The sequence below is a fragment of the Lissotriton vulgaris genome, chromosome 6 (assembly GCF_964263255.1).
Source record: "Lissotriton vulgaris chromosome 6, aLisVul1.2, whole genome shotgun sequence".
In the NCBI taxonomy this organism is placed as follows: Eukaryota; Metazoa; Chordata; class Amphibia; order Caudata; family Salamandridae; genus Lissotriton; species Lissotriton vulgaris.
This window is the reverse complement of record NC_141694.1, coordinates 748,391,247-748,463,335: the sequence shown is the minus strand read 5'-3', so window position 1 is coordinate 748,463,335 and position 72,089 is coordinate 748,391,247.

Sequence of the window (72,089 nt, the reverse complement as noted above, 5' to 3'; positions counted from 1 at the left end):
TAGAAATTAGCATTTTAAAAAACCTTTGAAATTCATTGAAAAAACCAAAGGTTTCAGGTACGATATAGTTAGTAATTAGCATGAAAAAAACCTTAGAAAGCCCCAAAAAAAAACATAGGTTTCAGAGACAATATAGTTAGAAATTAGCATTTTAAAATACTTAAAATTCATTGAAAATAACATAGGTTTCAGGGACGTTATAATTAGAAATTAGTATTTAAAAACCTTTGATATTGGTCTTTATCAGTCTGTCAGTTGGTGTCTAAGTGGTTGCATGGGTTGGTGTGTAGCTACATTAGTGTCTATATGGGTTCATGATTAGTTGTCTGAGGACCTGTATGGGTGCCTGAGTGTCTATGTTGATGGGGGGTGTGACTCCCTGCATGGATGTGTGAGTGAGTGAATAACTGGGTGTATGGGCTCATAAGTGCTTAAGCGAGGGGCTACATGAATGGATGAGTGTGCATATGGCTGTGTTGGTGAGTGAGTGCATGTCGCAGTGATATATATGTGAGTAACTACATATTTAAAAGGCAGTATATGTGAGTGTTGGAGTATATCAGTGACTATATGTGAGAGTGAGTGATTGTGAGAGTGGCTGTATGCATGAGTGTGTGCTTGTGTCAGTAATTGTATAAGAGAGTAAGAATGTGGTAGTAGCTGTATGAAAAGGTGAGGTGGTGTGCCTATACTGTATAGGTGAGTAAATGGCAGTGTTATTGAGTCTTAGGGTGACTGACTGGGTGTGTGAGAAATTCCATGGGTGAGTGGTGTTGTGTGAGTGTCTGTATGGGTGAATGAGTGCATATATCAGAGGCTGTATTCATGAGTGACTCCGTGTATGAGTGACTGTATTGGTGAGTGAGTAGATGTGTGTATAGACCTATGAATCAGTGAGTGGGTATGTACTAACTGGTATTGGTGTGTCTATGGTTTTGAGAATGGTAGTCTGTATTTTAGAGTGGGTGTATGAAAGGTTATATTAGGGTACAAGGAGGTGCATCAGTTATTAAGTGGATGATGTCCTCAGTGATGTCATCAGTAATGTCATTTGAGATGCCACCAGTGATGTCATCAGTGATGCCACTGACCATGTCATGAGTGATGTAATATGTGACTTTATCAGCAGTGCATTGCAGGGGCACGAGGTATAGTTAGCTTAACTAACTATAAAGGCTAAATTTCTCTGGTTTTGTATGAGTGAAATGTCCAACTAACTTTAACGTTCCTGAAACGTGTGGTTTTATCAGTGAATATCATAGGTTTTTTAAATGCTAGTTTCAAGCTATAAAGTCCCTGAACCCTGTGTTTTTTTCAGTGAATATATATATATATTTTTTTTCCACACAATATATATACGTATATATGCATATCTATAGAGCTTTATATTCCTCCTTGTCTGCTTTTCTTTGGTGATTATTGGCTGAAAAATGTGGTCAAGAAATGTAAGCAAGTAAATACACTCTTAATAAGGACTGACTTTTAAGGATTGACTATTAAGAGACAACTACTGTGCTTCCATCACAAGAGCATCATATATGTACAATACCAGTTCCACCATTACTTATTGGCAGTCGCCAGTAGGTAGTTATAGTTACAACCTAGTTTTCATAGGATTTTTTTTGATTTGCTAATAACTTTGGCATCGTTTGACGAATCCTCATGAAATTCTCCACCAAAAAGTCTATCCAGGTCAGGTGCTATCCTGAAAGCTTGGGGGTGATTCGTGAAGTGGGGGCTGAGAAAAAAGGGGGGCCCCAAAACGCTTTTTCCCTATGTTAATTTCCATATGAAATTTTGCGACGAGCTACTGCCCGAGCTGCCGAATGGAATTCCCCCAAATTTAGCAGAAAAGTAGAGCTTTGTTCAGAAAGCGACCTTTTTTTTATATGATGTCAATCCGTTCAGTCGTTTTTTGAGAAATTAAAAAAATAAGAGTAAAAAAATCAATTTCTTATTGGAAACTTTGTGCAAGGCTTTAGCCGAAACTACTGAACGGAATGACCACAAATTTGGCAAAAAGATTGTGCTTGTATAAGAATGTGACCTTTTTTTCAATGGTGTAAATCTATTCAGTAGTTGCAGAGAAATTAGAAAAATAAAAGTTTCGATATCTGAGCAGAGCCTAAGTCCCAAGCAGGAGCTTCACTGTGATTGGCTGCCAACACTCCAAACCAGGAAGTGTTGACTCAGTAGAAGCGAGTCACCAGAAAACAGAGAAACAAAGGTATAAAACAAGAGAAGGGGGTAAGGTAGAAATACCCTGACCCCCTAGGCATGCTTAGTGGGTCTGGGACCCCCAGGGCTAAAGAAAACATTTTTATAAAAAAAAATGTGGCCCAATTCACGCTGGGGTTGTGGGTTACCATGTTTTATATTTAATGAGACCCCGGGGTGGGCTAGGTCCCGGGGGCATTTCTTAAAAAACATTGCGAGGGCTCGCTGGGGCTGCGGGGGCCCGCTGGGGTCCCCGCAGTACCAGTGCTTCACTCATGTTGGGAGGGGGTTGCGTGGCCCCCTCCTGGAGCACTCCATGTGCTTATAACTTTAGTGTCGTTTGATGAATCTTTACTAAATTTTCCAAAAAGTTTCTCTTTTTTGATCAGCTCCTGTCTTGAAAGTTTAGAGGTGATTGGTCAAGGGGAAGCTGATAAAAAAGGGGGTTTGAAAACGTGTTTTCTCAATGCATTCTCCATAGGAAACTTTAGAAAAGGCTACAGGTCAAACTGCTGAACGGAATTAGGCCAAAGAAAGGGAAAAAGATCTTGGTCCAGAAAGAGCGCTTGTGTTGAAATGGTGTAAATCCGTTCGGTAGTTTTTGAGATATTAAAGGAAAGATATATATATATATCTGGACGGTGCCTAAGTCCCGAGCACAAGTTTGCGTCTGATTGGGGGTTAACACTTCTTACCAGGAAGTGTCATCTGATTGGCTCCTAACACTTCAAACTAGGAAGTATTAGCAGCCATCTTGTGCCTCACATCGAATAAAAATATAAAGAAAGGTTTGGGGCCATATAATATACTGGAGCTCTGTCTGTGCGAGATAACCCTTTCACACTCCCTCTGCCTAATATCACCACTTTGCAGATATGCCTTTAGAAGTCAGTCCGTCGGCTCGCAGCTCTCTACCTTTGCGAGCTACTACGCTGCTATTTCTTTGGGAGCGGATGTCCGGTAGTTCTCCCTCTGTGAGTCGAGTCTGCGAGCCTGGGTGCGAACTGTTCGTAATTCACACTATATGAGCATTGAAAAGCCATTTTGTGATGCAGTCCGTCAGCTGGCATATGTCCGAGGCATCTCTGAAAACATACTGGAGCGCTGTCAGTGCGAGATGCTCCTTTCACGCTGCGTCTCCCCACATCAGCAGGTAATGCACCCTCTTCCCACATCCCCAGCATACCCCAACAACCTTCTTGGGCCCACAAGTCTCCCTCTGTGAACCACTTGTCGTCTCACAGCTCTTCGGGTGCAAGTTCTCGGACCCGCAGTTGTATCTGTGAAGCCAAGACTGGAAATATACCACAGGTCTCTCTCTGCGAGATACCCTTTCCCCACATCACTGTTATGCAGCTATCCCTTTGGAAGCCGATGGCCCACACCTTTCCCTATACCATTTGGCCCACAGGTGTTCATCTGCGACCTGGCCTGCAGCTCTCCCTCTGCGAACTGACGGGCTGCGGTCCTCTCTCTATGAGCCAGCTAGTCTGCTCGCAGCTCTTCACCTGCGAGCCAGCCCGCCGGCTCGTAAGTCTCTGATAACAGATGCAATTGAGGCAACAATCATGCAGGTCGGATACCTAACACTGCTCCGACATCCCCCAGAAGGAGCTACTTTTCTGCCACCCCCCCTCACCCCTTTCCCCCACAAACAAAAGTGACAGTCACGTTAGGGAATCTGGAACATTAAAAATTGGGTACTGTTGTCCAATTATTAATAAGAAGATCCTTGTGAGGTTGTACAAATAAGAATCTTAGTTATGTATGGCTTTACATATAAAACATTTTACTAAAACAAAACAACAAATAAAATGAGGTACAGCTGTGGCATGTCATCGCTGGGCCATTTGTGAAGCACAGCCTGCAAGACAAAAAGAAAGATAAGATGGTGCGTCATGCGTCCAGCAAAGGAGAAAAAGAAAGAGAGAAAGAGTGATAGAGAGGAAAAGAGTGAGAGAGAGAGAAAGACAGAGTGAGAGAGAGAAGGAGTGAGATACAAGGAAGAGGGAAAGAGAGAAACAGTGTGAGAGAGGAAGAGAGAAAGAGTGAGAGTGAGAGAGAAAAGAAAGAGTGAGAGAGAGGAAGACAGAGAAAGAGTGAGAAAGAAGACAGAGAAAGAGAGAAAGAGAGAGAGAGAGAAAGACAGAAAGAGTAAGATACAAGGAAAAGAGAAAGAGAGAACGTGTGAGAGCGAGGAAGAGAGAGAGAGAAAGAGTGTGAGAGAAGACGATAGGGAGAGAAAGAGTGAGAGAGAAGAAGAGAGAGAGAGAAAGAGTGAGAGAGCGGAAGAGAGAGAAAGATTGAGAGAGAGAGGAAGAGACAGAGAAAGAGAGAAAGTGTGAGAGAGAGAGAAAGGAAGAGATGGAGAAGGAGTTTTGACATTGGAGAAAATCTTCGGAGTTCACCTTTGTACCACCAGTGTGTCTCCAACCACGTGCCGGGACATAGTGCACCCTCAAGTTTAGTGATCTGAAAGATAGTATAGAATTAGTAATTGCAGAGCACATACAACTGCACATGCATAATTCTCTGTTTCACCAATGCGCACTAAGGGTCATGCAACCCATCCACTTCCACTGCTCGGAGGTGTGTGTGCACTCTTGTGCGCCCAGGGTGTGGCACACTATCCACTCCCACTGCCCAGAGGTGACTGCCCGCTGTTGCGGAAAGAAGTCTCTCTGCTCACCTTCCACCACCGGCGTGTGTGTAAGAGGGTTGGAGAACCGCAGCCTTTAGGCCCGGTAGCGCAGGGTATGCCTGAAATCCCCGGGATTCACCTGCCTTGTCAGAAACAGAGACACGGACTATTTGTCTGGCGTAGAAGATGGTATTTATTAGCTGCAGCTAGTACAGTGGTCTTAGAAGTCGTTGGTATAACGAGGTTCAAAAGAGACTGCCACTTAACTCCGTGGTGCACAGGTTTATATACGATACAATACAATGCAAAATGCAATCACACAAGAGCATGAGCTATAGGCAAACGTTATAAACAATGTTTTAAGTCCAAAGCAACTCAAGTTCCCGGTTATGTTTGTCACTCGACCCCTTAAGCAAATTACAAATGAATCCACACAATTCAATTTACGAGTAGAGAAAACAAAGGTGCATGTTTTAGAAGGACAGTCGTGAAAGAGGAGAATGCATGAGACATGTAGCGAAGGACAGCAGATAAGACAACTTAGAGGAAAGAGTGGTGTGAACCAACAAATAGTCCGGACGGGGATTAATCAGCTCAGACAGGAACACTCTATAGTAAACATAGACAAAGAAGCCACCTGAGACGTAAATGCAGAAACCTCAAAAACATTGCGTTCGCCGCGCTGCCTGAGTGAGGGCAACATAAAATGGTGGGGACTACAAAATGGAGGCTGAGCACGAACAAATTCGTAATTTACAGAACCTCAGGCCCTCCTTTTGCCATTACTCAGGCAAAAACAAACCAACTCATGCTAATCTGAGTCGGAATCAGCATCGATGTTCATAAAATCCTCAAGCTGTTGCTGCACCATCATCCTACTATTCTCTGTCCTCTGAGTTGCAGGTTGCGGAACACATAAAGTAGCCAGTAGGCCACAAACTGCAGGACCACATTGAACACACAGACAACAAGAGAATATGATGGCCAAAATTGCTCCAAGGAACGTTAAGATTTTCCATCCCCAAGTTGACAATATTCCCCGAAACCATCCCATAAAAGACCAATCCCCTTCGTCCTGATGAATCGACTCGGAGATGGTATGCAATTTGGAAATGGCTTGGTATACTGCCAGAGCATCATCTGGAATATAAATGCAGCAGCTAGATCCGATCAATCCTCCTCGGTCTGCTAAGATCACATCTAGCGCAATCCGATTTTGCAACGTCATAAGACGGTCAGCCTGAAGCTCTGCTGTAATGTTACCTATCGCACCTGCTGTAACATTAATAGTGGTCTCAACCACACGAACCAATTGCCTGATGTTTCTGCTGTTGACCATCGGGCCCCAAAAGGGAAGGAATCCTTTAAGGAAGTCTCCTCCCTCTTGTTCTACCGTGTCCTTGGTATCGAATGCACCTCAGCTATATCTAACTCTGTGATGGTCCGACGGAGCCGTATATGTAGGGGGGGGAAGAAAAGCTATATAACAGGTTCCAGAAAAGTTGGAAGGGAGCCATGTATAAGCTTGGTCGTTACACACAAAATGTGTTCCTTGAGACGGAACTAACGGAGGAAAATCAGGGGACGAGAAAATGTAGGTGTACAAACAACTCTGCTTGATGTCAGCTTTCTTACTGTTGACTTGGAGACAAAAATTACCTTGATGGGTTACAGTCCATACTGGAAAAGACTCACCCTTTCTAGTTTTGTCACCAAGGCTAGAAACATTGTGGGTAACATTCCATCCTTCATAAGCTCTTTTCTCGTCTAACAGAATCTTGTTCTTCTCTACAATCTTAGCCATTACCACTATACTTTTAATCAAGGAGCTGTGGCTGAAATCCAATCTATTCGCAGAAGTCTTTACAGGGCTTCTAAGTCTGTTGTGGTATGCAGCCGAAAACAGAGTCAAATAGGCCCAGGCTGAACCTTCATATGAGAAAGGAAGAACCAAATATGGCATTCCCTTTTGTGTATTGTGTGGCATAAGTCCGCACACCCAACAGTCAGTCATATTAATAGCCAATTGATGTTGGTGTAACAACTGAATAAACGTATTATTCATATATTCGGCTCTCCTTATCTGTTCATGAGGAGGTAGAGCATGCATTTTATGTGAAAAGACAGAAAGACGAGAAGTCAAAGAAGTTGTAGAATTAACAACATTTCTCTGTTGCAGAACATGTACGATCCAACCTGTGCAGGCTAATAAAATACACAAAAACATAAAAACACACAAAGTTACGCCAAATCGTCTACGCAATATTTTGCAATACTTCGATCTCATTTCCTGCTTCCTATTTTCCCACCCATGGAAGTTGTACCATCCATCTTTATCTAAAAAAAATGTCGCTCACGGCAATCTTCCTCAATCACTCAGCTACTTACTTCTGTATATCCTGAGGCACTAGCCACTTACTAAAAGAACAAAAACCAGGTTATAGTCTGAGTCTCCTACCGTGACCCTGCGACGGAGACAGATGGCACATCTAATACTAAATATCACACAAAAAAAACTAAAAGGCAAAAAGACCCAAAAACAAAAAATTCTTTGAGCAATAAGGAAAAAGGTGTTCAAAGTGTTTAGTTCCTTCGGTCAGCTCTCGGCCTCAGGTTGTAACGTGTTTTGCTCAGCACGGTCTGGTCCTTAAATAAAGTTTCTGGATTGGTAGTGTCTATTCGAAGATGCGCAGGCACAGCAGCTTGAAGAATGTCGTCATCCACTTTCTCAGACTGAGTTCCATAAATTTGAGCATCACTGAAAGGCACAAAACAAGGAATCACTGTAGAATCAGATTTCCGTACGCCACTGCGGATCCACTGGTCAAAAGGTAATGGCAATGGCACCTTTTTACAGTGCATGCCATGCACCCAGTTCCGCTTCCCGACCACTTTCACAGCTGTGCAGGTGACGAGCAAAACATGCCTAGGCGCAGACCAACGAGGCTCCAAGTTCTTAGTCCGTTGAAAATTTTTGATGCAGACCCAGTCACCGGGCAAAATGGTGTGACCTGGGTCTGTGGAGGCCTCCGGCAAAGCACTTTGTACCTATTGACGAATAATACTCAATTTAGTAGTCAAATCATGCAAGTAGTTAGTTAGCAGAGGATATGGTATGTCTGAGTATTTCTTGGAACGAGGGACACCCCAAACGTTTGCTGGGCGTCCGAATACCACTTCATATGGGCTAAGTCCCATACGAGAGTGCACAGTAGTTCTGGTTGACAAAAGAGCTGGGGGCAAGGCATCAGGCCAAGCAAGGCCCATACTGGCTTGAATCTTGGCTAGTTTAAGCTTGAGTGTACCATTGTAACACTCAACCAAACCCGCTGACTGTGGATGGTTTGCCGCATTGAACTTCTGCCTAATACCAAGACCAGAACACACTTTCTGCATAATTTGACCCACAAATTCACTTCCATTGTCACGCCAGACAATTTGCGGCAGACCAAACCTGGGGAAGAACTCTTTAAGCAACACTTTAGCAGTTGACAGAGCAGTGTTATCTTTCAAGGGGTAGGCTCTATCCAGCGGGAAAAGGCACATACCACCACCAGAACATACTTAAGGTTGTTGCATCGATCCATATGAATGTAATCGATCTGCAACACTTCAAAAGGATATGAAGGGGGAGCAAAATTACCTGCCGGAGTTGGGATACCCTTTCCTGGGTTATGCATTAAACAAACAATACAATGGTTAACCACATTCTCTGCACATTTCGGGATTCCTTCATTCTGCCACACAGGAGCCAAGAGCTTACATAGGCCTTTCACACTAATGTGGGCTGGACCATGAGCCATAGTTACACCCGGCAACACATAAGCGTCCGGTAATAACCCTCGCTGATGTTCCGACAACTCCATCCAACAACCCATCGAGTCTAACATTCCCGTACTTTCTTTCCATGTACTCAATTCCTTCTCAGTAGCCTCTCCCTGAATCGTCTTCACACATTCCAATTTCCCTAACCCAGTTTGCAGGACCTGCCACATACATTCGGCTAGCAGTGTCTCTCGCTGTAGTTTTTGCTACCTCGTCTGCAAACGCATTTCCACGACCCACATCATCTGTGACTTTCCTATGTGCGCTGCACTTTATGATCGCTATCTGTGCAGGTAAGGTAAGTGACTCAAGAAGATCAGTCACTAACTAACCATGCTGGATCTTTGTCCCGTGAGAGGTAAAGAATCCTCTCTCCCTCCATAATTTACCAAAGCTATGCGCAACACGAAAAGCATACTGACTATCTGTGTACACATTCACTCTCTTTCCCTTTGACAACACACACGCTCTAGTCAAAGCTATCAATTCAGCTGCTTGGGCTGAATTATGTCCGATACATGCCGTCTCAGCAATTGTGCATAAGGTGGTGACAGCATAGGCAGAAGTAGTCTCCCCATTTGGAAGCTTGAAACAAGAACCGTCCACCAATAGGATCCCATCCGGGTCCTTGAGCGGAGTGTCCTTTAAATCAATCCTACCTTTCGTTTCGTTCTTCCGTTCGAAGAAAACAATCATGTTTTTCCTGAGCGTCTTTCTCATCTGGGAGTGGCAACGGTGTAGCTGGATTTAACGTGTTACATCTTTTGATATGTACATGACTCGCTAAAAGCGTCAGCTCGTATCCAGACAAACGAGCACTCGTAAGATGCTGTGTTCTTGTTCTATTTAACAAGGTATCCACTGCATGTAGAACCATAACAATGAGTGTGTTATCCAACACTAATTCGGCAGACTGTCTAATAGAAATTGCAGCAGCTGCCATAGCTCTGAGACAACTGGGAAAAGCTTTAGCTACTGGGTCTAGTGTAGCGGAGAAATAGGCACATGGCCTCTGCTTATCTCCAAATTGCTGTGTCAAAACTGACAATGCGCAGCCCTCTCTCTCGTGAACGTACAGTGTAAAGGACTTGCTATAATCCGGGGTACCCAACACTGGAGCAGAACACAGAGCAGTACGTAGGTCAACAAAGCTTTTCTGACATTCATCCGTCCAAGGGAGCGGATGGGGCGTATCTTTCAACGTTAGTGCCAACAATGGTTTAGCCAAAAGTGAAAAATTGGGAATCCATTGTCTACAGTAGGAAGCGATACCCAAAAAGGCATGCACTTCTCTCTGTGTGGTAGGTACAGACATCTGTGAAATAGCGTGAATACATTCTGAGGTCAATCGCCTTCCCTCCTTTGACAAGAGATGACCTAAATAGGTAACCTCTTGGAGGGCATATTGCAGCTTAGAGGGTGACACCTTATGATGTAGAGCAGAAAAATGATGCAACAACGCAACATTCACACTCTTACACACATCTTCCGTATCAGCAGCCACCAGCAAATCGTCCACATACTGAATAAGCGTAGCACCTGGAGGCAAAGAGAAAGCATGAAGTTGTGACTTAAGAGCCTTGCTATAGATGGAGGGACTTTCACAATAACCTTGAGGTGCTCTTTAAAAATCGAAAACTTCGGCCACCTAGAGAGAATCCAAATATATCCCTACTTTCATCAGCAATAAGAATACTAAAGAAAGCGTTCTTGAGATCTATGAATAAAAACTAAGCTGCCGAAGCGGGAATCATCGTCAACAAAGCTGTAATGTCCGGAACAACAGGAAACTGTGGCACAACAATTTTATTGACTACTCTAAGGTCAATAACCAATCGATAAACAGGAGGCTGTGAAGGATCAGTTCTCTTAGGAATCGGAAGAACAGGACTGTTACAAACATTGCCTCTCGTTTCTTCAACCACACCCTTCTAAATAAAATCATCAACAATAGCCAAAAGTGCTCTCTCTCCATCACTAGAGATACGATATTGGGGAATGCGTGGCATTCTAACGCTCTCTTTAACTGTGACAACATACGGTGGGATTGCGAGATGACCCAAGTCATTTGGGCCTGTAGCCCAAAGACTTTCAGGAAGAGAAAGCAACTCAGGTGGAAACTGGTCTCTGGACAAATATATGGAAGAGGTCAATTTCTTCCCCAACGTAAGATGCACGCCAGAAGGGGAACAATACAATGTTGCATGTAGTCTTTTCAACAAATCCAGACCCAGCAGGTTCTCGTCACAACCAGTTGCCAAAATAGGTGAAGCGTCCAAATCATAAGGACCAATCGAAACGGGCAAGGGACAAGAAACCGGATTACGGACTGGGGCGCCAGAAAATCCTACAGAAGTATTCATTAAGCCAGACAAAGGTGCCCCAGGGAGTTTAGAATGAATGATAGAACTACTCATCGCACCAGTATCCAAAAGAAACGGTTCTGAAACACCCATAATATTGACAGTGACATACGGCCCATTTTGATCTACTGGAATCGACACAACTCCCTTACTTCGTCCATGGCTGTCCTATTCGATATGAAAATTTTCAGCCCTATCTTCAACACAATAATCATCATTATAATACTGCGCAGACTGAACTCTCTGCTGATCAAAGTAATTCGTAGTAGATGGAGGAAAAGAACGCTGCTCCTGAGAGGACACACCTCGTCCTCTACCTCTAGATCCTGTCTGGAAATAACCACGACGTCATGGAGCAGACATCCCATTATTACGCTGTAATAAAACCGGACAACTATTCTTGAAATGTCCCTCTTCCCTACAATATGCACATTGATTAGGACCTAACATAGGTCGTGGTACAAAAACCTCAGGCTTCTGGAACACTTTCTGAAACTGTGGGGGTTGAGAAAACTGAGGCTGTGCAGAACGCGGAGGATAAGCCTGCTGTAAAAGAACCTTCGTTTTCAAATCTTTATTTTTCTTCTCTTGTTTCTCCTTCTCCTCCTTATCTCTATTCTCATAATACTGTGCAGTAGCCAATATTTTAGCAGGGGAAGAGACAGCCCATGCACTTTCAGAACTCTTTAATTTATTTGACAATTCGGGAAGCAAGTTATATACAAACGTATCCACAAACAACCGCTGGCCACCCTCTACACTCAAATCCTGACCACTATGATCAATAAACGTCTCTTCAAAACGAGTGAAGAAATCCGAGACGCTTTCATCTTTCTTTTGCTTGCATGCAGCCAGCTTATCCCAATTTACTCGCACCGCAGGCATCATTGTCTTCATCAATTCAATTATTCTGCCTGGTAGGGCCGTAATCAGATCTTCGGGTTTCGCACCACCCACTTGATTTGCATCGGCAGCCCTAATGGCAGCCCAATCACCACCTAATTCACCAACATGATTTCCCCTACAAATCCGTGCCCATAATGCTTGCGGAACAACATTTCCAAATAACATATCAATATCTTCCAAATTCATAATGCAGGCTTCAACTGTTTGAGACAATTCCTTGTAATATCCAGCAGGATTTTTACGGGGGTCCGGAAGAGTTTGTTTAAGCGCCAATACTTCAGACCTTTTCCAGGGTTCGTGGACCCATATACGCTGGAAATGAGCAGGGACAGGAGGTGGACCATTCACCGCTTCTCTCCATACGGGAGGAACTTTACTCATCGGATAATTCTTAATGCCTTGTTTATTAGCAGGATTAGCCTCAGAAAAAGACAGGGACAAAAACATGGCTCGAAAGACAATGAGTCTATTCACCGCTTCTTCAACTCGTGGTCCTACAATAAAACCTTTATCAAAATCAGCTTGTAACTTCAGTAGCTCCAAAGGGACTGTATCTAACTCCATATCTTTAATAAGAGTTTGACACATGACATTAAAAACATATCTCTGTGTGGGCTCTACCCATTGATGGAAGGAACTCATAATGTCTTCTGTACTATATTCTAGTCCATTCTCAATCCATTTATGAGCGAGGGAACCCAAAACTACTTTCTCGTCCGTAAGAGGAAGTTGACAACAAGATTGTTGTCTAGAGAAAGCTGGAGACAGATTCAAAGACCCAAGAAGAGGAGAAAAGAAATTTGAAAAGGCATCTGCAATTCTGCTAGGTGAGGTAGGAGAATCCCTTATGAGAATAGGAGGCATTACAGATGTAGAAGGCAACGGAGACTGAAACGTAGCCGACTGAGGAACAAGAGCGGGGGATTGTAGAGGAGGTGGGGGCTGAATTACAGGATGTAAAGACGGAGGTGAGGTAGGCAAAGGAGCATTAGTAGGCTGAGCCGGTTGCTGAACAATTAGCAATTGCGCAACCACTGGTTGAGCAATAGGAGGGGGTAATGGAGGTGCATTAGAATTTTGGGCATAGGGCGGAGGTGAATTTAATAAACAAGACATTAGGGAATCTTCTTCCAATTCCTTACTTTTTTCTGGAGAGGAAGTAGGCAGCATCGGATAGCATCTATCTATCGCCATGCAATGTTGTCTCTTCAGTATCTCAATCGCACCGTCTACTTCGTTATTTTTTAACTGCTGAGCCGCCTGTATAATTGACATGTTTTGTGATTTCTTATCCTATTTTGCTTGTTTAATTTCTTTCTGTATGGCTTCCTTACGCCAAAGGCGAAAAGAGTCAAACATTGCTGGCCGGGCTTTTCTTCTAAACAGAATCGTTTCCAAATTATCTAGTATGGCGGGGTCAAAACTACCATTCTGGGGCCATCTCAAAACTCCACTATTCTTCGTGTATCGGACCCATATCTCGTTAAAGGTAATGGGACCAATACCATGTTTTGAATAGAGCTCATAAGTGGAAGTTCCAACTGGAGGGATCAGACATGATTCCTCCAACTGGGAATCCTTCGTACAACCTAAGCAACAAATTATTTTGAACTTACTCAGTCCAGGCATCGTTACTTCTCTAGACTGCTCACAAACAACAAGGGGTGTAAATCAATGAAACAGTACAAACATACTTACCCCTTGGCTTCGGCTATTGGAATACCCGAATAAAAACCCAAAAACAAAACAAAACAAAGTTTTGTGGGAGCGAGCCACCAAATACTTAACTAAGGATCGTCCTACACCAGCGAAGGTCCGTCTATCAAGGCAGGGCGACAGTCAGGGCAGCAGCCGTCAGAGAGGAGTAGCCCCGCTCTAAAAAACCTTCGGTCCACTTCCGACATACAGGGGTCGATCCTCCGGAATTTTCTTGCGGGGCTCCTCACGACCCTTGGGCTCAACCGCTACCGCTGAAGTCGCCCCAGGTTGGGCACCAGTTGGAGAACCGCAGCCTTAAGGCCCGGCGGCGCAGGGTATGCCTGAAATCCCCGGGATTCACCTGCCTTGTCAGAAACAGAGACAGGGACTCTTCGTCTGGCGTAGAAGATAGCTGCAGCTAATACAGTGGTCTTAGAAGTCATTGGTATAACGAGGTTCAAAAGAGACTGCCTCTTAACTCCGTGGCACACAGGTTTATATACGATACAGTACAATGCAAAATGCAATCACAAAAGAGCATGAGCTATAGGCAAACGTTATAAACAATGTTTTAAGTCCAAAGCAACTCAAGTTCCCGGTTATGTTTGTCACTCGACCCCTTAAGCAAATTACAAATGAATCCACACAATTTGATTTACGAGTAGAGAAAACACAGCTGCATGTTTTAGAAGGACAGTTGTGAAACAGGAGAATGCATGAGACATGTAGCGAAGGACAGCAGATAAGATAACTTAGAGGAAAGAATGGTGTGAACCAAAAAATAGTCCGGACGGGGATTAATCAGCTCAGACAGGAATTAGTGTACTCGGTCAGACCATGACACTCGTTAGTAAACATAGGCAAAGAAGCCACCTGACACATAAATGCAGAAATGACAAAAACATTGCGTTTGCCGCGCTGCCTGAGTGAGGGCAACATAAAATGGCGGGGACTACAAAATGGAAGCTGAACACGAACAAATTTGTAATTTACAGAACCTCAGGGTACACCACATGCCAAAGCAACTTTCTCAGGCGTTGTCAGGATGGCCACGCATCATCGCAGGTTCTACACGTGTTCAGCTCTGGTGGTGTTGGAGAGAGTGGGGGGGACATTGATTCTTGAATCACAGCCTGTTAGATAGAAAGCAAGATAAGATTGTGCATCATGCTTTCATCAAAGAATAGAAGAAGAGAGAGAGATAGAAAGAGTGCGAGGAAGACAGAGAGCAAGAGAGAAACAGTGAGAGTGAGAGGAAGAGAGAGAGAGAGAGAGAGAGAATAAGAAAGAAAGAGTGAGAGGAAGATAGAGAAAGAGAGAAAGAGTGAGAGAAACAAAGAGAGAGAAACAGTGAGAGAGAGGAAGCGAGAGAAAGAGCGACCCTTGACCCTACCAGGTAGGTCGCTTCCCCTCTGCACAGCACCACCTGTGTCTCCCCGCCCCAGCTGCCACCGCCGCTGCTGAGGACGTTCGAGGCCCTCCACCACCCACAGGCTACCACCTGCGCCTCATCCCTGGTGGCCAGTGGTAGGCTTGTTCATCCCCCGCTTTATTGTATTGCCTGTATTTTCATTGTTGTATCTGTGACTGATGTTGTCTGTCTTCCCCCGCTGCCTGTACGTGTCCGTGCCCCTTTTTCTTCCCTTAGTTCCCCTCACGGCCCTGTGCTCTCTCTGCCCGGTTTTCCTTCTGTTCCCCTCGCTGCCCCAGTGCCTCTCTGCCCGTTCTGCCTTCTATTCTCAGCTGCCCCTGTATTTCTGTATTCTGTATTTTGCCTCTGTGCCACTCGTTTTTCCGGTATTTCTGTGCCCTTTTTGCCTTATGTGCCACTCGTTTTCCCTTGTTTTTGTGCCCCTTTTACCTTCTGTTATACTCATTTTTTGTGCCCGTCGGCCTTCTGTGTCACTCGTTTTCCCTTGTTTTGTGCCTCTTTTGCCTTCTGTTCCACTCGATTTTTGTACCCTTCTGCCCTCTGTGCCACTCGTTTTTCCCTCGTTTTTTTGTGCCCTTCTGCCTTCTGTTCCACTTGTTTTTGTGCCCTTCCGCCCTCTGTACCACTTATTTTGTTGTGCCCTTCTGCCCTCTGTGCCACTCATTTTTCCCTAATTTCTGTGCCCCTTTTTCATTCTGTTACATTTGTGGTCCCTCATTGCCCTTGCCTCTGCATCCCTTGTGGCCCGCCCCCTGACGGCCCACTGCCCATTCGCTGCCCCCGCCTCCCACCTCCCAGCTGCTCCTCCCTTCCACCTTCCCATATATGTCGGCCGCTGCACGGCCACGCAGCAGGCACGCCGCTGGTGTGCCGAAGGCGCGCCTAAGGCAAGCCCGTCTGTGCCCATCTGTGCCTGGACCGTGCCCAGCACCAGAACCCCTGGCCCCCGCACCCGCCACGACGACTGCCACCACTACGACGCCAGCACTCTGTACGCTCTGAACTCCGGACGGAGCCACACCTGCTTCAAGGCCACCCAGAAATGCACACACAGCCCATTCACCTGCCGGAACTGCAGATTGACCAGCCTTCAGACCCGACCCCAACCACCTCCGATGCACAGTACTAAACACCCGCAAGCATGCCATCGAGCTCTGGGACCTGCTCGACATAACATCCCCGGACATCCCCTTCCTGACAGAGACCTGATGTAACGACTCCTCCACACCTGACATCACCATAGCCATCCCAGATAGCTACAAGATCACCCGCAGAGACCGCACCAATGGAGTCGGAGGAGGAATCGCCATCGCCCATAAGAACAGCATCAAGGTCTCGACTAGCATCGACGACGCGCTCAGCACCGCTGAGCACATGCTTTGCAGATCCACACAGACCCTAACTCCACCTCAGAGGCACCCTCGTCTACCGACCCCCCAGACCCAGCCACCAGTTCAGCAACTACATCGCCAACTTGATCAGCATGCATGCCCTGACCTCCACCAACTATATCCTCCTCGGAGACCTGATGTTTCCCCTTGAGAACAACAACGACAACAACTCCACAACCCTGATCGATAACCTCGCCAAACTTGGGCTGAAGCAACTTGTCACAACGTCCACCCACTCTGCTGGCCACACGCTCGACCCCGTCTTCTCCTCAAACCTGCACGTCTCTGTCAGCCACACCACTGAACTCCTTTGGACCGACCACCTCCTGCATCTACTTTGCCTTCCAGAAACCCACCAAACAACACCACACCCAACAGATCCCCCACTGCTGCTGGAGCAAAATCACCGAAGACCAACTACACGCAAACCTTGCTCTCAGCCCACCCACCGAACCCTCCAACACTGACGACGCTACCCACAGCCTCAGACTCTGGATCAAGGACTGCGCCAACACCCTTGCTCCGCTGAAGAAACCCGCCCCACAGAGACACCAGCTGGTTCACGCCAGAACTCCGAGCCTCCAAGCAAACATGCCGGAAACTAGAGAAGAAATGGCACAGTGAACAAACTCCATACAGCCACGCAGCACACAAGGAGGCCATCCGCAACCACCATCACCTCATCAGGGCAGCCAAGAGGACCTCCTTCAAAGACCGCCTCGACAACAACACACACAATAGCAAGGAGCTCTTCAACATCCTGAAAGAACTCTCCAACCCCAGCCCCAACGACATCCCGCTGTTGCAAGCCCTGTGTGAATCCCTCGCCACTTTCTTCCAATGCAAGATAGCAGACATCCACGACTGCTTTAACACCCAGACAGCCCCAACAGACAGCCACACAACAGACCATCCGCACATCATCGACCATGACCCCCTGCTAGACTGGGCCAGCGGGAGCATCGATGACACCATCAAGACCATTCGCACAATCCACACTGGCTCTCCGTCAGACTCATTCCCGCACCACGTCTTCAACAGAGCAAGCAGTTCCATCGCACCCCACCTGCGCAACGTCATCTATCTATTCCTTGAGACCACGACCTTCCCAGAGATCTGGCAACACGCCGAGATCAATGCCCTACTCAATAAACCTAAGACAGACCCAAGTGACCTCAAGAACTTCTGGCCCATCTCTCTGCTCGCCTTCCCGGCCAAGGTCATCAAGAAAACCGTCAACAGACAGCTAACCCGATACCTAGAATAAAACAGAATCCTGTACCCTTCCCAGTCAGGGTTCCGCAGCAACCACAGCACCGAGACTGCACTCATCGCCGCCACTGACGACATCAGGATCCTGCTGGACAACGGCAAGACCGCAGCACTCATCCTCCTAGACCTCTCTGCCGCCTTCGACACCGCCTGCCACCGCACACTACGCGGATGCCTCCACGCCACAGGGATTCGAGACAAGGCTCTGCATTGGACCACCTCCTTACTCTCCGGCAGAACGCAGAGCGTCCGTTTCCCCCCATTCCATTCCAAAGCTTCCGAGATCATCTGCGGCGTACCCCAGGGATCATCCCTCAGCCCGATGCTGTTCAACATTTACATGGACCCGCTCGCACACGTAGCCCTACAGCACAACCTCAGCATAATCTCCTATGCTGATGACACTCAGCTGATCCTCTCCCTCACCAAGGACCTCATCACCGCCAAAGCCAACCTCCACGAAGGAATGAAGGCCGTTGCCGATTGGATGAAGATCAGCCATCTGAAGCTGAACTCGGACAAGACGGAGGTCCTCATCCTCGGCTCCAACCCTTCAGCGTAGGAGGACTCCTGGTGGCCTACAGCACTGGGGGCAGCCCTTACACCCACCGACCACACATGCAACCTGGGAATCATCCTCAACTCAACGCTCTCAATGACCAAGCAAGTCAACGCCGTCTCCTCCTCCTGCTTCAACACCCTCTGCATGCTCCACAAGATCTACAGATGGATCCCGACAGATAGAAGAAAAACAGTCACACATGCCCTCGTCAGCAGCAGACTTGACTTGGGACGCCCTCTATGCAGGAGCCCCAACCAAGCTCATCAAACGACTACAATGCGTCATAAAAAACGCCTTCGCCTGACTGATCCTCGATGTACCATGCCACGGCCACATCACCCCCCACCTGAGAAACCTGCACTGGCTCCCCATCAACAACAGGATATCCTTCAAGCTCCTAACCCATGCACACAAGGCACTCCACAAGACCGGCCCAGCCTATCTCAACAGACGGCTCTCCTTCTACATCCCCAACCACCAGCTATGCTCCGCCAACCTCTCCCTCGCCACCGGCCCACACATCCGAGGAACAACCACCGGTGGAAAATCCTTCACCCACCTCGCCGTCAAGACATTGAACAACCTCCCACTGAGCCTACGACATACCGAAGAACTGCTGACCATCAGGAGGATACTCAAGACCTGACTGTTCGATCAGTAGCGCCCCCCCTAGCGCCTTGAGACCCTTGCAGGTATGTAGTGTGCTTTACAAATGAAATGATTGATTGATTGAAAGAGTGTGAGAAAGAGGAAGAGAGAAACAGAGGAAAAGTGTCAGAGAAAGAGAGAGAGAAAGAGTGGGAGAGAGAGGAAGAGAAAGAGAAAGAGATACACAGTGTGAGAAAGAGGAAGAGAGAGAGAAAAAAGAAAGAAAGAGTGATCAGAAGACAGAGAGAAAGAGAGAAACATTGAGAGTGAGAAGAAGAGAGAGAGAAAAAGAACAAAAGTCAGAGGAAGAGAGAGAAAAAGAGGGATAAAGACGAAGAGAGAGACAAACAGTGAGAGAGAGGAAGAGAGAAAAAGAGCAAAAGAGTGTGGGAAAGAGGAACAGAGAACCAGAGGAAGAGTGAGGGAGAGAGAGAGAGTAAGGGAGAAAAAAGAGAGAAACAGTGTAAGAGGAAGAGAGAGAAAGAGTGTGAGGGACAGAAAGGAAGAGATGAGGAGGGACACTGAGCGCTCACACTGTGGACAAAACCCTCACAGCTCACCTTCATGCCACTGTTCTGTCGCCAACCATGTGCCGGGACCTAGTGGAACTCTCAAGCTCCCACATTTGAAGCATAGCACAGAATAAGTAATGGCAGAGTACATTCGACTGCATACGCCTAAATCGTTGTGCAACCTTTGTGCATCCAGGCTGCTGTACCCCATCCACTTCCGCCACCCAGAGGTATGTGCCCGCTGCTGCACACCCAGGCTCCTGTGAAATGGTTCTGGGTGCGGACCCCGGAAGCACTCGTTCTGCCGGTTTTTCCCCGCATTACGGGGAATCCAATACTGAGGAGCCTCCACACTCCCCATGATTGATCAAGTGGACGCCTATACCATTTCAAGCAATCCATTACAGAAGTCAACCCACTACACTAATACCCTTATTCGAAGCATCTCCCAATTCTCATTGGACATGATTAGTACTGGACCACGTATGACGACGATTTGAAATTATTCAACCTGGTCTCGAGCGGGGCCGGGTTGGAATTATCACCGGCACAGCGACCTATGGTTAAGCACCTGTTAACTACAGCCCTGAGGAGTCGCGGAATTATTATATTTTCTTTGCGACGAAACACGTGTCGGCTGGCTATTCATAAGCAATAAAAGAGGAGCCGAAATACTGGTTGTCCCCTTTCTTCAACGGTGGAAACTTGAACTTTTAAATGTCCATTGAGACATCTATTTTCTGTACTTTCTTAATTTAGTGTGCAACAGGTTTTTGCTTACCTTGTACAGTGTGTGTTCCGCCACACACTCTTGGAGGGGTTATAGGGCTTTTTCCCCTCACCTGCAGGCACCTACTGCCAAACAAAACAACATTTACACCTCCTGCGCATCAACCGTGAGCAGTGCGCCCAGCATTTCCCTCACTCTAAAAAACCCTGTTCTCAATTGGTTCATTAAGACAAAATCCTAATTTAAGACAAAATACTTAATTTAGGATTCCAACACTCACACGCACTGTGTTTTACATATGTAGTTACTTGGACATGTAGCACTGAGATATGCATTCACTCACCAACAAGCCCATACACACACTAACCCACCCATACAGCTGTTTCCAGATGCACTCTTGAACCCATACACCCAGTGAATGAAGCACTCACATATTATGCACAGTTACACACCTCCTATTCACCCACACACACACTCAGGCACCTATACAAATACTCACACAACCAATCAACAACCAATACCAACTCAAGCCAACCTGAAATGAGTAAAAGCAACCCCTGACACAGTGTTTCACTCTAATTAGAGCTCTTCAGAGAGGTATAGCTTTGTCCAGACACAAGGGAGCACCCAGTATTAGTCAAAACAAAACCCTTTAAGGCATAGAGTGACGCATATATTATACAGAAAAGAAGGAGAGAACTCTGGGTAGTTCTCAAGTTTAGGTGGAAAGCAGCTCCTGTTAGAGCACTCTCAATACCACCGACACTCTAGATCTGCTCACCTCAAATGTCTGTTTTTCTATCAAAGTCTTTAAGCATAGGATTAGCACAGTGCCATCCACGCCGAGATAGAAACGGACAAAGTCTTTTGCCATTTCTACAGCAAAGTCTTTAAGCATAGGTCTTCCAAAAAGCAAAGCAGAATTTCTTTTTGGCAAGGGGAGCTGCATGTTAGCAGCTCACCTTGCCCAAAAGCAATGTCACCTCTAAGCATGGGCGGAAAATCCGTTCCGCTCGCGGATTTTGCGGATTTTCGGTAAATTTGCAATCCGCGAACTCTCGAGAATTTACCGAAAATCCGCAAATTCGCACGCAGCGGATTTTTTTTCTTGGTGATACAATATTGCGGCGTGCAGCGTTCACTTACCGTCATTCACCGTTTGCCTAGTTGTTTTTCTCGATATTTTGCGAGTGCTGTGCCATTTTGGATCTTGCTGCGGGATCCCGCGGGAGTTTGGCGACGCATCGCGAGAGTTCGCAATTGCGTACATGTAGGTGCGGCGGGCAGCAACAATCTCGCACTCGCGGAATTACAAAATTTGCAATTCTGCACAAGAAATCCACTAGCAAGCAGCATAGACCTTCTGAAAATGATGATTTTTATCAGAATAACTCCTCAGGTTGACATTTGCCTGCACTTTTTTGGATTTGAGGCCTTTTGACTTTCTTTGGATCACTTTTGGATTAGAAATCAACTTTCACAAGTAAGTTTGTTTGGGGCATTACAGTTGCTGTGCGAGTTTTGCAAAACTGAAAGCACTCAGCAGGTGCAAAAGTTCACTCATCGTTAGTAACCATTCCCTGTAGTACTTCCTGAGGGGCCCCTCCAGAGTTCAGTTGCCTATGTTTGTTTGGGGCATTACAGTTGGTGTTCTGCAGAAAAACGAGTTTTGCAAAACTGAAAGCACTCAGCAGGTGCAAAAGTTCAACTTCGAACTCATCATTAGTAACCATTCCCTGTAGTGCTTCCTGACTGGGGCCCCTCCAGAGTTCAGTTGCTAGTTGCAACAATTCTATGACCCTGCTCTGACCCTCACAGCAGGCTCATAGAATAGCTACAAGTAGGCCACAAAGGTCCTGGAAAAAAAAATTGCACTGCAACAGAAAGCAAATTACAGATAAGGAAGCAGGTGCCAGACTGGAATTTTAAAACAGTGACACATTAATAAATCAACCTCAAATTAATTCATGTCAGTTTAAGCAGGGCAGGTGTGCTTGCTTTTCCCCCCATAATCTACAGTGATGATGAACCAGAGGGTGGCATTGTTGTACCAGAGGGTGGCATGGGTGAAACAGAGGGTGGCAGTGGTGAAAAAGAGGGTGCTGGGAACCTGTGATGATGAACCAGACGTAGAAACAACATAGTCGCGACTGTTGCGAGCCGACAAGTAAGTTTGCAATTGCAAACTGGTACAAAACCCTCGCAAACTGGCAGAAACCCTTGCAAACACAAAAAAAAATCCGCAAATTCGCGAGAATTCGCGGATTTTGCCGATTGCGAGTTCGCAAATATGCAAAATCGCGAACGCCAGATTCGCAAAATTCGCCCATGCTTAGTCACCTACCACAGGAGGCGGGGAGCCAGCAGTGACCATGGGCATTGGGGCTCCCCCCACGGTCCCCAACTTGAGGGCCGCCTCCGGTGGATGGTGTCCCTGGGGCCAGAAGTGGACTCAGCCACCCTCCCATTTAATATTTTTTAAAGCGGAAGGCCGAACCAAAAGGATGGGGTCCCTGAGGCCATAATTGGCGACAGGTGGGGGGGCCACATGGCCCCCTTCTAAAATTTGAAATGAAGGATTGCCAGGCCCCGGGAGATGGGGCCCCCAGGCCTGAAGCGGCCTATGAAAGTAGGGCCATGCGGCCCCCTCTTGTAATTAAACAAAAACCGAGGCCAAGCCTAGGAGATGGGGTTCTATGGGCCAATAGCAGCCTTGGGAAGGAGGACCACGTGGCCCCCCTTCTGTATTAATAATAATAAAATTTAAAAACGAGGCCATGCCCTGGGGGATGGGGTCCCCAGTTCCAAAATCAGCATCGGGAGGGGGGCTGCGCTTCCCCTTTCCCATTTTTTTTAAGAGGGTCAGGCCCTGGGCGAGGGGGTTCCCAGGGCCCTCAATATATTAAGAGAAGGGAGGCCACACAGCCCTCCTTCTAAAAAAAAAAAGAAAAGCTGCATCTCCCCGGAGGCCCCACCCCCTCACTGTACCACTCTGAAAATGCACCCCCTGGCACGTTCTAAGTTGGGGGATTAAGTCCCCTTGAATCCTAAGGGTCCCTGGGGGCTAACTAGCCCACCATTTACCTCAGGAATGACACACACAGTGGGATTACTGAGAGGTGGTCCGAGGCCACCCCCTTTTTTACACCAGTCTGGAAACGCGTCTCTTGGCGCATTGCTGGTGGGCAAAGAGGTCCTCCTGGACTAAAGTGGACTTCATCCCCCGGGCAGCAGTGCACCAGGAGGTGCATTTGCAGAGTGGTGTAAAAAGGCGGCATGGCCTCAGGCCACTCTCAGCAATCCAGCTGTGTGGGTCTTACTGGAATTACCTGGTGGGCTAGTTGGCCCCCAAGGATCCTCATGAGGCATGGGGACTTAATCCCCCAAACCAGAACATGACAGGAGGCACGTTTGCAGAGTGGTGGAGAAAGGGGGCATGGCCTGTGTCCACCTGTGAGCTATCCCACTGCCTGGAGCATACTGGAGGTATCAGGTAGACTAGTTGCACCCTAAGGTACCCCAGCAGTGAGGTGGCTCCCATCTAAGAGCACCCCAGGGAGCGCGTTTGCAGAGTGGTGGGAAAAGGGGGAGTGGCATGCAATGAGAACCTTAGCAATGCTGTTGTGTGGGACTAACTCGAGGGAATAGGAGGGGTAGTCGGCCCCCAAGGTTGTATTTGGGGGCCAACTACCCCTCGTGTCTTCAGAGGCAATGCTCCTTTCTCCACCGCTCTACAAATGCACCTCCTGACACACTACAGGTTGGGGGATGAAGTCCACTTTGCTCCTGACGGACTTTGGGGGCCAAGAAGCATTCCTGGTACTTCCTGGAAGTCCTATGCAGCAGAATTCCTGAGTGTTGGATGTAGGCCCACTTCCTTCCTCTACCACTCTGCAAATGCAACTACTAGTTAAAGAAGCATTTGCAATGTAACATGCAACATTAGCATGAGTTAGAGCTATAGGCGTTGTAAATGTAAAAGTATTTTTTTTATGTTTCTTGGAGTGGAGTGGATGTAGTTGTGTGTAGTGGAATTATGTGGTATGATGTGCAGTGAAATTATGTGGATAGAAAGTATGCGGTATTTAGTGTATAGGAATCATGTTGAGTGAGATTATGTATTACAGAGAGTAATTTTGTGGTATGGTAGTCTGTGGTATGGAGTGGTATCCTCAGGTTTAGTCTTCCTCATTTCCATAGAAGCTAAACTATAAACTCAATGAGACAAAAAAGAAGGAACCATTGAGGAGCACTCTGGACCTAGTCAAAGGTATGAGCAGGGCCACTGGAATTATGCGACAGTTTGGCTGCACTGACTTTTGCACAATTATCAATTTTCCCCATTTGCCACATAAGCCATCATCTATAGATTTGAACAAAAAATAAATTGTTTTTGCCTCATACGGCTCAAGTGTTACCAAAAATGCAGCGACGCGTGTTACAGCGTGGTGGAAGGTCCTTTGCAAATCTACAATAGTCACCTGTTACTTACTACTAAATGTGAGTATTAAACGGGTACTAATGGTATGCAAGACACTCCTGCCTCTTTCTGGGCCTCTCTTGCCTCTTTCTGCATTTCTGTTGCTTCTTCCTGTACCTTTCTTTCTTTTTCTGCACTTATTTTGCATTGTTCTGCTCATCTCTTCCACTTTCTGCACCTCTCTTGCCTCTTTATGCACCTCTGTTGCCTCTTTCTGCACCCCACTTGCTTCTTTCTGTATGCCTCTTGCGTCTTTCTACACCCTTCCTCCCTCTTTGTACACCTCTTTTGCCTCTTCTATATCATTGTTCCCTCTTTCTGCACCTCTCCTGCCTGTTCCTGCACCTCTCTTGCCTCTTTTTACACTTCACTTGCCTCTTTCTGTACCTCTGTTGCTTCTTCCTGCACTGTTCTTGCTTCTTTCTCCACCTGTGTTGCTTCTTTCTACACTGCTCTTGCTTCTTTCTGCATCTTTCTTCCCTGTTTGTGCAACTCTCTTGCCTATTTCTATACCCCTCTTGCCTCTTTGTGTACCTCTGTTCCTTATGTATGCACTTCCCTTGCCTCTTTCTGCACCCCTCTTGCCTCTTTCTCCACCTCTGTTGGTTCTTTCTGCACTGCTCTTGCTTCTTTCTGCACCTCTCTTGCTTCTTTCTACACCTCTATTGCTATTTTGTGCACCTCTTTTTACACACACAGGGCTACTTTTAAACTGACCTCAGGCTTAGCTGTGCACACATGCAAGTGCAGAAAAGGGCTGCTGGCCTCTAAACTGCCATGCCCTAATATATGCTAGGGACTTAGAGGTAGTTTTAATCCCCCTCCCCTAGTATGTACTAGGGCCTTACCGGGGAAGTCATGCCAAAAACCAGGGTACCCCAACCCGTAGTGAACCCTAGTCTATGTAGGTGTTTCACTGTATTCTAATTGTCTTTCAGCATACCACTGGCTCGGGCCTGGTTAGGCAGAGCCCAGGGTCAATTTATTAGGGTTTATTTACTTTACACTGAACCAACAGCAATAGTGATGATGAGGGGATTTTATCTGAAAGCTGGGGAGTAGATTGAGGCACATCTATGCTATTGCATTAGAAATGGAGGCTTTGGCAATAGCGCTTAGAAAGGTTTTGCAGGACTGGGGGAGGTATGAATGAACACACTGTGGGTGTACACTTTGATATGTGCCATGTGAGGAGGCTCACTTGCTTTTTCAGGCACTAGATTCAGAGAGTTATCAGGTTTACAAACTAATTGAAATAAGACAATAATATTACCATTGGCAGCCTGGTGGGATGATTCATTAATTTAGGAGTCAATGTGTAAAGTATTTGTGCAACACAAACAGTGAAAGCACCACATAAAAAGATGCTGTTTAATGTAATGGAGAAAACAAGACCACAAATAACAAAAATCCAACAAGTATAACCAGAGTTATGAATTTTCAAAAGAATCAAATGAAATGTAGTGTTTAAAAGCATAAAGTGCCAACCGGGGCTATCTGGCCGTGTTAGGCTGGGTCAAATCCAAAAGTTCAGGGGGACCATGATAGAGCGTGTGTCAGATACATGCACCAGCCTTAGCCCTCTGCAAAGTACCTTGTTTGTGTTTACGTCGAAGATGGGAGGCGAGTAGCAAAGAGGCGATGCGTCGTCATCGAAGATGGGATGCGAGGAGCAAAGTGGCGATGCTTCATTGACGATCCGTAGGATGAAGACGATGCATCGTCGTTGAGAAGTGCAAAGTTGAAGATGCATCGGAAATCAAGATGATGCACTACGCAGTCGGTGATGAGAGTCACTGGATCCTTGCCTCAGTGGTGATGCATCATCGTCGATGGAGAGGTGCTAGTTCAGAGTGGCACAATGGCGTTGATGCATGGATTTGTGCTGGAACAGCACTTTATACCCACTTCTAAGGAGACAGGACAGGGTTGGGACCTCTCAGCAGGGCAAGACTCATAAATGGCAGAGTCCAGGTGCTGTAGCAAGTGAGTTGAAAGTCTTTTATATCTCTGAGACTTCAATCAGGAGGCAAACCTGCAAGCGATTGGAGTTACTTTGGTTCTGGGTTGGAGAGATGAAGGTACAGTCTTTCTCACTTCCAGGCAAGAGGCTAGAAGGCAGCAGATCAGCAAAGCAGAGGGCCAGCAGAGTAGAAGTCCAGCAGAGTGGCAGTCCTTAAACCAGCACAATAGTCCTTCTTCCTGGCAGATTAAACACAGGTTCAGAAGCATACTAAAGTAGTGGTGTCAGAGGTCCAGTACTTATACCCAGTTATACCTTTGAAATGGGGGAGGCTTTAAAGAGGTGCCCTTAAAGTGCACAGAGTCCCTGGCCTTCCTGCCATGGCTCCAGACTCACCAGGGGAATGTGGGGTGTATGCAGCCCTTTATGTATGGACAGGTCAAAGCCTCTTCAGGTGTAAATGACAACTCTTTCCTCCCATCCTGCCCAGGATGTCCCATCAGTCACACCTAAGCTCCATTTTGTGTGGGTGTGTAGAGAGAATGCACACAGCCCAGCTGTTATCCTACCAAGAAGTGTGTTCAGAGACAGGTAGAAGGCACCAAATGGCTATAATAAGACTCTTTCTAAAAGTGGCATTTTCAGAATTACAATTTTAAATTTGACTTCACCATAAGTTGTGATTCTAAATTGTGATTCCAGAGACACAAAACTTGAAGGTCTCATCTCGTCCCAATTGAAAATTAAATTTATAAGATATAATAAGGTAATCTCAATGTTATCCTGTAGGAGAGATATTTTTTACTACCAGGGCAGGTAAAACTCAAAAATACATGTCCCACTTTTTAACTACACTGCACCCTGCGCTTGGGCTGTTAAGTGCCAACCTAAGGGTGACATATGTATTAAAAAGTAAGATTTGGGCATGGCAAGAGGGTTAATTTTGCCAGCTCAAATGGCAGTTTGAACTTTACACACAGCCTCTGCAATGGCAGACATGAGACAAGTTTAAAAGGGCTACTTCAGTGGGTGGCCCAATCAGTGCTGCGGGCCCACTACTAGCATTTAATTTACAGGACACATGTAGTGCACTTAACTAGGGACTTATAAGTACATTAAATATGCCATTTGTGGATAAGGCAATGTTACCATGTTTTAAGTTGAGAGCACATGCACTTTAGCACTGGTATTAGCAGTTGTAAAGCGTCCACAGTCCTAAAGCCAGCAAAAACCAAGTCAGTAAAACCAGGAGGTGTTAGGGCAAAAACACAGGGAAAAAATGCCAAGGAGGCGTCAGCAGACACATTTTTTTAATTTAGAAACCCAGGGATATAGGTAGTACACACAGCCAGAAGGTTATTTGTGCGTAACAAGGGCAGGGTTAAACAAAGAAGCGTTTCATCAATGCAGTTTTGAAACATACACCTGTTGTCATTTATGTGATGCATTACCCTAAGTAAGATTTTGTTCTTTCCTAAATATTTATACAACGTACAAAATACCATATGCCCTATACCAAAGGAGACATTCAGAAAGAGGGATAGATTACTAATATCTTTAGTATGGGCAGAGATATGAAGCAGAGTCAAATTGTTACTCTGAAATTAGACTGGGAAGATGGAAGCATTGCTTTACTTGATTTAGTGATGCATCACTTGGCCAGTCAACTTCAGCATGCAACCAAATGATGAGTGTCTAAAGACATTTGAGGGAAAGGGTTGTTATGCAAAGTTGTTGAGGGAAAACCTTTTCCAGTATTCCCTTTAGAGGCAGGAGATATACTTCCTTATTTATCAATACCTAGTCCAACACACAGCTGTTGCTTATGAAATAGCAGGCAGGATAATACTCTTATCGCCCATTTTTTAAGACAGGTAGAGACCTGGCACTTAAATCGTTTAGATGTATAAGCCAATACATGTCTCTAGTCCAATGGAGGGTGGGAGGCTGCAACACATCAGGAGACCATCCCCCTGGACTAGGGCATAAATAGTCCTCCCTAATCCACAAAGCACTAAAATTGGATTGATTAAGGATACCCATCACAGCCAAAAAACATTGGGAAAATAACATACAAAATCCATTGCTGTATCAGAATTGAAGAAGATGTGCTCACAAGCGAGGGAGATATCAAGCAATGCTAGATTTAAACGAAAACCTTTTAATTATCTGCACTGCACATATTTAAAGCCATCGCAAATTAACAAACTTTACCCCCCCCAAAAAACATTTCTTCCTGCCCTAGATATGGTGAATCAGAATTGTTGTTCATACATATGACATGGGCATGAAAAGCAATAACTTCCTACTGGGATAAATAATGTGGAGACTCTGTGCAATGATGACATATAAGAATTCAGGGTGGAAAGGCAGGTGCCAGGAGGATGAGGAAGCTGGTGAATGGTCAAGTGGAAATTATGAAGTGCAAGAACGCTAAACTGCTATCTTCAGCATAGCAGTAATTACTCACTTCCTAGTTCCCTTCTGGGTGCTGAGAGGTACAGCACTATTTAGACTCACTAGACTTTTAGGTTTCACCTGGCAGCATGTTATGTAGTTATCTGAGCGGAACCCCGAACCCCAATACTGATGGCAGTCCAAAATGTAAAAAATATCGCTATTTTCCTCTGGAGGTACCACTTCTAAACTGATCTAGAGTAAGAGAACACCCACCAATATCAGTTTAGCAGAATAAAATATTAAGTCATGAAGACCACTAAAAAACTGTGTTCTAGATCATAGGAAAAGTTAAAGAAGTTTAGTAAAAAAATCTCAAAAATCAAGTGGTACAGAATAAATGCCATGAAGTCTAAAACTTGGAGAGTTATTGTAGAAAAGTTAAAAGTCAATAAATCATTCTAAGTCTCAAATGAGCAGGAAAATTAGTAAATCTGGACAGCATCTCTAGTCTAAAGTGCAAAGTTTCACAAAAAAAACAGATTCACAAGTAAAACAGGCAGCATGCATAGTAGAAAAGGAGAAGTCTCAGAAAAATGTGCCTCACCCCCAACAGAAAAGGCTTCTTATACACGTTTCTTGCATTGAATATTAGCTAAAGAGATAGATTCGCCATGGTATTACTAATATTGAACAAATCAGATGTTTTAATGTCACACCAATAATGCTAACACGAATCCATTTCTAAGTAATCTTTGAGCAGCCTAAGCAACACTTCATAGAAAGTTCAGTTAACCACTTGGATGCTAGGCGTTTTCCCGCTGTGTGCTGGAAAATGCCATTTTAGTGGCACCATGACGAGCTCAGCTCGTCATCAGCACACGACCCCCGTGGGTGATGACGAGCTGAGCTCGTCATCAGCATCGAAGGGGTTAAAATGCAGCATTTCTTGAACAATGGGCTACGCACTGCTAAAAGAGTGCTAACCCAACAGGGGTATTACAGCACAAGAGTCCTTGGGCAATTGCAACATCTAATAACAACAGAAAGTTCATTCATGTTACATGCATATTTTGGAAAAACACTAAGGGCCAGATGTAGGAGTCCGGAAGTCGGTAATGGCCGAAATTACCGAATTTCGGCCGTTACCGACCGGTATTAGGCTTTTCAGATGTAGGAGGCCAAATTGTAGGATTCAGTAATTTACCAAATTAGTAATTTAAGGAATTGGTAAATTACTGAATTCTTAAAATACTGATTCAGTAAATTACTGAGGGCCCGATGTAGGTATCAAATACCGGTCGGAAACGGCCGATTTCGGCCGTTTCCGACCGGTATTTGGCCTACTGAGATGTAGGGGACCTTTTTTTGTCCGATTCGGTATTTTACCGATTCGGTAAAATTACTGAATCGCAAAAATATCGAATCGGTAATTTTACCGATTTTTAAATTTGGGATGTAGGTGGGACTACATTCTGTCCCACAGGCCCTTCAGATTCGGTATTTTAATGCCCAATCCAATTGGGTGTTAAAATACCGAATCCAGGTGTGCATGCACATGTGTGCATGCACACCTATGCCATGTGACAGACAGACATGCCCTTAGGGCATGTCTGTGTGCCACATGGCTCACATGCCTGTTTTGGGGGTGCTAGAGGGTGTCAAAGTGACACCCCCTGCACCCTTGCACAAATCGGTAATTACCGAATCGGTAATTACCGATTCGGTAATGCCCATTGATTCCTATGGGCTTCAAGGCCCATAGGAAGCAATGGGGGATACCGAATCGGTATTTACAGAATCGGTAAATACCGAATCTTACAGATTCGGTATTTACCGAATCTGAAATACCTACATTTCCCCCCCTCTAATTTACCACTTCATAAATACCGATTCGGTATGATTCGGTATTTATGAAGAGGTAAATGTAGATTTACCTACATCGGGCCCTGAATCCTTAATATAGGGAGCACTCAAATTTATTTATTTATTTATTTATGGGCTTGTAGCGCGCCGGCATCACACCCGAAGGTGTATCTCCGCGCGGTGCTGTGAAGAACAGGACGGGCAGCGCTCCAACTAGAATAGAGTTGTCTTTAGGCGTTTCCTAAAAGCTAGATGGCTCGGGCACTCTCTAAGGGAAAGGGGGAGATTGTTCCATAGGCGCGGGCCCATGATGGAAAGGGCACGACCTCCCTGTCTGGTCTTGTAATGTCTAGGAACCTGGAGTAATAGCAGGTTGCTGGACCTAAGATTGCGGCAGGGGCGGTGGTATACAAATTTCTCGGCCAGATAGTGTGGACCGAGGTTGTGGAGACTCTTGTGTACCACACAGCAAATCTTGAATTCCACCCGTTTCCGGATGGGAAGCCAGTGGAGGGCCTTGAGAAGGGGCAAAGATGGAGTTCTTGGGGGGGCATTGGTCACCAGGCGGGCCGCGGTGTTCTGAACCACCTGAAGTTTATTAAGCACTCCTGAGTGCTTTTCTCATTTCAAGATTCGTTATTTACCACCAACGACAAGTTGGTGGTAAATATCGAAAACCGTGAAAAAAACAATTGTTTGCACTTTTTAACAGTGCCATGTGGCAGACATACATGCCCTTAGGGCATGTATGTGTGCCACATGTGCACCCATGCACTATTCAGGGGTGCAACAGGGTATCAAAGTGACACCCTGCCACCCTTGAATGTGTTCCGCATTTTACTGAATCGGTATTTACCGATTCGGTAATTCCCATTCATTCCTATGGGCCTGGAGGCCCATAGGGATGAATGGGAAATACCGAATCGGTACATACCGATTCGGTATTTACCGAATCCTACCAATTCGGTAAAAAATACCAAATGAATACCTACATCCCATTTACCGATTCTTAATTACCAAATCGGTAAAATTGGGTATTTTAGAATCGGTAAATCTGGATTACCTACATCTGGCCCTTAATTATATAATTCTGTTTGCTGTTCTGTGATGCCTGCCAGGAGAGATGAGACACGAAAAGTCCTGATGGGAGGGGTGAATGCAGGAGCGGAGACAGAGAGGGAGAAAAAGTATCCATTTACCCAATATGGTATTTTTCACTAGTAATTAAATTATAGTTTTAATTATAGCAAATGTTTATTTCAGAAAGAATTCCACAAAACATACATACAATAAAAATGTCATTCTATAAAATAATCCAACACTAAACACAGCATTAATATCAAATTCTATCGACAAAATGTGATGTGCATGTATCTTTGGTGCTTTTGCTATCTATTAAATTCCCCTCTATCAAGTACTGGTGGGAATTTAATTTGTTCTACGTATTTTATACAAACAATCAGTGATGGCTGGTGCAGGGGGAGGGGGGAGTCGACAGATGACGCTGAAGGAAAATACATTTTTTAAAAAGTAAACCACTTACCCAATGCTTACCGCATTGCGAATCATCGATGCGGCGAACACAAGGAAAGTGTTTTCCTTTTTTTAATTTTATTTTCCCTCAACATCAGCTGTCGACTCCCCCTCTCCTGCCGCCTCACCCCTCTTACCTGCACCGGTCGTCACTGCAAACAAACATACAAAATTCATGCCTAATAAACACAATTGCTACCTTTACAACTTTGCTACATCGATCAAGCCTACTATTCTGTTGACAAGTACCTGCAGGCTAGTTAAAGACACATAAAAGTCGTACAAATTAAATTTAATTCCAGTAAAAAATATGTGGGAGATAATAACCTAAAGTGAACCCTTAGTTCCTAGTTGACTAGGTAAATCAATATTTAACTACTAGTTATGGTAGCGAAGACAAATGTACTAATAAAACCAAGCGTTCTTTTCAACCCTGCTCCTCTACTACCCCCAAAATATCTGGCCTTTATCTCTCCTTATCAACAGTACTGAGAAAAAATATTTGCTTACAGAGGCTACAGGATATACACAGAGGTATTCCCTTTCAATATCCTTAACCCCTTAAGCGCTGCCGTCGGTCAACGGTCGTCGCGAGCGCTACCTCCCCAGTGCTGCACACGATCGTTGGCCGACGGGCCAGCGCTCGTTATTCGAACGTTCAGCACTGGGTGCTGAATGTTCGACGCATCTAAGGTGTTAAAGCCTCTGCTTTCTTCCTAATGCCTAGGTAGTTACTTAAGGACAAATCCATTTGCCTCTGGGCTTTTTATATGCAGGGCAAAAAAAGAGAGCGTGACTTATATTTTCCTTAGCAGGGCAGAGAGCACATTGTGCAGAGATCAGTGTAATTGTCGCTTCTGGAAGCATTCCTCGTTATTGCGAAGATCACTATATCAAATGCATCATTGTGAAACTTCAAATACCAGGTTTTTGCCAGTTACTGCAAGGGAATGTCTAAAAAATCTTCGTATTTAGGGGAATCTTTATAAAGGAGGAATTGGTTGGTCAATTTCCCATAACTAGAGGTATACAGGAGATTAGCCTGAATATACTCCCAGTAGCAGGTTTTTTGCTGCATCTTTAAGTCAAGAATCAGCAATGCTGGGTCCTTCCAAAAAGAGCTAAGTCCCAATTTTACGAACCAGGATTGGACATGCCAGAACCATGAGAAGGTCAAGTATTTATTTGTCAATAGACAGCAATTCTTATACCACTTTTCAATATGCTTAAGTTCTTCAGTGGTCTAAATTCTCACCAAATATGTGAGTGACCTTAAGTGTGCAATTTCTCCAATCTGTCCGAGTGCCACATCAACAAACATGGGAATAAGGGGAATGCTCTTGGGAACCTGACAAATTTGTTTACACTCTGTGTAAGTGGGTCTGCACTTACATTTCCCCATATTTCAGTGCCGTATAGGGCAACTGATTGAATCTCTGATTTTTAAAGCTCTAAAGCCGGAAGTAGGGCCCTCGAAGTTGACCCCTTTTCTGAATGTGGGATACCCAAGAGGCCTTGCTATTGAGCATAATGCCTAGGTATTTAATTCTGAAGACTTGCTTCAGTTTCTCATTACCCAGGACTAGGGAATTTCTAAATTATATAAGGTGTCTAACACCCATAAATGTAGTTTTCGAGACGTTAATCTCCAGGCCCCTATCCCCACAAAAAGTATTGAAGTTTTCCAGCAATTTCTGCTGGCCCATTGGGGTCTGGGATATTAGGAGGGTGTATTCTGCAAATAGTAAGGTAGGCACACTAACTCCTTCTAGTTTGGGGCATCTACATTTCCTTGGCAGAGAACCTTTATACAGTCATTGACAAATAAAGAAAAAAGGGTTGGAGCCAACACACACACTTGTCTCACCTCTCAGTGAATTGGAATTGAGGTCAACAAAGGCTATATTTAGGTGACCTTCTTAAAGCAGTGTATTCTTCCAGATTATAAGGAGCAGTCGCAAGATTTGATCTATGGTGCTAACAGGTCTAAATTCAGCTAGGTATGGAGTTATACTCTCTGTGCTCTCAATCCAGTTGTGTAGTTTATTTAGTAACTGCCTCTCGTACACCTTTTGGAGAATATCCGAGAGGCTCATTGCCCTATAATTTCCTGGGCTTCTGCAATCTCCTTTTTTATAGATGGGTATAATTTCTGCCCCTTTCCATGTTTTGGGTATCAGAGCTCCTGCTGCTTCAGCGTTGCTCACACAGTTATCATATGGGGCTCAAACTGCCACATCATGTTGTAGTAATTCCCTGCAAACTTTGTCTGGTATTTCAGTTGCAACAATAGCTACTGTAGTCTCCTTCTACATAAAGGGGAGGTTTGAAGGTATGAGATCTAAAGGGGAGCAAGAAAAGGCAATAGGCTCAATTGGAACGTGGTCATATAAATTGGTAAAGTGATCTACCCAAGCCCCAGGGTTCAAATAGCATTTGATCTGTAAGTTGGAGCTCCTGCTCCCAAGGGCAATTATTTTCCAAAAGGATCTGGTGTCTCAGGATCTTGCAGCTATTACCATATCACTCAATTGGGATTTCTCACACTTGGCCCATGCCCGTTTTAGAGTCTTCTCATACTGATATCTTGCTATGCAAACCTCAAGGTATTTTTTGCTTTTAAAAGCACTTATCAACACCATTTTTGCCAATCTACAATCCTTTGAAGACTTGCCATTACAAGCCCTCAGCCCATTTACTGTTGTAAAATGGAAAACTTGCATTGCAGCCACTGAGCTCAGGACATATGGTCCAAGGCTAGGAGAAGGTATACCCCAGCTTTCACCCTCAAACTCCACCTTCAAATCATAATGAAATGTAGGTTCATAATCAATATTTAAATCACTGCCTGTAAAAACTAAGGGCCCGATGTAGGTAAATATGAAATACTGATTCCTAAATACAGAATTTTAATGATTCAGTATTTAGGAATCGGTATTTCATATGTAGCTAAAAAATCGGTAAAAAATACAGAATCAGTAAAATTCGTTATTGCCGAATCGGTAATACCGATTCGATAATAAGGAATCACCATCCCATTCATTCCTATGGGCCTGGAGGCCCATAGGACTGGATGGGAAGCCATTCACTATTACCGATTCGGTCACATTGACACCCTGTTGCACCCCTGCTTCATGTATGTGTGCACATGTGGGGCACATACTTGCCCTAAGGGCATGTATGTCTGCCACATGGCACTGAGAAAAAAGCAAAAAATTGCTTTATTCAAGGTATTCAGTATTTACCACCAACTTGTAGTTGGTGGTAAATAACGAATCCTGATAGCAAAAATGCACTCACTTGAGTGCCACCTACATAGCTTTTAAGGATTTGGTAATTTACAGATTGCTTAAAATAAGGATTTGGATTTTACCAATTCCTTCAATTAAGGAATTGGTAAATTACCGAATACTTAAAACCTGCCTCCTACATAAGAAAAGGCTAAATACTGTCCAGTAACGGGATAATTAATGATTTTCAGCCATTACCGACCGGTATTTAGCTACCTACATATGGCCCTAAATCCTTTGCATTAGTTAAACTGACAAAATGTTGTAAGATTGTCTGAGTAGATGATTACATACTTCTACTTCTGGGTCTACAATAAATGTTGAACAAATACATACAATTCCCTCCTGCAATTCGGATTTTTAATCCCAAAATATCCTGGGAGTCAATGTTCAATTTGCAGGTTTAGATATATTTTTACCCAGATTATAAAACCCCTCGATGCCCTGCCACGTGCAGATGGTAAAGCTTTAACAAAATAGGTAGTATAGCCAGGTTTTTGCAGAGAATCAATTGGCCAGGTCTCTTGAAATAGGCATATGGTATATTGTGATATATGTTCCCTCCAAACAGGTACTGATTCTTTGGACCTAATGCTGACCCTAGGCAAAGCACTACGCTACGCTCGCGTAGTTTGCAACTTTGCACCACGCGAACTGCACGTAGCACAGTGCGAACATGCGTAGCGTAGAGTAGTGTAGTGCAGCGGTCATTTTTTGCTTGCCCGCGGTCCTCAACGTTAAGTTGGCGACCGCGAGCAAGCAAAATGACATTCTCGCAAGACTTTTTCCTTGTTCGCGATCAGCAACATCAAGTTGCAGATCGCGAGCATGGAAAATAAACCTCCCGGCGAGATTCTCAGCACAAGGTCAGATTTCTCATTGCGAGTGGTCGCGCATGCTCGCGACCGCTCGCGATGGGAAACTACCAGTCCGCGTTGAGAAAGCTGCAGCTCGAGTAAAAATTTACTTGAGCATCAGAAAAGTACAGCTCACACTGTTCAAGATGCTGTTTTCAATGATTGCACTGTGCCGGCTGCTTGTCCACACTGGGCAATCATTGAAAATGACATCTTGCACAGTGTGAACATGCTACTACGCAGTTCACGTAGTGCTACGCGTAGCTCGCATAGTGCGAAGTGCACTTCGCGTAGCGCTACTTCGCAAACTATGCCCACCCCTACTTAATACCCCCAATGTTCCACAAGAGGATTTTAATTGCATCACTAGATGTGTGGATATGGCCATTGGGAAATGGTTCCACAACCTGCCTATCTGCCAGTCCTACCTGCGTCTGAAGTACATTGGTTAGAGGAAACAAAGTTGGGGGATCTATATTTAGGTTCCACATTTGAGGTAGTTCTGGTACCAAGCTCACTCTCTTGAAATCACTGTTTTTGAATTGAACCTTGTGCACTAATAATGTATTCATTGGGAAACCATGGTCCACTGGAGGGTAATGTGTACCCTTTGCTCCAGCTATATTTAAAATAGTGGCTTTTCCAAGATCATCCTGTTGGTGAGTTCGGCAACTTGGTGAAATGTCAGTGCCCCAAATCGCTTGATTTGAACAAAATCAATCCTGAGCATCCAAGAATAAGAGGGGTTCAAAATAATATTAAATAGCTATATTAAATAGAGTTTGACCAGGGTTGTTGGTAGAGTTATCGGATCTGAGTACATCTCTATTGGAAGAAAAGGGCAGGAGGTGGTCTATAAAAGACTCTATGTGGTAATGCTTTAATTCTGGCTGAGGAAAGAAAAATCAGGTTTAATTGCCGTAGAAGCTGTTCCACTAATGACTGTGTCTTAAAGTTTACTAATACGCAATATCCAGGGTAGTCTTTGGATTGTATGCCTAGCCAAGGAACTCTTCTTATAGATATAACTTCCTGGGAGAGATCCTGTGACTAACTCACATTTATTTTTGACCAGTGGACAGTCTTGTTTTTCAATGCCTGGTAATTCTAATTTATACTGAGTACCATTTCTGGAACATCCCTCAGAACAATTAGGTGGGGCATGCATTCTGGTGGCAGTTGGGGGAACTTTAGCATTATTTTACCAAAGTATGTAGGTGGATTAAGTCTTTCCCTACCATCACTTAGTTGTGCCCTGGTGGCACCTTGGGCTTGCCCCCCTGACTTATCCTCAGGACCCGGTCCATTGTGGCTTTGGTTATGATAGGCACTTTTGGAGATATAACAGACCTATCTTGTGACTGCAATACAGTTTGATGCATCATCTCAATGATGGGCGAACATCTATTCCCTACCGCTGTGTAGGAAGGGCTTCTAAGGCCTCTATTTTGGTGTCCATCACATTGAGTGGAGATACAAGAGGGGTTTGTTCTGCCCTTATTACATGCCTAAATCTATCTACACAGCTTTCCAGTAGTTTAGAGATAATCTGTGATGGCACCTCACGAGAACTCTCATTTACCGCTTGGTGCTGGGGCTGTGAAAGCAGGACACTACACCTAGAGGAGTTATCTAATTGTGGGGTTGAATGTCTTGGAGAATCAGAGACCTGATCTTTCCCTTTCCTAATGGGCTGTTTTGGGTAGCTTATCATTTTAGATTTTGTAGCAGGGATTTGTGGGGTAGTATGCCCTAAGGTATTATTGTCAGTCTCTGGGCTTGGGGCTATTAGCAGTGCCTGAAGTAATTTTTCTGGGGTTGAGCTATGGCCCACACCCTGGGATGTGCAGACTTCTGAATTGTGGTCTAGGTTGAGTTCTAGGATGAAATGTGAAGCCAAATAAGGGGATCCTGAATTTGATGACAGCCTCCTTTCTGAGACTGCTATGTCAGTCCTGACTAGCCCTATTACTATCTCAAGCATGCGATCTTTGGAGGTATATTTCAAGTTTGGGGTATTGGACAGGACCCCTTCTACTGTTTTTATCTTCCCCATCCTAGAAAAGTTTATATCTTAAGATGCACAGAGTTTTCACTTCTTAAAAGGATAGCCTGGTTTTGAATAAAAAAAGACTTGAATACTTTTTTTTATGGTGGAGGAGCCAAGAGGGGCGGTCCAGCCCAGCTCAGCCTCTTCTGGGCTTTGATGGACTAAAACAGGCGGTCTTGGCCTGGGCGCATCCCCCATTGGGGACAGCTCTAGCGACTAAAAGTGCATCCAACACCTGGCCTGACCTTGGCCCTGCCTCCCCCTCATGGCAGTCTGGGAGATGTATTACCACCCTATGCCGTTGCTGGTAGGTTTGTCTGTGGGCAGGGAAGATTGCTTGGCAACCCACAGTGCAGGACAGCTCTGGCGATTAAATCTGTATCTGGCAGGTAGCCGGTCCTTGTCCCTGACTCCTCCTCATGGCAGTCTGTGGGATGTAGTCCCACCCCAGGCTGTTGCTGGCAAGTTTGTCTGTGGGCAGGGAGGAACGTTTGGCAACCTGCGCTGCTGGACAGCTTTAGAACATAGAAGTGCATCCGACACCTGGCCTGTCCTTGGCCCGCCTCCTCCTACTCATAGCAGTCTGGGGGACATAGTCCCACACCAGGCTGTTGCTGGCATGTTCGTCTGTGAGCAGGGAACAGCATTTGAAAACTAAAATATAGCCTACCTAAAACATGTTCATGGAAAAAAAAATTAAACTCCATACATATTAATACATTATTTACCATTAGAATCTAACAAAAAAAATCATTACCCTTGTCTGTCTTACCCCATTTTTCTGCTGAGTCCTATTAGTGCAGCTTTCTCAGTTTCTGTACAGTAACTCTGTGAAGGTTGGAATTCCCAGTACCTATAATGCTCCTGCCATTCCACCATTTTCTTCTCTGTTGCTCTTCACACACGCACAATGATATCATTTGTGCTCTACTCTATACTTTTTCTTCCCATCTCCAAAGGTACTTTTGTCTGAGAATGTCCACTATACAAAATCAGAAGAATCCAATAATTTATTTAAACGTCATTCTGCTGAGACCTTTACTTTTATTGTGGCTTTCGCTTGACTCTTATTTTTCTACGCCCTCTTGCTTATTCATCTGGACCACTGAAATATGTCTTTAGCTTTACACGAGCTTGTTTTTTAATTACTTCTTCCTTACCTCTCATAGGGGTATATTATCAAACCCATTATCACCGCTTTAGCAGCCTTTTTCGTCCGAAAAGTGGCTATAATGGCATTGCACTATTAGCAAGGAAGCGCTAGAGCGTGTGTCCTTGCCTTAACGCCCTGTTCCCTATCGCCTCACCTCGCATCGCTAATGAGATGCAAGGTATGCGTGCCCCTCACAACTACATCATAAAATATCAGTAACGGTGCTTCGTTGTATTTACAACGAAGCCCCGTCCGGTTTAGCGCTGATTTTTTTCACGCTAACCGGGCCTTATCGCTGCAATTTAACATCTGTTAAATTCCAGACTAAGGCATACCTTACATGGGGGTTGGTTTGTGTACCTAAGACCACAGGCTCTATCATCAAGGATATCACCGTTTTCCATGGAACATTGCTGGAAAACCAGATTTGTTCCATGGAAAACGTCGATATCTCCTCTATCGCTGGAATTTTTATCGCCTCGGTGGTACGCGTTGTTAATAACGCGCTAACCGGGCGAAAAATTCCAGCGATAAATGAAAAAGAGCTAAGCGCGCTTTGCAAGACTTATTGCAGTCTAATGTTGCCCCTGCGTTTGCTGCTTTTTTCCTCTCTAACTCTGCTTTCACAGTTTATTCTATTAAAGTAGCTATCAGTTCTCCCGTCAATTCTTACACCTCTTCACAGGTTGACGTCTTTTTTCTTTTTTGAATTTCAATTAATTTATTTGGGACAACTGTAGATTCTTTAACCATTTCTAGTTTCTTCATTTCCCATCCCTTCTTCTTCAGTACTGCTCTGCTAAGCTACAACATATGCATGTCCCCGAGTTTAATTATTCTGGACTGAAGTTGTCAAAATAAACATATAAAATATGCTATGTATTTATGTCTGATTTAATTTCAATGTAAGTCATTATGGTGTAAGTGGTGAATATTCACAACCATTTGTACTTTTGCATTGAAATTAATTAGACAGGCATATGTATTGTCTCCTCTCACTCCTTAAAATCCTATTCACATTACCATACATTTTCATAAAATCAATTATCAATCAATAATCAATAATACAATAGCATTTCAAAACAATGTATCCCAACAAGCCACTGCTAGAAAACCTTGAATGAGAATAACTAAACATTCCAAAAATAATGTTCTCCTCAAGAAATATATTTGAACAGTAGAATTCAATTATTTATTAAAATATTGTTCAAAAGGTGACATGAATAATGGACAACAAACTGCAATGTCCCCTAAAGTGATTGTGACTTCCATATTGATATTATTTTTTCTCCCTTCCTTTTGGGTTCCATTTGAAATACTGACCATCTAAGGGTTTAGCGATCAAAATCAAGAGTTAGGGAGTGAAGAAGTAGTGCTAAGCAAGAGCACTAGGCAGATGCATCCTCCTCCATGCAATGGTTTAGAAAACAAAGAGATCAACCTCAAGGGGGTTCGAGTATGTCTAGAGGTACAAGGCATATACAGTATTTGTTAAAATACCCCTCACACACCAAAAGGGCCCTTGGTGTCATGCTTCATGAATCATTGGGGTCTTCCCGTCTGCTGCAGGACAGGGTGTGCTGCGACTGGCGACTACGCTGGAGCACTGGGTCACTCCAGCGCGGGTGACGAGAGAGGAAGCGAGCATTGCACTACTTCATATGAAAATCTCATTTTTCACCTCTCGACCCGAAGGCTCATGGGGCATTGACTCCTAACGTTTCTGGCCTATTCTCAGAAATACTGACAGAGCTTTACAAACATATACTTGTGCCACATAGGTATTGTATTTTTTAGATCACTTGTATATATCTTTTCACATATTGACAGCAACATAGTGAGTGACAGAGGCATCTTACTCCGTCCTGACGAAGAAGCTTTCACAGCTTCAAAACATGTTGACACTCCCAGGAGATTCAGCACATTACTAGCATGACCTCTCCGACCCACCTATTTAACTGTACCAGCCTGTGACCAAATAAAGTTGTTTTGTACCCATAAGGCCAGGTACTTTTAACATCACTTCTTCACTCACCCCTGACCCTACTTCACGCACTACAAATACACCTGACATAGCACTTACAAAAACTAAGTGCTCCAGCGTAGTCGCCAGTCGCAGCACGCCCGTCCCGCAACGGGGCGGGATGACCCCAATGATGAAGCATGACACCAAGGGCCCTTTTGGTGTGTGAGGGGTATTTTAACAAATACTGGGTATGCCTTGTACCTCTAGACATACCCGAACCACTTTGAGGTGGATCTCTTTGTTTTATAAACGATATATGGGTTTAGAAAGGCCCATTTTCAAGTTTAGAAAAGGGGGTGGTGATGAACAGAGTGTCTGAATTAAGCAGACCACTCTTACCCAGTCCAAAGATCAGGGCTTGATCCATCACCGTTATTTATCTCACTGCACCATCCCAGCTCAGAACCTGGCTATATGCAAATCAGTCTGTCCCTGGCCCAGTGCATCATGGGAACAGTGAGCTAAAAAACGGTGATGGATCAAGCCCTGATCTTTGGACTGGGTAAGAGTGGTCTGCTTAATTCAGACACTCTGTTCATCACCACCCCCTTTTCTGAATCATTTTCAAGTTTAAGCACATCTTCCTAATTTTGTGGTTTGAGAATTCCATTAGATGCAACTACACAATCGCAAATATCCATCGATAAATAGTGTGAAGGTAGAAACGTGGTTAAAGTGCCCCTCAACCTCAAATACCTTGCATCACATGAACAGTTTTAGGAATGATTTTTAAAAATGTGGGGGCATATTATCAAGGACCAGTGTTAAAATTATCGCTGTTTAATCGGCCGGAAACTGCCGATAAAGTGGCGATAATGGGCTTGATAATAGGCCCTTGTTAATTCCCATCGAAGCCCACTTTAACACCAGAACATGGGCTTCTATGGGAATTAACAAGGGCGTATTATCAAGCACATTATCGCCGTTTTATCGGCATTTTCCTGACGATTAAACGGCGATAATTTTAACACCGGTCCTTGATAAAATGCCCCTCGGTGTGGAACTACTTGAACAATCCTGGAAACAGCCCAGCATGTGAAGTCCAGTGATCTTGAAAACAGTATAAATTATTTATTTGCAGAAGCATTAGCAGGAAAACTGGAATTCTCTCATTATTGTGTCAGCATGGGTTGTTGAGGGGATACTTGAGATTCTATCTACACAAACTCTAAACAAAAGAACCATCAAAACTCGCATACTGAGCAGCAATCCTTTTCTAAAGGCTGATGGCAGTTACAGCACAATTAGCATTATTATAAGCAGCGGTGAAGAGGTAAACGCCATACAACTGTGTGCCAGAAATATGCTCTCACAGTTCCATGTGCTGTTGTTCAAACTAAAGAGACTATTTTGTTTATTTTTATTTTTTCATGCAGCCTTTTACATATGAATAATTTTATTTGTATTACCTAGAATCTAGGTTTTGTTTTGCCAAGTGTTTTTCCACTTAATTGAATTAAAAACAATACACAAAAACCCTGAAAACTATTAATCTTAAAATAGTATAAAGTGTTTTATGTTTTTTAGCAAAATCTTGTATAGGCTCATGACAAGGAATGATAATTGTCAAAACTAGAAACAAAGGCTTAATAAAAAATAAGCTCTACTTTTTAGAAGAGTAACTGTTCCAAATATTTGGTGAAATGACGGCAGATTCCCAAAAATAACAAATCTATCGATTGATGCGAGCATAACCCTTGTATAAGCCCACAGGCAAACAGTAACTCACTGCTAGCCTTATGTCAATGAACCTTTGAACCTTTCTAAGAAGGAAAAGTTTATAAGAGCCAGAGTAAAAGATGCATCGCTGAAGGGTGTCATGAAAGATACATTTTTCTGTGGCTGCAGAAAAGACATTCCGAACAAAAGGAAACAAATTTCAACAAAAATGTCACAACTGAGAAGAGTCGGAGCTATTACTTATCTTTTCAAAACATCATGGGTATACGAGATGGAAATAGCACATTCCCTTTTAAAATTCCAGAGAAATGCTTGATGGATGTGCGCTGTCACAGTAAAAGCCTTTTTATTGATTTGCCTGACAATCACAAAGAAAATCTGTTTAATGCTTGTAAGGTCTGAGCGCATTCAAGTATATGACAGTGATACACATTTGATTTTTGGTTTATTTGTGGATGTTTTTACCTACATAATATCACTAATGAAGGCCTCCATAGGGAAGGAGTCTGTGCATACAGGTAAAGTGATATTTTGTGCTTTCCTTATGCAAATGCATATCATGCATGAACATGAATAGGCCTTAGGTTTTAAGTTTTTCCTTTTTTGACCTTTGTCATATAAACATCCAAATGTATTTTTCTCATCTAATAGGTTTTTTATTGTGAAAAACTGATCTAGCGCTAGTATAAATCCATATTCATTTAATTGATAAATGTACACTCGGATTTGATGTCATTTGGGTCCTAGTGCACTAAGAAGCAATACACAGTAAAACAATAAGCTAAACCAGAAATGTTAGCCTTGTAGATATTGTAAATGTGCACATATACAGCAATTTAAGCTTTATTTGAAAATCGTGCTTCTTTCTTTATTCCCTTCACGCTGTCTCTTGTCACTTCTATTCATTCATTTTTGCATGAAGAGCAACTCAAATGAAGATAACATTTCTGTAATTTTTTCATTTTTAAAATTCAATGCAAGAAGGGAAGATTTTTCCATTTCTTCATATGTGTAAAAATCAGCAAGAAACTAAGGGCCTCATTTATGAGGAATTGGCATAGGGCAGTGCTGCAAGTCTTGCTGAGCTGCCTTGCGCCAATTTGAAAGGACACAAATGCACTGTATTTATGAAATACAGTGCATTACTGTCCTTTCTCCCTGCACTGGTCGACAATTTTGCTGCCTAGTGCCAATGCAGGCCCGCTTGCACCATTCAGGGGTACCTCGGTTGCAGGCAGGATTGCTTTTGTGAAGAAAGGGGCACCTTCTGGCATAAAAACAATCCAGGGAGGCGTTTTTCTCTTTCTTTGTGTGCTGCAGAATATTACACCTCGTTACGCCTGCTCTTGGGAGGTGTAAGGTTTTGGCGCTCACCCAGGTTGGGCCTTACTCGACGCCCCGGAGGCGTTTCATGGGCATTGTGGTGGGTTTTCCCATGCAACATCCATGGAATTGACACCGTTCAAGACTTACAATAGCACTAGCAATGTAAACATGGGAAGCACCAAATCCGTATCCCTTCAGCAGTGAGGCATAACAAGGAGAAATATGCTTATTTCTCCTTGTTTTTTCCTCTTTCTACGTGTGCTGCATTTTACAGCATAAATAGAAAGAGGGAAACGTCTTAGGATTGTTTTTATACAGGAAGGTGCCCCTTAATGCACAAAAATATTCCTCTCTGCAACTGAGGCATCCTTGAACATGGTGGAAGGGTGCCTACATTGATGCTAGGCTGCAGAAATGGCACCAGCACAGGTAAACAAGCATTTGCAATGCAATCGGTCTCGCATTTGTTTGTGTTAGAGCATTTGGCATTGCAAATGGCAATGTTTTTTTTTACCCATGTGTTATGGAGTGTATGTATGTGCTGTGGAATTATGTGGGTTGGATTAGTTATTTGTGGAATTGTGTGGCTTGGAATTGCGTGTTGTGGAGTGATAGAAGTGGAGTGGATTTGTGTAGTGGAATTATGTGGCATGGTGTGATGTGGAATTATGTGGTTGGTAATTACATGGTATTAATTGTACTGGAATTATGTGGACTGCGATTGTGTGTTATGTAGTGTAATTAAGTGGAATGGCATTTTGTGGAGTGGTATGTAGTAGAGTTTAATTATGTAGTGTGCTGTTTAATTTTGTGGCATGTAGTGGGATTGTGGGTTGTGGATTGGATGTATGTGGTGTGTTGTGACATTGTGTTGTTGAGTTGAATTATCTGGTTTTGTGTTGAATTATGTGGTATGTATTGGAAATGTATGGTGTTGAAAAGTGTGGGCTGGAAATGTGTGGAAAGATTTGCCTTTTTGGAGATTGCTACTATCGATTCAAGCTCTCAAATGAAGGTTAATGCAAATGAGAAATTAAACATTGATCAAATGTTGGCATCTATGCATAAATAAAGGGGATTTGCATACCTGGTGGTATGGGCATTAGGCCGGTGCAAAATATGGCTGGGATGGACCATAAACCTGGTATATAACAGTTGCACAGCTCATGCCTGAAGGCAGCTGGTATTTCCACGTATGTTCTAGTAACTCTTGTTCTGCATGGGACAGGCTATTGCTTCATGGGCAGCCCGCATCCCTAGACAATTGCAGGATTGGGGGCAGGTGCAGATGGTGGTCCGCAAGTTTCCAACACGTTTCTGATTTCAGCATAGAGGCCCAGTAGAATAGTAGCGGCTCTGTACTCAAGAGGCATTTAAACCACACGCTCTGACATGCCATGTCAACTGAAGGCCGGGGAAGTGGAAGAATACCCATACAGTAGATACAGCATGTCTTGAGAGATTGCGCATGCGCGCTACCTAGGCAAGACCTAAAAAGGACGAGATCTCCCTGAGCCCACTCCTTTCCTCTGTAATTTGCCTGCAAATTATTTTATTTCCTCCTATTTAACAATAAGGGTTTTCATGATGATCCCAGGAATACAGCCTACCACCCTGCAGCACAAGCTTTTCAAAGTAGAAAAGCACCGAAAAAAGCATATTTTCTCTTCTGCTCCTTAAAGGTGGCCACTTCAACCAGCAGCAGACATATCAATTAAGCACCAGACGATGCCTAGGACAAATAGAGTTTTATCTGGTCATGCTTTAGTACATCTTCGGTTTTGTCTTTTCCTTCTAATCTGTTGTGTACAGGAAAACTGATAAAACAGGTTTAGGCAAAATCGCTGCTAAAACACCAGCGGAAGGGGCGGGGGAGGTATACAGTAAGCTAGATAACGATTAGGTAAATATAAAGAGCTAAATATATGCGATGGGGTCAGAAGAAAATCGGTCATGAATGAAGTGAGAGGTTTTCTACATGCACACACTTTGTTCTAAGAAACAACATCCTGAGAGTTTGACAGCAGCTAAATTTCAAGAGAACATATCAATGGGTACAAGTGCAGTAGGGTAAATTACTAACGATTACTAAATGAACACACACCAAAAAAACAGCAATTGTGAAGTAAATATACGGTAATTAAAAAATACAATAGAATTACGGTAGGATGACAGCAACAATAAATCATACAATAAAAGAACCAATAAAACAGCACATTGTTCGCTGTATTGAAGGTCTGTGTAAACCAGTCTTTTTAAGTGCTTTACCTACATTTACAAAACCAAATCTATTAGTGCAGCCCCATCTTTTGGAAAACCTGGCAAGTAACTAACTATTTAAAACAAGATTGTGATGCAGTAGCCACACTAGATGGGCCTGCTGGTCAGTGAAACTGTCATAAACCTCAGATTTCTAGGTTTTCAACTGAGGTGTTATAGATTTCATACTTAATTACTGCGAACACATATTCTAAAATTATTAACTAGTTTTGTTAACAATAGTGTGGCAGTCTGTAGTACTACAGCACTGGAATAAGTTGTAATTATCCAAAGCAATTATGCTCACATCACCAGCTCCAAATATTGAAAAGTAGAGTTAGCCCTGATGGAACTTGTATCCTATGAGGGGCATGGAGATCACTTCAAAAAGTGTGTGTATCAACATAGCTATCATAAAATAGTCAAATTCCCCTAAGTACCAAAACATTTAACCCCTTCCATGCTGGTGACGAACCCCAGCCGTCATGCACTACAGTGCTCGTGTGCTGATGACGGCTGGGGTTCGTCATGGCCCGCCCGTGTTCTGCCGGCGGCCGCACACGGGGAAAATCGCGGCCGCACGGAAGGGGTTAACTTTGCTTTTGTGGGCAGTGACAAGATTTTCTTGTCATGCTCAACAAACATATCTCCTATAACAATAAAAAAAATGCCACAGAATATAAAAAATTGCAACTGCTAAATTCCTTTAACTGGTTTTCTTAAGTACTCACACCTGCAAGCCCGGTTGACCAGGATCGTCATGCAAACGTGAAAACAATTTACACAATTGTAATACTTTTACCCCGGGTTTACAATGTCATTTCCATCTACCAATAGGTTATATAGTCGTTGTTTCTATAGGACTGATATATGTTGGTTCAGTATCGCCCAGGCGAAACCAACAAAGGGAAGTAAGTGGCTTTGAACAAAATGTAATGCAAGATTCAGGCGACCAGTTTTCAGACGCTAAACACGGAAACCAGAATAAAATTCCTCTCTCCACCTCGGGGTCTTTCAAGACCTGACCATGAACGCCAAAAACCGCTAGACTTTAAACTTGCTACAGTAATTTCTCTGTGGAGTTTTCCCATGCAAACACTGCTAGGTGGAAGCTGATTGAGAGGTGTGTAGATAGTCATAATATACACACTATATCTACTCGACTTCTCAATACAATGTGTGTTCTCCGTGTTTTTATTTTTAGAATTGTCAAGAAAACTTACACATTTTACAGTAGTTCAGAAGAACAGTCAGGTGGATTCCTGGCTATTTTCAAACCGTACATTTTTACTCTTCAGTTTACGGACTTTCATTTGCATTATTAGATTACTGGCGCCAAGGCCATTTCTGTAATTGAGTTACTGTTTTATACTTTGCTACCGCTGCTTGCAGATGTGCCTACACATTACCAGTCCTTCATGCATTCTGTTGTGATTCAAAACTAAGTGTGCCTACCACCACCAAAGGACAGGGGCGCTTCAAAAGAGGACATCCGGAGAGGCTACTTACTTGAAAATCTGTACTCATCCTCCCGTCTTCTGATCTCTAACTCTACAAAGAGAGGATGGAAATAGGATATATATAAATAGAATATATTATTTAGAGTTTAACTACCCAACCTCATGCCCTCTTGAAGAAAGAAGCATGTATATTTAAGCTCCTCCTTTGTCCAGGACTACACTATTTAAAGCTTTTATGAGGCAGCTTCCTTTCGGCTCAATGGCTCAGCTTGAACTCCTCATATTCCTTTCATTTCGGTTCATGCTATCGCAAATCTGTGAATGGTCAAATGCCCCCCCCCCCAAAAAAAAAAACTGTATTCACGTTGCTGAAACTAAGCAGCAGACAGAGCTAAGAGCCACAAAAACAAACGATGCTTGACACGCTACAGAACATCCGTGTATTTTTGTCAAGTGGAAGACCGGACGGGAATAACATTTTAAAAGTAAGTAGAGTGTTAACGATAATGTACTCCTAGTGAGTTTAACATGGCTTTCCTCAAAAATCCATAGGTCAAATGCACTACGGAAGGAGCAACAGTCTTTTTTTAATTAATTTTTTTAACTATCAGCAGCAACTTTCAAATGATCACAGAAAGTAAACTGAATAGGGAAATAGGATCAGTCGGACACGTCGAGTCTGTCGTGGCAAATATGCTAATTAATTTGAGTATACTATTTTAATTTTAAATAGAGGCCTTATGCTTTCTGATTTTTTTTTGCATTACTAGTGTTTTTACTTTTCTATATGGTTTGCAATGCGATTGATATACTACGTTGCATCCACTACTAGCAAGGAACTTATGTACATTCACTAATTTCACTTCTGAATGAAAATAATGCTATATTCCTAATGAAACTCCCAAAATATTCCTCTAATGTTTATTAATAGTTTATTTAAATCAACTATCCTTCTAGAATGATTACAATCCTGAAGAAGCTCGTTCCTACTGGGGTTGCGGTTGTTACACAGTTCTCGTGAGACTCGATCCACCTCCCTTATTTAGAATGACCCCCCCATGTACATGGAGTGCGCCAGCCTTCAAAAAACGGACCTTGAATCCCAACCTGGGGATCTCAAAACGTCAGCCTCGCCCCCCCACCCCCTCCCACTCCGCACCCGCCCACTCCCACGCCAGTGCTTCTCCTTCCCTCCTTTTACCACTGACTAAAGAAACAAGGGGGCTGGTTGAAATTCTGCACTTGACACGCCATGTGAGCGCTCGTGCCGATTCAGCCACAGGCACCAGCATCCTTCCACCCGCTCACGCTGCACCCACTGCTTGGTGTAGGCTCCCCTATTCCCACGTGCACCCAATTTATATAACCCCACACGTAAGACGCAGCGGGGCCATAGAGTGCCAACCACACGAGCTCCTTTGTCAGGAATCAAAGTTGGTGCCTGTTGTGGGCACGGTGCCAGTTGTAGGTGGCACAGCGCCTGTGCCCACCGCGCTAGTTTCACGTCTGTACTGACACACGAATAAGCAGATGTGCTGCACTGTAATGGCCTTTAATTTAAGAGCGGTACAGATGGCATTAACTCGGGCTCCCTGGCATTAGGAACGAGCCGGCCTGCAGTGAACACACCTCGCTGGACAGTTCAGGTGGCATCACCTCCATGTTATGTAAAGTGCCGAATAAAGGGGCAGGGTGGCACCAGCTCTCTCCGTGTCCTGCTCCCAGCGCACTTATCGCACTACTGAGGGGGCTGAAAGGTTCCTTTTGAACCATTTCACAAGCACTGCAATACATACATTGTCGCCCCTAAGGTGCATGCGGTTGTATGCAGTTTACTCGACATTCTCGAATGCAGTATTTTAAAAAACCATGCTCAAAAACATGTGTCCTACTTAAGGCGAATACCCGATTCTGCCCCAAACTTGCAGTTATCTACTCAACAGAGAACCATTGTTTACATTAGATCATTTAAGCACACCGCGTAATGCATGCATGCGATACACATCATTTTTAACACACAGCACTATACATGCATGGATTTATACATCATTTGTGCAAACAACAGTATTCATGCATGGGTTTTTTTAGTGTACCACATCCCGCGTAAGCTAAGAAAATGTAATTGTGAATACAGGCACCGAGGATGTGATGAATATTAAATACAGGTCAGCTTGAGCGTGCGCCTCACGAGAACGGAAGTGCAGCATGTATGCCGTAAACGAGGGGGTGCACGGACGCTCTTACATGGAAGGCCCACACTTAATTTTAATCCGGACACGATATTATGCTATTGGCTGATTAGCGCTGGTGCCTGAACTGCATTCCTTATCAGACGGCTACGTTCAACAATGCTCTCTCTCTTTTAGCCGCCCCCCCCTCCGTTACACCCGCACAAAAGATCCACAGAAAATATAATCTCAGAAATGGCTTACTGCCTCCGAATCTCCAAATCTATGCATGTACAAATTATCGTACATGGAGGTTTAACAGCCCAAAACACGGCGCAATGCAAAACCAGTTTAAAGCTACAGCTCCGCTGCCAAATGTCTCCACCCCCTCGAAAGAACTCTTCTGGAAACCTCCTTCCAATTCAACGCACAGCAGCAAGCACGCGCACGTATATTACGAGCGCAGGCGAGAGAGGCGGGCTCTGCTTTGAAAGGCAGGAAAGTTCTTTTGAACCTGCGAGGTTCCGGGAGATGCCCCGCCTCTGAGCCAGGCTCGCAGTGATGTAGCTTGTCCGGAGCGGGCACCTTAGAGGCAGAGGGGTGTGGGTAGCAGAGAGCCCAGAAGAAAGCAGGGATCCCGGGAGTGCTGGCGTTCTCGGGAGACAGCAGGAGGAGAGAAATCCGGTGATGCGACGGAATGAAGGAGCCAACGACAAAAGAGCCCAGTAAGTGGTGCGGAATGTGTGTGTGTGTGTGTGTGTGCCTGTGTGTGTGCGTGTGTGTGCGTGGGCGTGTGTGTATGCAGTGTGTGTGTGCCTGCGTGTGTGTGCGCGCGTGCGTGATTGTGAGAGGCTGTGAATGTGGAGAAAGATGTGCACGGCTGGGGGAGGGGGGGGGCTGGGCGTGCGCGGCCACGATGTGCAATCTGCGCTCGTACCCAGATCTAAGTCCCTTGAGGCCCGACTCCACAGCAATAGGTCTCGAACGAGACCTAAAAAGGACAGGAATGCACTGTATTGCTTAAATACAGTACATCCCTGCCCTTTCACTTTGGAGTAGGGCAGTGCACCAACGTGCCTGGCTGCACTGCCCTACGCAAAAATGCCATGAATAAGGCCCTAAAAGTGGGAATCTTAAATATGAACACCTATTGCACGTCTATTTGTTATTGGTAGGGGAAGCTGGATAGGTTTTTTTTGCAACTTTTACGAAATCTATGGATAATTTTGCAACTTTGTGAAGTTTTCAGTCTTTCTCACTTACAAACTTTTATGTGACAGTCATGATTTTTTGACACAATTTATGTTACACATATCCCATGTACCCTAACAAAACGATTCTATGTAACAGATACTACTCAGAAAACAGGAAAGGGTGACAATACAGTGAATACGGAGCCTATGTCTTACAGATAAGAACACTTCATCATGTATTCTGAGAGCAGGTAGATACAAAACTACATTATTCCAATGGATGGAAATTTGCCAATCAGCAGCATGACACTCCATATGGTGCCACACACTTAGAAAAACAAAGATACTAGGGTGCAGAAATCAGAGACTTGGCAAGCCACACAACAGAGGTTGTAGATTAATAATGAACTGCCTGCCACATTGAATTGAAGCTGCTGGTTGGTTTACCACACTTAAACTTTTTAAAGCCCATCATGATATAGTGTAACTTTTCGAGCTATGCCATCAGGCCTCTTTTGTCAAAACGTTTGAGCCGACTGGTTTCAGTGTATCACCTTTGAAATGGCACAGGCAGTTATACACAGGGTGGTGCAATGATGTGGGTACCTGGCATGGCTGTGTTCAGGACACCTTCTTAGTGCATGGCATTGCTGAACAGATAAAGCTTGATAAGAATTGGAAACAGAGTTTTGAATCTCTTGAGAGGAGTGCTTGAGTATATGTCATGGCAAATGGCTGGTTATGGTGGCAGAGGGTACTTTTTTAAGGCAGACATGGAAAGCTTAAGGGCATATTTATGAGTCCCTTGCACTGCGTAGCATCACCCGGTAGCATGCAAATGAACACACCATACACAGCGCTCTTTAACAAACATCTTTAATTTTCAACGGACAATCACACTCTGTACGCATTACATAATAACTTTCATAACCACACCTTACCATCTCCCATCAGATTACTTAATTCCTAATTATAGCCTGTCTTGAACCGCAAGGGTTCAAGTGTGCATAATATCAAACACTACATCTCCCTCTTTGTTAAAAAAAATACAGACAACATTAGTGTTAGACTTGGCATCCTTGGTGTGGTTTCCCTGACATTTTGCCTCCTGACATCCTGTTCTGCTGACTTCATTTTTGCTGGCTTTTGGATTCTGGGCACTTTACCACTTCTAACCAGTACCTAAGTGCATTTGCTCTGTACTCAAAACATGGTAACATTGGCTTATCCACAACTGGCATATTTAATTTACTAATTCAGGGTTGACCAAATTATTAAATGTCCTATTTGTTACCGTTTACCAAACGGACGTTCAGCACAGTGTGATGACGTGAGTGCATGCGGCTAAGTAAAGTGCATCCCCACTCCTAACTCCGCGGATTGCAATTATAAGAGGTGTGCTGCGGGACGGGCTGACTGTCTGCCTGTCCGACTTCTGGCGAAATCCCTCATTGACCCAGCAGACTCTGCCTACTTCTCGCGGCCCCCGCTTCGCGGGCGCTGCTCGATCTACCGACTACCAAGAACAGCGAGAGGAGCCTGCAGCGACGCCCAACCCCTGCGGGACTGCGAGGACCAGCGGGCGTTGCATCTGGAGACTCGCCACAGCTGGTCCTCTTCCCGCCCCCCTCCCGCTCGGATAAATCTGCGGAGGGCTTGGGTGCTGTGTGTGCTGCGGGACGGGCTGACTTTCTGCCTGTCCGACTTCTGGCGAAATCCCTCATTGACCCAGCAGACTCTGCCTACTTCTCGCGGGCCCCGCTTTGCGGGCGCCGTTAGGGCTACCGACTACCAACAACAGCGAGAGGAGCCTGCAGCGACGCCCAACCCCTGCGGGACTGCGAGGACCAGCGGGCGTTGCGTCTGGAGACTCGCCACAGCTGGTCCTCTTCCCGCCCACCTCCAGTTTTAAACAGACTGCGCAGGACGCGCTAGCGGGACGCGCGCGGGGCAAAGCGCGGAGCGAAGCCCGGGCAAAGGGCGGGCCGTTTGAGGCCGTTCGAGGCCTGGAGAGACCGGGCCCGGGCAACTCCCCCTGGCCGGCCCAGTACCATCGCCTCATTTTCAACGGACTTGGCCCACCGGGATCCAACGATGACGACAAGGGAAACGAGAAGTAAAACCGCATTGGCCGGAGTTGGAGTTCCCAAAGGTACTATTGATAATTATTTTGTTAAAGCTGGCTCATTGCTGATAGATGAAATCTCCGTGCTAGAACGACGCATCTCTCAAGAGATTGACTGGGTGAGGAGATCATCAATGGGGCCAATGGCTCTGGCTAAGACACCGGAAGAAAGGCCAGAACCTCATGGTAACATCCAGAATGGTCCTGAGACAATCCACTCTGCCTCCAACATAGATCTAACCATGGAGGGCTCTAAGGACCTAGAGGACATGAGCCTCATGACCCTACCGATGACTCGCATATCATCAGTGCCACCCCCAGCCTCTAGTAAGGACCTGGCTACCCCCTGCATTACTGAGAATACCCCAGAATTACAGAGAGGGGCAAGGGAGTGAGCCATTCAAAAAAAGAAGAAAGGAGGGCAACCCAAAGGAGGCAGTAAGCTAAAAACAACAGAGCCCAAACGTGTGGGTGACGCTGGTACCCTTGGTGGTAACACTCCGGGACAACCACCCATGAATACCAGGAACACTCGAAAAACTGCCTCTCGACCTACAGACCCACTCCTCCACCAAGCTGATATCTCCATAGACTCCACAAATGAGGATATTACTCTTGCAGATATAGGCACACTTATCAGGTCACTCTTAAGCCCCTTGGAAGCCCGACTGATAAAGATCAAAGCAAGGCTGGTCAATATCGAGAAATCAACAGTCCAGCTGGCAGATAGTCTTAAGTCAGAAACCAAGGGCACCAAATTAGGGTCAGATAGCATGCTTAAAAAGAGTATAGATCATACAATCCTGATGAAGAAAACTGGTCCTCCCACCTCGCAAAATATAAAAACTATACCCAACCAAAACAAGACGATGCAAGCCCCTGCTAGTGTAAACAAAACTATACCATCCACATCAACTCAATCACCCACACAAATTCAGACACCAACCCCTACGACTTCAAACACAACTAGCAAACCCACACATAAGTCCGATCCCCCAGACAGAGTTAAGAGTGCTACGAGGACCCTGGACAACATCCAGACCAATACTCGAAAACCTAAACCCGTAAACTTACCTCCGGAGGCGTCCTCCTACACAGTGATTTTGGCAGGAGTGCCTGAACTATCTCCCAACTCCATTGAGACGACAACCTCGCTTAAAAACAAAGTCATCAACTGGCTGTCCATATACAGACCCCTCCCGCAAGGAACAACTAGCGATGTACTCATGGTGAGACGCGTCGCCTGGGTGGGTAACCTGAGAAAGACAATCAGGGGTGATTGCATCGTGGTCAGCTTTAGGGATCCAAGGACACCCTCGTACATTTGTAGCTGGGCCCCGGACGACCAAGGGAACTTAATCCAGGCTCTACCCCTCTCGTTCTTCTACCCATCAAGTATCTATCTATCTGAAGATCCTAGATGGGGGTACCATCAGGAGTTATTGGGAGAGTGGGAAAGCAACAGTGTGGGGAGAAGGGAGCCTTATTACCGTAGGAACACGCTCCCTGAATACCCACCATTACATGAAGAGGGGGAGGGGTGGGAGTACAGCACCAGAAGGAGAGGGGGATGGGGTGGCAGACCGAGAGGAGTCTCTGGCCCACATAGATTGCATCACCCAGCCTACCTTCCGATTTCAAATAGGTATGGCACCCTGGAAATGGTTGATTGACTGGTTGATTTGGACATAAGGGCGGTGGACCACCCTGCTATAGCAAATTATGGTGAGGATAGACCTACCACCGGAGATCAACTCTGGTCACAAATCCAATTAAAAACCACTCCCGACACTCTAAACCATTTCCAAGACCACCCTAGTCGTATAGTTGACATAGGGGACAATACTACCAACTCAGAGGTTGAACAAGGAGAACTGCCACAAACTTCAATGGCAAATCCTACTCTCGCCCCCACAGAGAACATCCTGTTCAACACCGAGCTATCACCTCCAAGGCCCGCTGCGCTCAACATAATTTCATGGAACGTAGCGGGTATTGGCAATAAAATCGAATGTCCCGATTGGCGGTCATTCATCAGCTCAAAAGGAATCTGCCTTTTTTAGGAAACCTGGGCAAGAGAGGAGTTCACGTGCCCAGGTTTCGAAGTTTTTTCAAAAAAAGCAAAATGGGGGGGCAAGGGACGTCCGTCAGGAGGGTTGGCAACTTTGATTGCCTCCCACCTGGGTTGCAAGGCTAGGTGTTTAGTCGAGGATTCTGAGGACATTTTGCCCGTCCTCCTAGAATGGCCAAACCTGGTCAAGTTGTTGGTCATAAACGTTTACTCGAGACCCGTGCCTATATCAGGGGAATCAAAAACGATTGAGGATCTCTCAGCCATCCTGAGCGATGTCCCACGGGATCTCCCGCATTTGGTAGCAGGAGACCTCAATTCCCACTACGAGCCACTCCCTGGCTTGTTGGAAGGACCTTCCCTAGAGGAGGATGCTAGTTGCCTGATACCAGACACGGTGGCTCCCCCACCAAGAGCCTGGACACCCCTTGCATTACAAATTACAGCATTGACCCTCAATTATGGTCTAAGAGCATGCAATGGGCGTACAAAATCAGACAACCCCTGTAAATGTACTTTCAACAAACCAGGCAGTGAATCCAGACTAGATTATATTCTAGTCCAAATATCAAACTGGACTCGAATAATTGATTTTAGGGTACTGAGTAGAGAGGATAGTGACCACAACGCCCTCATACTTGAATATGCCATTCCAGGTATAGAGGATACGGGTTCGGATAACGGAAATGCACCCACTGGGCTACTCTTAGAGAACAACAGGAGGAAAGTGAGGTGGGGGAAGCTGGCAACAAATGACGTAAAACTATCTAGGCTTTACGCCAGAATAACTCCAGTACTTGAAAAGGCATTTGGTCATGCCGATAAATTAGATGACCGAGGGAATCTAGAATCACTGGGACAAACCCATAAAGAACTAATAAACACACTACAGTTAGACCTATTCGCAGAAGCGCCAGCAAAAACCAGTGTGTTAAACAAAAAATCCTGGTACAATGCCGCATGCCGGGAATCAAAACGAGAACTTTTATCTGTAATTAAGGCTCATGAATGCCGCGAGATAATACAGGGGAAAAGAGGGGCTTACAAGACACTGTTGGCAAATGCCAAGGCCGAATGGGACCAAAAGCATTGGGAAGATCTGTCTGAGGCACTAGCCAATAAAGATTCTCGCAAATTTTGGCGAGTGGTTAACCACGGGTCAGAGGATCTCCCCTCTGCCATTGAACACAATATTGCCCCTGCCCTATGGCAGGAACATTATCAATCCCTATATTCAATGGAGGGCATGCCCCACACTACTCCTAATAGTATTGCTATGACTGGTCAGGCGGGTGATCCATTCTTGCTAAAAGAAGTCCGCGCCGCAATTGCGGGGCTGGCAGGAGGCAAAGCACCGGGGTTGGATGGGGTCCCTGGAGACCTTTTCAAACAGGAACCAGAGATATGGGCACCGTATCTATTGCTGATATTTAATGTGGTGCTTGGGGGCATGGAGGTTCCAGATACTTGGCTGGGCGCAGAGGTGGTCCCTATATTCTAAAAGGGATCCCCTCTGCTCCCAGCACACTATCGCCCCATAAGCCTCATTGACGTCTCGCAGAAGCTTTTTGGTAGATTAATACTGAATCGCTTGCAGAATTGGCTGGAGGAAACGGACACTCTCAGCCCTTACCAGGCTGGATTCAGGAGGGGTGTTTCCACAATTGACCAAGTATTTAGATTAAATCTTATATACTGGAGGAGGGCACTTATCGAGGGCGGCACCCTATATATGGTCTTTGTGGACCTGCGTGCCGCCTTCGACTTAGTGCCAAGAGCAAAATTGTGGGAGGTAATGATAGAACTAGGCGTCCCAAAAGACATCCTTGCGATTTTAATTAAACTACACCACAACAACTTCGCAAGGGTCAGATGTGGGAGAAGTGGAAAACTGACTGAAAGATTCCCCTTTCGCAGAGGGGTGAGGCAGGGTTGTGTGCTCGCACTTACCCTGTTCTGCCGCTTTGTGATCGGAGTAATCTTACACCTGACCGGGATTGCCAACACCGACGCCCCAAAACTGACCGGCAGCAGGGTGCCTGCCATTATGTTTGTGGACGACACCCTGCTGCTATCTAAAACCCTGATGGGCATACAGAGGGTGCTCGATGGCTTCCAGGACTTCTGCACAGAAAGGGGCCTCGAAATTAACCCCCAAAAAACTAAATTTATGACTTTAAATCCCAAGTCCCCAAAGTGCCCAAATCCCCTACTCGGTTCTGTGCGTCTGGAAAGGGTACACACCATAGAGTATTTGGGGTTAACGCTAAATCAAAACTTGACGTGGGGGGCCCACCAGACAAAAGCCAATATGAGGTTAGCCCAGAAGGCAGGGGGCATCATGAGAATTGCGTCAAAGTCAACTTTCTGCCCTTTGTCCCCTGCTATCCAAATTTATAAAATGCAGGCTCGGGGCGGTGTTATCTACGGGGGGGAGTTGTGGGGTCACACGTCATCTTCCAACCTACAGGTGACGGAAAATAAATTTATAAGACAGCTCACTGCCCTACCACCAAGTACTCCACTCCTGCCCCTGAGACTGGACTTGGCTCTGAGGCCCATCGGAGAGGAACTAGGGCTAAAGCCTATAACATTCTGGCGCCGCATTTGGAGCAGCCAGGACCTCACTTCCTATCGATCTGAGCTGCTGGAATTTTTAACTCTACCTAACGCTGCCAAGATACCTTGGCTAAATTACTTTAAGACAACATGTGAGACCCTCGGATTACCAGAACTGTGGTCACACCCATAAAGCACAAGTATCGGGATTTCAAGGAAAGCACTCTCCAGAGTATATTTTGAAAAAATGCTTACCCGAGTCCTGGCCAGTGCTCGAGAGGGTTCTCTGACATATGCCTTTATTGTAATTAAAGACTTATACAATTTCGAAAGCGTTTTGAATGTAATGGCTCCTGTTTTAACAAGGAAACTTTTCTTACAATGGAGGTATGGGACTCTTCCCCTAAAGACTTTCACTAAAGCGTGGGCGGGACAGCAGTCTACCGAGTTATGCCCTGCTTGTGCTCATACTAAATAGAGTGAAGTTCATGTCATCTTTTTTTGCCCAGCCTACCTCAAAAGCAGACGATACTGGTTGCTCCCACTATTGAGAAACTTGGGATTCAGAACTTTCCTTCCTGCATTTAGAGTTTTAAAAACAGATTTATCCCCGTCAACGGTGTTTGCCCTGTCCAAATTTTTAACAGCAATGTGGTATGCCAGAACCCGACATGTAAAGATGGCAGGGGACCACTGAAAATCTCTCGTTTTTGATACACTGTTACTCTTGTTTTAACTTTAAAAAAAAAAAAAAAATTAATAATGATTAACTGTTGTATATCTTTTATGATCAATTGATCGAAATAAAGATTTGAAATTTGAAATTTGAATTTACTAATAAGTCCCTAGAGGAGTGCACTATAAATGCCATGGGGCTGTAAATTAAATGCTATTACTGGTCCTCCGGCACTCCTTGTGCTACTCACTCAGCAGCCCTTCAAACATGGCTCACGTCTGCCACTGCAGAGCCTGTGTGTGCAGTTTCAAACTACCATTTCGATCAGGCAGTTAACCTACTTGCCAAGCCCAAACCTTCCTTTTTGTTATACATAAGTCCCTCCTAAGGTAGGTCCTAGGCAGCCCTATGGGCAGGATGCCGTGTATTTAAAAGGTAGGGCATGTACTTTTGTGTTTTACATGTCCTGGTAGTGAAATACTATTACATTAGTTTTTCATTACTGCAAGGCCTATCTCTCCCATAAGTTAACACAGGGATTGCCTTGTAACATTTTAAAAGTGTAGTTTCCCATTGAGACAAGATAGAAAAAATTAAGTTTGGTGTGTCTGAGCTCACAATTTAAAATCACAACTGATAGTGAAGAAAGATTTTAAATTGTGAGTCTAAAAATGCCACTTTTAGAAATTTGGCGTTTTCTTACTTTAACCATTCTGTGCAACTGCCTGCCTTTGGATTGGGTGATAGCTGGGCTTTGTGCTTTCCCTCTAGACAGTCACACAAAGGGAGAAGGGGTTTCACATTTGAATCCTGATGGCCCATCACCAGGCTGCTGGACCTTCCTGAGGTAGATTGGAAGGAAGGAGTTGACACATGCACCTGAATAAGGCTGTGCCTGTCCCCACATAAAGAGCTGCATACCCCCCCCCCCGTTTGGGTTGTGTATCTGACTTACCCTGACTAATATTATGGCTCCTGCTTTGACATGGAGTATACTCTGCCAATCTGAAGCCTCAATTTCTAACAATTAACTTTAAATTCCCTCAATGAGTCGCTGAGGTGCATGCACTTGTCTTCCAGACTGGGTGGTATGAGGTAGCTGAGATACATCTTGATTAGGCACCGATGACAAACGCTCAGATGTTCGATCGACACATTCAGGCAGGACTGCCCTCCCTCTTGATCTCAGGAGCTGACGAACATTGAGGTAGATGTTCAAAATGTGACTAAGCCCTTGTGAGGGACTTTCCGGGATGATGAGCTGTCACCATATGTCCTCAAAGGGTCAACAGCAATCAGAGTGTCAGTTTTCCTCTCACATTTATTTTGGGCCACTACCCAGTTCCCATTATTGAAGACTGTTTCCTGGGTGCATCAGCACTGATAAGCATAAGTTTTCATTTTGCACTGTTTAGAAGTGTCTGTGACCCAAACCTTATTGGCATATATTGATCGGTCCAATGTCCATTGTGGTAGTTTGGTTCCAATGGCTTTTCCAAATAGCAAGGTTGCAGAACTCTCACCAGTTGTGGAGTGAGGAGTTGATCTATAGTCATGAAGAGCTTGACACATGACATGGTTTAGATCGATGCTTGCCTAATTACCCTCTTGAGTGTGCCCATATATCATTCAAGAACACAATTTCCCTGGTGCCAGAGAGATGTACTCTTTGGATGCAGGAAAGTCAGACACGTTATTGGATGCTGCATCTCTTTTAGGGAAAAACTGTTACACAGGTGTCACCCTTTCAGCTCTTTTTCAACTCATTTATCTAGGCAAGGGAACCACATTCGGTTTCTTACGGCTCTTTATATAGATGTCCTTAATGGCCTAGCTCAATGACTTGCTGTCTCAGGCTTTCGGTATGGCGATTTTGGAGCGTCTCAATAGGATACCCTCTTGGGAGACAGATAACTCACCCTGTACATTTTGGAATTGCTGAAATTCAACATCATCAGCAAGGGGTTGAATACTTTTCTTCTAAGATGTTGTTGCAATGATGTCTTTGGGATGAGTATGTTTTTATCTGCATTGGTAATAGCAATGATCTGTTCAATGGATAGAGCTGCCGGCGTGCTGGACTTTGCAATGAAGTTGAGATACTCTTCAGCCGCTTTGAAGGTCAAACTGTGGCGAGGTAGTGCCACACATGATAAGTAATCTTCACGGTTTTGGTCTTTCCCTGGCTTGTGTACAATTGCATAGTCAAACTCTTGCAGTCACAACTCCCACCTCTTGATGTGAGGGGGCATCTTAGCTTTTGTGTTTCCAAAGATAGTGAGCAATGCCTAGTGGTCTGTGATGATAGTGAAATGTTTCTCATATAAAAAAATACAAGAAAATGTTTGCAGGCCCACACAACAGCCAGACTGGGCTTGTCTGGCTGAGACTGAGTAGGCAAATCTATTTCAGACAGGCTTCTACTGGCATAGGCCACAAGGCGTCTCTGGGCATTCAGATGGCCATTGTTTTGAGAAAAGATTGCTTCCATCCCCACTGGGCTCATATCTTCTGTGATCTCAGTATGTAACTTGGGGTCAAAATACATAATTTCAGTTGCATTCTCAATCACGTTTTATTTCTATGAAACTTTATTCGCATTCCAGAGACCACCGGAATGGGATATTTCTCTTTAAGTCTCACAGTCGGACACTTACTTTAGCAAAGTCACAAAGCTATCTTGAACAATCGCTGGCCATGCTTAAGAAAGATCGCAGCCAGAGCCGGACTGGGAACCCATAGCAGCCCTGCAAATTTTAGCAGACAGGCCCACATACTGTGCATAGCAAGTGCAGCAAGCAAGCCTGACCATTACAAAGAGAGCCTTAGGGGGTTTTCTCCCATTGAAAACTTGGGGAAAATCGTGCATTCTACAACACATTTGGTATGGAGGTTCAAGATTCCTTATAATTCAACGTGAAGTTATATAACCCCAATGCATTTCGGGCATGATAATTCCTCAGGAGTAACTATGATGAAAAAAAGGTCAATAATAAGAGTCACATATTTCCAACACTAACTCAAATTCTCTATGCATATTGTCACTGCCAAAATAGCTCAAATTCTCACTGAAGTGGACTGTGCGTCTAAAATATGTGTTCTCCCACAGTGACTGTGTTTGAAAGACCGAAAGGAAAACTGAAATTAAATTAACCGAAAATGTTTCGCAGTGCTGGATAACTGTGCTCCTCCCTCCGTGATCATATTATTGTCGCGTTACATACATACAAACAGAAAGTCATCAGAATTTTTTTTAAATTAAAATAAAAACCTATCCGTGCATGCAACAGAATTTAAATCATAAAACCCAAAGCTTAATACCCCTTGAATACAAGAGAATTAATAATACAAAGCTCCACCACTCAATTCAAATGGACGTTCCAAACCAAGCGTCTGTGCTCAGGAATACCATACCAGGGGCCCGATGTAGGTAGGCATTTACCAGTCGGTAACGGACGAATTCGGCCGTTACCGGCCGGTAAATGCCTTTTCCTATGTAGGGTGCATGCATTCCCCAAATCGGTATTTTTACAGATTCTGTATTTACCGATTCGGTAAAATTACCGAATCGGTAAATAGAGACTCTGTAAAAATACCGAATCTGTAAATGCAGATGTAGTTGGCACTTTAAGTGTGCCACAGGCCCTTTAGAATTCGGTATTTACCATGTAATACTATTGCATGGTAAATAACGAATTCAGGTGTACATGCACATCTGTGCATGTACACCTGTGCCATGTGACACACAGACATGCCCTTAGGGCATGTATGTGTGCCACATGGCACACAAGCCTGGAATTGGGGTGCTACAGGGTGTCAAAGTGACACCCCGTTCATCCTTGCAGGATTCGGTATTTACCGATTCGTTAAATACCGAATCGGTATTTCCCATTGATTCCTATGGGCTTCAAGGCCGTTAGGAATCAATAGGAAATACCGATTCGGTATTTACCGAATCGATAAATACAGAATCTTACAGATTCGGTAATTCTAAAATGAGAATTACCTACATCTGCCCTCTTCCTATTTACCTACTCTTAAATACCGAATCGGTATGATTCGGTATTTAAGAGTAGGTAAATAGGAATTACCTACATCGAGCCCCAGGTGCGGTGAATATTAATGAATAGTTTCATGTGTTGGAACTCTATCACTTGACAAATGTGCCCGCTGACAACATAGAAAAAATGTTTTGTATATCCTCCTTATGAAAACAAAATCACCATGAACACATAAAATACAGCGATTGAACAAATTCCACCCTGTTAATATGCTAATGTACATCATAAATGTACTCCAAAATAAATAAAACAATTACTTCTAAATAAATCATTGCTGTGCACGAAAAGGCTTAAGCAACCAATAATGAAAAATTGCAGCGCAGCTGTGTAACTTGCAACAGTTCTCACTAAATCGAACTAGAAGTCTATTAAGTTGTGCATTCTGGGTTGGGGATCCTGACAAGACTCCCGCTGCGACAGTGACACCAGATATCTAACATAGATGGGGCCAGAGTTAGAAATACATTAATGCACATAGCATAGTGCTTTGAATTAAAAATTATGTTCAGTTGGTAATCAATGAAGTTCATGGAGCAAACTAGTAGCGGGATGAAGGTTAGGGGGATGAAGTAGCGATCTTGTTGCCGCATTCTGCAGTATCTGAAGCCGTGTGAGCAGGATCTTCATGACACCCAAGTAAAGAATGATTTTCTGTCTACTTATTAGAAACTTCTCACTGTCTTGATGAAGCCTGTGAGCAGGATCATCCCTTTGGAACCAACAGCTGGATGGGCTCTAAGAGGCAAGCCACCACCAATGGTTAGTAGTTATATGAGGACATGGCTGACCAAAAATGTTGACACAAAGGGCCACATGCATCAAGAGTTTTTACATTCGCAAACGGACCGATTCACAGAATCAGCCCATTTGCGAACACAAAAATTGCTCTTCACATGTATCAAACTCTACGTTGCGATTCAGTAACCTGTTACCTAATCGCAAAATGAGTTTGCGTTTCGGTATTTTGAAAGGGCATCCTTTTTAAATATCGAATTGTAATGGTATGTTTGAATGTTTTTTGACAGTGAATACGGACGCAAAATATTTGCATTTTACCACCTACTTCAAGTAGGTGGTAACCCATTTGCAAATGGGAAGGGATCTCCATGGGACCCCTTCTCCTTTGGGAATGGCAGCGAAACATTTTTTCAGAACATGCAGTGGTCCTCTTAAGGAAGGAAAAGAAAACTTTTCATTTTTCTTTTTTAAATGCAACCTATTTTCCTTAAAGTAAAATGTTTTGCATTAAAAAAAACGTTTGCTTTATTTAAAAGCAATCACAGACATGATGGTCTGCTGACCCCAGTAGGCCAACATCCCAGAGATCTTAACGATTTAAATGGGGTTGCAAATTGCGACCTACCTCATTCATGAGGTTGATCATTTGTGACCCCCCTAAGAATCGCAAAAAGTGTTTAACACACTTTCATGCATGCCGTTTTGCAATTTCCTAATTGCGAATTGCAAGGATTCACAATTTGGGAATCACAAAACAGTTACTTAATACATCTGTCTCATAGCTTCTTTTATGGATGATTCAAAACCATTGAACACGTATCTTTTATCCAAAATTCGCTCTCAATTTTAGTCCTATATTGTGCAAGCCAATCCACTTTTTTTGAAGTTTGCACTAAATTACCTATCTGAAATACAGAAAGTATGATTTGATCCTTTCAATGCTCTCACTGGGTTGTAAACATATTTTATTACAATGTGAAAGGCATAGCTCTCAGTCAGTATGGTATGAAAAATACAAACCTTATATCTAAAAACTATCAAAACAAAAACACTCGAATGGCATTAAAAGTATTATCTTTTGAATATTATAGAAATAAAAAAAGCAAGAGTTCTTGTCTTCGATGGTTCTACAGGGATACAAATGATTCATACAGTTCATACAGCACTGACTTTTATATTACTAGATTACAGATCACTTGGCAAGTACAGTCAGAAACATCTTCTCCCTCGCTGAGCTAATGACTGACTCGATGCACTCATAATCCAGGCGTGATAAAAAATAATTGGATGATTAGACCTGTGCATGAATTATTAATATGATACCACAAAATTCGTAGGAAATACATACTTTTACTATAATACCTAGAATATATTCGGAGGAGACTGCCCACCATAAAATGTTGTATTTTCATGCCTTCTAAAGTTAAGGAAAGGAATCATGACGTCCCTTCAGTGATACTGGGTGTAAACAATACTGTTTTGTACAATCACCAGTTTCATGACGTTGGCCTTCAGCAACTCTCACATACAGAAAGTGTATTTATTTTGAGTATAGTTCACTTTGTATTCGAGACTGCCTCTTCCGATCAGATCCGCAAACTCTTGGTTACAATTTCAGGAAATATCTTTTCACAAAGCTTCAATGTCAAATCAATTAATATAGTTAGATTTCGGCGACATACTATGGGGCAGGTTTACAAGAAACTTACGTCATGCAAAAAAAACTTGTGCCATGATGGATGCGTCACATTTACAATGCGGCGCACCATGGTCAAGGATTGACAGATGTGTCACGCATCTGTTGGTGCAAAGGTCACGCATTGCTGGAGTCGTGTCGCCAGCAAAACGCAACTCTAGAATTGGCAATGCTCAGGAAGGCCTAAAGCTATTGTACTGCATCACTCCTTACGCATGCTTCAAGGTTTTGACGCAATGGTGTCATAGAAGTTGCTTCACTTTTACAACGCTTTCTTGTGTCAGAACACCAACCCTGCATACATTATACCTGATGTAGGTACAATGTGATGCAGGGCTTTACAATGTGATGCATCTCTCTAGATACATTACGTTGTAAATGTGTTGCAATGTGGTTCATTTTTTACACCACCGCTGCGTCACAAAAGTGAAGCAACAGCAGCGCAAAAGGGTTGCAAGAAGCTTGTAAATCTGCCTCTATTTTTCTTTTATTAGACTCAACACTTGGCAAATGTTTCAGATATTTAGAGTGGCGCATGCCATCGGGCCTCACCTAAGTCACAGTGGTACCAGCTGGAAATCCTCAACGACAGACGCATTAGAAAAAAGAGTTATTCATGACACAACATTTCACGAAGCAGAATAGATAAAGGGAGAGGTTAAAAAGGAGGTACTAAAGAAGAGGGAACACACCTACTGTATATTAAGGGAGTATGAAAATAATTGTTAAAATCATCAGCGTCTAAGGTTTGCTTTATCATCTTTCTCAGTTAAAAGAGGATGAAACCAGGTGAGAGAGCTTTTCAAAGTTCCATCTCATGACATGAGACTTCGTTCCTCTACTGGAGTTTTTAAAATACAGGCGGCCTAATACAGAAATTATTGCTAGGGTATGTTCCGATAAAATACTTTAACAAAGAGCCATGATCTAAATAATAGATGGAACAAGGTGAGCACAAAGCTATGTTTTTGGTCTGAAAGCGCTGCTTTCAAATTGACCTATTGCATACAATATCATGGTGTGGGAGTGTCGTCCTCCCATGTCAACCATTGGCTTTCTTCAGCCAACGGCTTTTAGCCACTAGAGTGAGACTTTATCAAAGACATGGCCCAGGTGCTAATTCTTTTGGCTGTTGAGTTGTATTTTTCTGTCTCCAATTGAGAGCTTGCATTGAACTGCATGAGTAGCTACTTTACTGCTTTCGTCTTCTCAGTTCACCTCTAATGTCTCTCCCCTGTGTGTCTTGCTCTGTTCCTCTCCTGTTCTTCTGCCTAACTGCTTCCCATGTGCTCTCCTTGTTCCCCCACATGCCACCAACTGATGTCTTTCTCCCGCTCCTCCCTCCTTCTCTTGCAGGTTCTGTGTTCCCCTGAATGCACCACTACCAACTCTCCCTGCTGCCCCTCCTTCCTTCCTCTCATTGTTGACCCACTTCCTCTGTCTTTGCAGAGGCTTCTCATAAGTGCTGCGGGACTTAGAGCATGTTTTTTATTTTCATGTCAGTAAAAATGAAAGTCCGGCTATACAGAAGGCTTCATTGGATTCAATGCTTTCCTCTATATGTCAAAAGAGTGTTGTTTAGAAAGGCAACCTTCATTATAGTCTTTCCAACCTTTCTTTTTTAAGTTTTAAAAGTAAAGTTTATTAAATAGGAAAAAGGGAAATAACTAACAGCAGGTTCACAATAAATATAATAACAATGTACTGAAAACATTTGAATGATAATAAGATAGAACAGGAAAATATTTGCAATTAAATGTACAAAACAGGATAAGGGGGAAGGGAGGAAGAAAATAGAAAGGGCAAAAATAAAAGTACTTCTCATGGAATGAAACTAGCATAATTTTAAATAGTAGTGGAATTACAAAAATCATATAGTACTGATTATCAGGGAAACAAAAATGTAACCTCTCTATGTCATAGAACCTTAATGAGGATTGTGGGGATGGTACATTGCCTCACAGAATTTGAGGAAGGTCTTTTCAGTATTCATTTAAACCATTTCATTTTATGATAGTAATATAGACAAACCCAATAACTGTGCCTTTATGTAATGTAAAGTAGTTTTTTAGTATTCACAGAAAAACGTGAGCACACACTCAGTAAATGAAGGGACAGTGTATAAATGGCAAGGGCTCACAGAGGGACTTTGTAACTGTTAGAAGGTGGTTCTGACACTATGGGCCACCTTGGGTTTTTGCTGTTTGAGCACCCAATTGTTGAGCTTTTTACTTTGGGGGAGCATCATAAGTTGGGACTCACCCACAGTGACCGCATGATGAAAGAGACTGCATGGAGATTTCACTGGTGTCCCCCTGGCTTGACCAGGCCACTGCACAGCAGCTGGAGTAAGGGACACCGGGCTGGTTACATGCAGACACAGGAGTACATGTGTGTGTACACAGGTTGGGGTTACACAGGAAAGATTCCTAGCGTGTGTAGTCCAGGAGCACCTACAAAGTGAATGGTGTGGCAGGACTTATGCAGAATTGGATGGTGACATGGAATAGGCTTTATCCACCGGGAAGAAACATGCCAGGGAAAGTCAGTGTGTTTTACTGTTTTTCACTTCATTATTCCCCTATGTGTATGTGGAGCCCATGGGATAGATTAATGTTCCTAAGGCCTACAGATTCCAGACATCCACTAAAGTCCACTGTAACGGGTGTGAGAAGAAGTATTCTGCAGAGTCCAAAGTCATATTTATACTGCTTTTTGGTCATCCAGAAATGTCACATTTCTCTGAGTCAGCCATAACCAGGGCCTGGCTGAGGGCTGACCACAGCAGGATGGATTGATAACCTTTTTTCCACAAGCTGAGGCCTCCTCTCCATGAAGAGATGATGGGTGGGGCTCCAGGCCCATCCATCAGCAGCTATCACTGGCTGCCAGGCACCAGTCTGCACCAGGGAGGGAAGGCAGCGGGGAGAGGGGCTTCAGAGACCACGTGGCAGGCGACCCTGGGTGACGCCATTTTGAACAAACCCAGAGGCTGGGCAGGAAGGAAGGAGCAGGGGCAGCGAAGGGATGTGTCTCTGTTTGATAGTACAGAGACTTCCTGCCAGCCCCCTCCTCAACTTTTAAAAAGTTCTTGCACAGGAAGGAAAGCTCTTTCTGGGGTGTGGTCAGCTGAGGCAGAGGGTGCTGGAGCCTGGCGCAAGGGGCAGTTGGAAGGAGGAACCCCCTGACGGCTCCAGAATCCTGAACAGTGCCAGAAGAGGAGTCCAGGACCAATGCGCAGAAGCAGGGGCCTCTGCGCAGGGAGAAGAGAGACCCAGGAGGAGAGCCAGGTGAAAGGCTGGCGCAGGAAGCCAGTGAAGGCAGCTCCCTGCTGAATCCACCCTCTTGGAGACAAGAAGGGCGAAGGAAAGCTCTCCCAGTGGCTGGGTGCGCCACCAGGAGCAAGAGGAGACCAAGATCGCGAAGATCGAACCCCTGGGGGCTGAGATACGCCCCCCAGAAAGTAGGCGACCTTTGACCTCCAAGAAGACCGACAACGACCGTGTGGGGCTCCGCCACCGGTCTTAAATGTGCCCCCTGGGTGGGTCAGGCCCTGGGGGCAGCCCCCAACCAGAAGAGAAAGCCAGCACAAAAAGGAAGCAAGCGGGGGTACCAGGAGCTCACCCTGGCCCCCGCGCACTGTGGCCATAGCGCCCCCCCTCAAAGATGTTCCGGGCCCGGGACCCCAACTCTGGGCCCACATCTGGAGGAGGCAGGGAGCCCCATCGGGCCACTCCAGCTGAGGGGTCTCTATGGGGCCCGGACCCCATCCCCGGGCCACAAAACAAAGCCGGGGAGCGACATCGCGCTCCCCGTGAAGAGGTGGTCACGTGGGCCAGGAGCCCACCCTGGCCCCACAGAAGAACACAAGTCGCGGAGCGCCGTCGCGTTCCCCGTGAAGGCAGAGAAGGGGCCTGGTATCACAACTCCAGGCCCCGGCGGAGAAGGCAAGCCGGGGAGTGCCATTGCGCTACCCTGAAGAAATGTCCCAAGGGGCCTGGGACCCCATCTCCGGGCCCCTGCAGTGCAGAGGGAGGATGGGGGAGTGCCATCGCACTCCCCCCCAGCTGCCAGGAGGAGGGGGAAGTGCCATTGCACTCCCCCTAGGCCAGCGTGAGTGCCTGTGTCAGACCAAATCTACACTGCCGGCTACCGCGGGTGCACGCAAGGGTGCTGGCCGGGCGGGGAGCCGGCGGGGGCAGCCTGGGGTGGGCTTCCCAGGCTGCCCTCCAGTGTAGAGGCATGCGGAGGTCCCATGGGGGACCAGGACAACAAGAGTACCACAAAGAGGAGCCAGGGGCCAGGGTGGGCCGGGGTCCCCAAACAATAAGTGGATCAGCCGGGGGTGGGCTCCCCGAGACGCACACTCACCTGGGAGTCCGGCTGGGACCGGGCCCCCCACAGAGGATGGAACGAGGCGCAAAGTGCCAGAAAAAAGTGCAGCGCGGCTCCCCCCAGAGCAGCGGAGGAGCCGCTGCACTAGCATGCACAAGTTCCCATAATGCCTTGCAGGCCAGGAATGGTCTGAAAGGGTAAATCAGCATTTTCTCAGCTTGTGGTGGCCCCAGGAGGACGGGTCACCACCATATGTGTGCCAGGGTGAAGGGGGAGCTGCAGGAGGAACGCAGTTTCCCCAGCACAACGAAGAAAAGTCCCTTCCTAAGTCTCATGGGGACTTGTAAAGAATAACCCTTCAAGGGCTCATCCAGCATATTAACCCCTCTTCGGCTGGAACTTTTGTTCTACAGCTGGAGGAGGGTTGAGAAGTGAATCAAGGAGTGAAAGGCTGAGTTGGGGATGTCTGGAGTAGGGTATCCCCTGGAGGTGAAGAAGTGTAATTGCATCCGTAATGCCTGTGTAAGGTAATGTCATAAGCAAAGTCGGGGTATGTTGTCAGACATTCCTGCTAGGGTGTCAGACTGTATATGCGTAATCCTGTGAATTTATCCGTGATGTCTTTAGGGGCTGTAATTGCAATGAACTCTAATGTGATGAGTAGTGTCATTCCAAAATGATGCTTAAACATCCGGAAGATGGTGGATGAGGGAGAGACAGCAGCGTTGGTCATATTGGACTTAAGTGCAGCGTTTGATACCGTGCTGCACTCAACGCTGCTGTCTCGACTCTCAGACATGGGAGTAAAAGGCCTAGCTCTCACCTGGTTCCAGTCCTACCTCACTGACAGAACATTCCAACTTCATTGCCCACCCTTTAAGTCATCGCCTCGCGGTGTTAGCCATGGGGTTCCACAGGGCTCTAGTCTGAGCCCTACTTTATTTAACATCTACATGGAACCCCTGGCACACATTGCGGAGGAATTTGGGGTGGGCATTGTCAGCTACGCTGACGACACTCAGTTGGTGTTCAAAATAACTCCAGACAGTAGAGACTTAGCTACCAACTTCTCTAACTGTATGTCAGCGATAGCGACTTGGATGAATACCAACTGCCTCCGTTTAAACGGAGATAAAACAGAGGTATTGATAGTAGGTAAAACTGCTTCTGCTTGGTCCCATGCATGGTGGCCTAGCGAACTAGGAGAATTACCCATGCCTGTGGAAAAAGTGAAAAATCTTGGCGTCATGCTGGACGCCGACCTCTCAGGCAAAGCCCAGGTGAATAAGGTGACAAGCAAATGCTATGGCACCTTAAAAGTACTTCATAAAGTACTTGACCTTCTGCCGACCGAAGCGAGAAAAACCATAGTCCATGCTTTAATATCCCCTCACTTGGACTATGGCAATGTTCTCTTACTTGGTCTAAATCAGAAGGGACTGCACCAATTACAATGCATACAGAATTCAGCAGCACGTTTGGTGCTCGGTCTCCCTCGGAAAACATCTACCAAACACGCACTTGCTAAACTTCACTGGCTCCCTATTAAAGAGAGAATCATATTTAAGACTCTCTGCTATGCACATCGCATTGCTCAAAACAAAGGCCCAAGCTATCTGAAAGGTCTCATCGCCATCCATCGGCCGATTAGAGATCTAAGATCGTCGGGCATGATGCTATTTAAAGTCCCCCGCATCACAAAAGTTAAAATGGGAGGAAAATCCTTTCGGTATCTGGCCACTAAATTCTGGAATGCTCTGCCAATCCATTTGCGGATGGAGCCCTCCGAAATGAGTTTCAGAGCTAAACTTAAAACTCATCTCTTCCCTAAATACTAACTTTTGTCATCTCATGGTTCAAGCTCTTCTTGATGGGTCTGCATTTGCAGTCAGTGCGGGGACACACAGCTTTGTGTAGCCAGGCGCTCAAT